Here is a 72,089-nt window from a genome sequence, read left to right as displayed (position 1 = left end):
GACTATTTTTTTTTCAGAAATCAGGGCAGCGACGACGAAAAAGTGCGACAAAAAATCACTATGATGGCGAGTGTCTCAAAACACTACCCGTGGCCTAAAAATAGGATAGGGAAAAAATATTTTTGGTTGCGGAAATTTTGGCCTAAAAACTGCCCGGGGGTCTCCAGAGACCTACTCAGGCAAGGAAACACGAAACGGAAAATATATGGATCTCTAAAACCAACCGAATATGAAAAGAACTCGGATTGGTGGTGGATATATGGCGGTAGGATATGGCAGCGGTGGTGGTATATGGTAGCGGTAGTGGTATATGGATATGGATCGGTGGTGGTATATAGATACGGATTCAGAGCGGTGGCGGATGAGCAATGGTGGTAGATGGCAAGGCGATGATGATGGTGCGGCGGCGGCGTGACAACTTATGACCAGAACTTGAAACTCTAAAAGACTAGACTCTAAGACCAGCAACTTGACACGACGATGCAACCGCAAATTCAACAAAGCAAAAACCCTAAAAAGATTATGCAAAGGCTCAGATTGGTTCGGATATGATGAACTAACCCTAATTTTTTTGTGGCTTTTTCGTGGACTGTAGGTATGAAGAACAGACTCGATCTAAACTACGAAAAACTGTAAAATCTCACCGAGCAACCTGGAAATCTGATACCACTTGATAGAGGCAAAGGTGTCCCGTCTTTCGATGAGATGATGGATATCGCTTTGGTGGAAGTCGACTTTGACGATCCGACTACGAACGTGCGAGGACGTCGCGCCTTAGCAATCGCTAAACCAACTCCGAGAGGTTATCGACCACGCCGGAGCACGATCAACCTGACCACGAGGGTCTGTTTCCTGCGAGCAAACGAAGAACAAGCAAGAAACTGAGATTGCAATCTGGATATTGCGAATATAAGATGAAAGCTTTATTGATCAAGGTGGAGTTCTGTGACGCCTTTGTCTGGTCGCTGAACACAAACGAAGTACGCGAAGTTGCAGCTATGGCGAACTTTTAATCTAAACAAAACCCAAAGACTAAACGACGCCCTAAGGGCTGTATATATGGAGGAAGAGGGGGGAATTTCGTGGCCCTTGAGGAAGGGGTCCGAAACCAACCCTATCTCTTGTTTCCCCACACATACGGACTCTAAAAACAGCCTATACTTATGTATTTCGAAATTACATGGGCCTGGCCCAATAATAAGGTGACGCAGCACCTAGAATAGCCTCTGCACGAAAGTTATGACGTAGCATCTTGTATATTTCGTCCAAGGCTTCATGCACGCATTATGGTGGCTTCAACGTCCTAAAATCATCACTTGTAACTCTGTTCTTGTTCCCCATGCGCATGCCATCATCTCCATGCTTGTTCTTGCTCCAATGTTCATCCTTCTCAAAGCTAGGCCCTTCATTTGTAAGCAAAACAAATGTATCCAATTTAGGCAGCATCATATTCTCATGAACATTAGAATCATTACCAAGAAACGAAAGTACCTGGTAATTTAATTGGCGTGCGCGAGCTCTAGTAATTGGTCCAGTATGTATAGCAGCAGGGGCTGTGGGTGTAACAATGGTATTGATGTCCTCATCAATAACTTGACGGGTGTGGCCGTCATAACGACATCACGGTATCGTTGGCCAACCTGTTACATTATTAAAATCGGATATGTCCCACAATCTTTTGCTGTGTCCGATCTGCATGATGACGAACGGTGAATTTTACCGTGACCAGGTGAGGACGAGCGCGTCAATGAATTTTCCTACCCAGGACTTTGCACTGTACTAATATTCAGAAAAATGTTTGTCTGTATCTCTTTCAGGTCCGTGCTAGCTATTTCTTTGAACGACATTCTGACAATATGTGCAAAAGGATTATGCCCATATGGACTAAATTTCTCTCTTTTGTAGGTTAAAAAAATGGTCTTCTGTGGGTTACAAACCAATGCTTGCTTGCTTGCATACACTCTGGAGCTCCAGTTAAAGATGGAAAGCCATAATGTACTGTGATGAGTAACCATCAGTTGGTGAATCCATTATCTTATGAATACAACTGTATCTCTCTCATCTCTTATATTGAGTGAGCGAACAAAGTGTACAAATGAAGTCACGATGAGCTGAGCTGAGCAGCTGGCGATCAGATGATTTCTAGTCCTGCTTGCTATTTCTGATTTTGAAGCTATTCCTTCAGGACACATGATTACACTACATTACATGTTGAAGAACTGTGCAAATTGGAAGTTAGTACTAAAGCGAATTGCTCTTTTTGATCTGCAAAGAAATTTCAGTCATAATATGTGACATTGAAGTGGAAACACAAACTAGGACGTGTAAGATTTGTTTCTCCCGTTGCAACGCACGGGCCTTTTGCTAGTCTTTCCCTAATAATAAAGCACGGACTGACTCCTTGGGTTCACCGTCACAATACGCTTTCTTCTCATGTCATAATACGCTTTTACGATTTGTATCTACTGTTGTGCCCGATCACGCGGCGGTTTAACAAAAAAGTCCCTTTGTTTTTTGGAAATAGAACCCGCAGTCCCTTCTTTAGTGAATCTGGGAAAACGCTTCGGTTTTACAAAAAAACCCTATGTTTGTTCGATATTCAGTTCGCTGTCCCTGATCCATCTTATCCAAAACTCCTCCCTTTCCAGCGACGGCAGCGATGGCTGAGCACGAGCAGGTGAGGTGCGGCGCCTTCGTCAGACGGCTACTGTCGGATATTGGGTTCCGGCAAAACCCTTGAGGTTCGAACACTGGGGTGCGCACGAAGATTTCCCCCTACCAAAACATGCCCTCTGCCTCGTCCGCGATCTCTAAGCTAGCTCGATGAACTCACAACATAAGAGACACAAGATTTATACAGGTTCAGACCACCGTTTTGGTGTAATACCCTACTCCTGTGTGGTGGTGGTGGATTGCCTCTTGGGCTGATGATGAACAGTACAAGGGAAGAACAGCCTCCTGAGGAGAGGTGTTCTTGTGGTTGGTGGTTTGCTCGGGGGGGGGGGGGATTCATCCGTCTCTGGATGAGATGAGATGAGATGCCCTCCTACTGTGGTGGCTAGCCCTATTTATAGAGGCCCTGGTCCTTTCCCCAAATATTGAGCGGGAAGGGATCCAACAACGGCCATTTTGAATGGGGACAGCTAGTACAAGCTATCCTGACTAAAGGTGGTCTTCGCCTGTCAAAGGCGCTGGTGGTGACGCCGTCTTGGGCTCCACGGTGACCTCCATCCTGCCGTTCTGCTGGTCTTGGTCTTGTTGCACTGATAGGAAACCTTTGCCTGATGCCTCGGTACTCCGCGCCTGCGCTTGCCCCCTTAGAACCAAAGGGGAAACGAGGACACTGCGCGCGCTGGCGCCAGCCTGGCGCCCGCCTGCCTTGATCGTCATGGCTTGCGTCACGGGAACCTCGCGAGGTACCCCTCGCCTTGATCTCTCCGCCTCCCTCGCGAGCCTGCCTGGTGAGGCCGCTCCTGAGGAGGCCTTGTGTCGTCCGCCCCACGAGGCTTGGCCCCTCGCGAGGGTCTTGAGTGTTGGTTGACGAAGACGGGCCGTACTGGGCCACTGGTGGAGCCACGCCACGGGCCGCAGGCAGACAAGTCTGGGGACCCCCGTTCCCAGAACGCCGACAGTAGCCCCCGGGCCCAAGGCGCGCTCGGACTTGGCTTAGCGGCGAAGCCACAGGGCAAGTGCGGAGCGCCGCGGGCCCCAACAGCCTGCGGCCTTGGTCGACGCGTGGCAACTGATTGGACATGGGCGTCTCCGCTTCCCCACGCTGTCTCGACAACTGCCCGACTTGACGAGTCCCTGCTGCATGCAAAAAGGGGGTTATCATTACCTGCGATCGTGGAGGCCGACGGTTGGCCTCCCTTGGGCTATAAATGAGGGGGGCGAGAGCCCCCGTCGCCCATCTCTCCTTGCTCCGCTTGCTTCTTCTTCCCTGCTCCACCTCCAGCCTTGGCATCGATGGTGCCGATCCGTAGGTTCTCCGCCGTAGAGAAGGGGAAGGCTGCCCCGGAGGGGGCAGCCAAGAGATCGATGCGGCAGGGGCCGGGCCTGCCGTCCGCTCGCCCAACGGCTCCTCTGGTAGCAGCAGCGACGCTTGGGAGTCCAGCGGTTCTCCTGAACTCTTCGAGACTCCAGAGACGAGCGACGACAGCTACGCGCCCCCGAGCTCTCGCCGCGCTAGGGGCAAGGCGGCAGCATCGGGCCGTCGCCACCGCTGATCTGGATGGGGTTGGCGCCGACCTCCCATGGCCCACTGTTGATGATGGCGTCAGCCACGAAGGCGCGTGTAGCTAGGGCTCCTCGAAGTTCTTTTCCTTTTGTTCCCTGCGAGGAATCAAGAAACACCTCGCGGGGGCGTGTAAAGGGTGTGCGATGTCTTTTATTGATGTTATCCTTATCATGAAATCATGCGAGTGCTTGTCCTGCCCCAGCTTGGTTCCCCCTTTCTAACCTCGCGATGACTTGGTGCTCTACGCTGACAGGTCCCGGTCGCCAGGCAGGCTGCAGCCGTCGCTGGTATGCCAGGTCACGATGCCGTGGTCAAGGCCAGGATGTGAGCGGCCCGAGGTCCAGTAAGAGCCCCTGAGGCGCGATGCTCAAAAGGTCCCCTTTAGCGCGCAAGCAGCCGCCGAGAGGTGAGAAAGGAAGGCAACGTTGCCGTCACAGGGCCGCATCAAGTGAGAGATTCCGCATTGCAACGATTAGCTGTTCCAGGCGTGAAACTTATCTCGGCAATCTGGAGTCGTTCCCTTGCGTTGCGCCAGACTTGTGCGTCGGCAGCCGTGATGCAGCTAGATTAGGCCCTCGCGAGCCTCCCCCTTCTTCCCCGCACTCTCCTTCGTGCTCTACGTCCTTAGGTCCCGGCCCTCGAGCGAGCTCAGCCGCCGCTGGTATGCCAGGTCGCGATGCCGTGGTCAAGGCCAGGGGTGAGGGCTAAAGAGCCAGTAAGAGCTCCTGAGTCGCGATGCTCAGGAGCCCCCCTTTTAACGCGCAAGCGAATCGTATAAAAAGAGAGGGAGCTCATGGTGCCGCCCGCCGAAGTCCTCAGGAGGTTCCTGTAAATCTGCACGAGAAAAACACGGGTTTCCATTATGATTGCCGGCCGGCCATCGGTTGCTCCGAGAAAGGGGTGAGGGCACTGAGGGCCTGGTGAGGTGAAGCGCGCGGGGCCGTGGGCCAGAGCTCGACCGCTCAGATTTGTCGGCGTTGCAGGGACGGACCCGTGCGCAAGCACCGTGCCAGTGCGAGCGGCTCCCATGGTAGATGGCAAACGAGTAGGCGATAACCACAGGTAGATTAGGCATGGAAGGTGAATCAGCTTAGGTAAATGCAGAATGGATACATGACACTGGGTCAGACCCAAGCGGCTTGGGGATGATGCAGCTCGGGGGGCGCCCCGGCAAGGTAAGCTAAAGACATAAGAAAAAGATACATGCCGCAGGGACGGACCCACGCGGCCATGGGATGATGCAGCCCTGAGGGCGCTCCCAGCTTGAAATGAACTTGGAAGATGTCACCTGGTTCCGTTGTAGAAGGGGTGTTGAGGTAGTTGAAGATGCGCGGTGAAGGGCCGACCCTCACGAGCCACCAGGGCCCTGGTCTCGGGAGGCTCTGGGGGTCCTGCTGGTTCCTTGAGGACCGTCTCCATCTCCGCTAGGACCGCGTGATGCCTGGCCTCCTGAGGCGCCAGAATGCTCCGCAGGTGACGCTGGTAGGTGACAGCCGCGTTCGGCAGGCCGAAAGGCATGCGAACGTAGCTGTGCGGCGGACCCTCGCAGCGTCCCATGCGCGAAGACCAGAAGCGCTCCTGAGATGCGGCTCGGTTGAGCCCTGGGATGTCGACGCAGACGCGCAGCCCACCATCCTCGCCTGGATGGGGAGCCACGCCAGGCAAGCGACGGTCGCCGCGCATGGCCCTCGCTTCCTGAAGCTCCTGAGTGGTCTTGGTGATGAACTCCTGAACGTTGGGCTTTCCCTGCCCCGTGCCTTCCTGAGGGAAACGTGCCGCGAAGCACCCCTCCAAGTGGTGCCCGAGCGCCTCCGTCGTGATGTTGGCGAGGTCTGAGGCCCTCCAGAAGAGAGCCCCCGAGCCCTGCCCGAGGAGGGCGCCGGGCGCGCGTTCCTATGCGATGGAAGAAGGCGTGCCAGGCACAGGCGCTGATCCTAACGCGGCACCACCCGGGATGCCAACCTCCTGAGGCCTTGTGCAGAGCGGTTGCTTCTTCTTTTTGGGGACGGCCTCAGGAGGGTTCTCACCCTTGCTGTCCCGGTCCTCGATTGCTGCAGCTTGGAAGGCACGCTCGAGGGAGCACACCGCATCTCTCTCTTCGCAGGGGACCGTGATGATTCCGCCGCTTCCTGGCATCTTGAGGACGTTGTAGCCGTGGTGGGTCACTGCCATGAACTTGGCCAGGGCTGGATACCCGAGGATGGCATTGTACGGCAGGTGGATGTGGGCGACGTCGAAGTCGATGATCTCGGTGCGGTAGTTGTCGCGCTTTCCGAAGATGACAAGGAGGCGGACCTGCCCTATCGGGGTGGTGGAACCGTCAGTAACTCCTGAGAAAGGCTTGGTAGGCTGAAGTTGATCATATGGCACTTGAAGGTTGTCGAACATCTCTATGGATAGGACGTTAAGCCCTGCGCCACCATCGATGAGGGTCCTGGTGACTTGCACGTTGCTAATGACCGGTGAGCAGAGCATCGGGAGAGCGCCAGCAGTAGCCGCACACTTGAGTTGATCTGCCGAGCTGAAGGTGATGGCGAACTTGGACCACCTGAGCGGGCGTGTAGCCTCGAGCCTGGGGAAGGCTGCATTCACCTCGCGAGCAAACTGCTTGAAGATACGCTAAGAAGCTGGGGCTTGAGCTCCGCCCAAGATGCAAGCGATAGCACGCGGCTCCTGGAAGCCCCCAGCCCCCTCGTCCTGTTGATGGTCGTCATTCCTTCTTGGTGGCGGCAGCAGCGGAGGAAGGCCTGCGTTACCTTGCGGGCAGTCCTCGTGAGGCTGATCCCTCCAGGCGCCCTCGCGAGGCTGGTCCTGCCAGCGGCCCTCACGAGGTCGGTCACGCCACTCCTGACGAGGGCCACGGTCGTCACATCATCCTCCGCCACGTCCTCCTCCTCGGCCGTAGCCCTGGTCGTTGCGCTCGGGGCGTCGACCGAAACGTCCCTCTCGAACGGCCCTGAGCTCCTGGCATTCGTTGGTGTTGTGGGTGTGGAGGTTGTGGTAGGCGCAGAACGGCCGACTGCCCTTGGACGACTCTGGCTGGTCCCTGCTGCGCTTCATGTCTGGCTCCGCCGCGAGCACGGCCGCTCCCTTGCGCTTCACGTCCTTGGACTTGGTCTTCTTTTCTTCCGGGTCAGCAGCCGGAAGCTCGAGGAGGGAGAGGCGTCCTTCCTCAGCCCTTGCATACTTGGTCGCTAGGTTGAACAGCTCCAGGGAAGTGCACAACTCCTCGTGGATGGCGAGCTCCTCCTTCATCTTGATGTCACGGACGCCATCAGAGAACACTGAGATGATGGCCTCGTCCGTCACCTTGGGGATCTTGAGGCGGACACTGTTGAAGCGCTGGATGTATTTCTGCAGGGTCTCCCCAGGCTGTTGCTTGATGCGGCGCAGGTCACCCGCGTCAGGGGGGCGGTCGCGAGTGCCCTGGAAGTTGGCGATGAAGCGGCTGCGCATCTCGTCTCAGGAGGAGATCAAGCCGGGAGGCAGGTTCAGGAGCCACGAGCAGGCACCGTCCTTGAGCGTCATGGGAAACCAATCCGCCATGACTTTCTCGTCGCCGTTGGCCGCCTCGATGCTCAGCTCGTAGAGCTGCAAGAACTCCGCGGGGTTGGGGGTGCCGTCATAGCGTGGAGGCAGGTCTGGCTTGAACTTGCCGGGCCATGCGACGCTACGCAGCTCAGGGGTGAAGGCGCGGCAGCCTGCTGTGGTCACCGGGGCCCTTTGTTGACGCGAAGCTTGCTCTTGGCGGTACCCGCGCACCGCCGCCATAGGTAGCACGCGGTCTTGTCGCGCCGGTGCAGGGAGCACGGGGGCGCCTTCTTGAGGCCGAGGGACTTCTTGACAGCTTCCTCCTTCTTGTCGCGTGGGCGCTGGACGTGGTGGGTCACGCCCAGGGGCCGCGCGCCTTGGCTCCAGGGCGCTGTCTTGGGGCAGAGGTGGTGGAGGCGCTCCTTGAGCCACGTCGCCCGTACCTGGCGGAGGGCGAGGCAACGAAAGGGACGACACGAGAGAGCCCCCTGCAGCGCCGACGAGCTCGGCGATGCGGTCCAGCCAGTCCTCGTAGAGGTCGTCGACGGGGCGGTAACGCAGGAGCTCGCGTGCCATGAGCAGCGCGGCCTGCGCGTCCGCGGGCGCGCGACGAGCATGGGACGACGAGCCAGCTGGGGTCAGCGACAGAGTGGCGATACGGCCATCCCGCCGCACCGAGGGGTGCGGCGAGGATGCTTGCTGCTCGTTCCCCGCCGGGCCAGTGGTGGCGTTGGCGGCAGGCGACGGAGAACGACGGGGAGGTCCGCCGACAGGAGCCGTCTGGGCGTCGCGTGCGGCGAGAGTGGCCCGGCGCTCAACGCGGGCTCGGCGAGTGTCCGACATGGATGCGACGAAACGACGGGATGCGGATCAGCAGAAGGAAGATTCCGGCGCACCCCTACCTGGCGCGCCAAATGTTGGATATCGGGTTCCGGCAAAACCCTTGAGGTTCGAACACTGGGGTGCGCACGAAGATTTCCCCCTACCAAAAGATGCCCTCAGCCTCGTCCGCGATCTCTAAGCTAGCTCGATGAACTCACAACAGAAGAGACACAAGATTTATACAGGTTCAGACCACCGTTTTGGTGTAATACCCTACTCCTGTGTGGTGGTGGTGGATTGCCTCTTGGGCTGATGATGAACAGTACAAGGGAAGAACAGCCTCATGAGGAGAGGTGTTCTTGTGGTTGGTGGTTTGCTCGGGGGGGGGGGGGATTCATCTGTCTCTGGATGAGATGAGATGAGATGCCCTCCTACTGTGGTGGCTAGCCCTATTTATAGAGGCCCTGGTCCTCTCCCCAAATATTTAGCGGGAAGGGATTCAACAATGGCCATTTTGAAAGGAGAAAGCTAGTACAAGCTATCCTGACTAAAGGTGGTCTTCGCCTGTCAAAGGCGCTGGTGGTGACGCCGTCTTGGGCTCCACGGTGACCTCCGTCCTGCCGTCCTGCTGGTCTTGGTCTTCTTGCACCGATATGGAAACCTTTGTTTGATGCCTCGGTACTCCGCGTCTGCGCTTGGCCCTTAGCACCAAAGGGGAAACGAGGACACTCCTCGCGCTGGCGCCAGCCTGGCGCCCGCCTGCCTTGATCGTCATGGCTTGCGTCACGAGAACGTCGCGAGGTACCCCTCGCCTTGATCTCTCCGTCTCCCTCGCGAGCCTGCCTAGTGAGGCCGCTTCTGAGGAGGCCTTGTGTCGTCCGCCCCGCGAGGCTTGACCCCTCGCGAGGGTCTTGAGTGTTGGTTGACGAAGACGGGCCGTATTGGGCCACTGGTGGAGCCACGCCGCGGGCCACAGGCAGGCAAATCTGAGGACCCCCGTTCCCAGAACGCCGACAGCTACAGCCGCGGTGGAGGAGAAGGCGGACGCCATAGGCGCGGCTACAAAGGAGGCGAAGGAGAAGGCGGACGCTGTGGGCTTGCTGCGCCGCTACAGCCGAGGCAGAGGAGAAGGCGGACGTCGTGGGCTTGCTGTGCTCGTGGGCGTTCATGGAGGATGGTACGCCGGCCGCCGCCGTCGGCTGTGCTGCCGCCAGTACTCTCTGGCCTCCTCCGTGGTATCCTTCTCAACCTCCACTGCTCATGTCGTGATTTGGATGGAAAATTGGAGGTCGGCCGTGTCCTTCTCCAACACAAATTGATGTAGTGCCCGCCCCGGATTTGATTGGCTGCTATAAGAAGCAAGGGTCCTTGGCCGGAATCTCCATAAGGTTTTGCCCTTCGACCATAATCTGCATCATCCCGTCGAAATTGCAATTTTTGACCAAACATTCAATGTCGTCGCCAAGTTCTCCGGAGAAAGAAGCGCCGAGTTCGCCGGAGGAACAAGAACGCCCGTCGATCCGTGCAGTGTCTCCTATGGCAGCTACACGAGAGGTATGTATCCCCTCGAAGCTACGCCACGGCTCCGTGCAGCCTGAAGTTCGTCAGGCCTTGACCTGACCGTCAGTGACGCCACCTTGCTGCCGCTGTTGCTGGAGGTGAGCTGAATAGCAAGCTTTGGTTGCCTCTTGCTTCCGCTTCACTGCTCTTCGACTCTCCATAATTGTAAAACACCTAATACGATTCTTCAGCACTTGATACTGGTGTCATGGTCTTCTTCCCTTACTGTTGCGAGACTTGGTTTTAGTTAGTAATCTTGAGATCAACGTGTACTCATGGATTGCTTAGATGGAGGACCACTGTTGGTTTTGTACTTAGATGCGATTGTGAATCATGCACGGTTCAATTCAGATTCATGTGGTATTTTTCCTAAATTTGTGCCTGCCTGAACATTATTACTCTTAAACTATGAATAATGGTTTTTGCAACTGTAGGAGAATTTCTTTGCCGCATCACAAGAAAAACAGTTTGAAACAGAGAACTGTACTGAACCTTCTAATTATTGTACGAACTTGCTTCACTTAATTCGAACTGCATACATAGGCTACTTTTATAAATCATGCTTATGTATCTCAGTATTTGTGTGTCTAAGATGACGATCTCAAAGACCATATTTTTTTCATGCTTTTATGATGTTAAAATGTTTTCGACTCCCCTGCTGTAGTTATTATTTCTGTCCCCTTGCTCGATTATGTTTTTTCTTCAGTTAACAATTAGCTTTGAAGAATATAGATATGCTAGCTGCACCTAGGTTATGATTTTTCTTCGGTTAAGAATTAGCTTTGCAGAATAGATATGCTAACTGCACCTAGCAAAACAGGATTAGGATGTGTAAACAGGATTAGAAATATCTAGAATTGAAGGACTTCAGTTGGTGTTTGTTAGCTAGATGGAATTAGATTTGTGGAGATATCAGTTTATGGGTGGCTATTTGATTGGTGAATTCACCTGCTACATGAGCACTATTTTTAATAAATAGTGTGTAGCTAGAGAAGTATATGCACATGTTTGATGATAAATGATTCATAGAAAGAATTGTGTAAAAAAATTGCTATTCTTAATTTCTTGAGAACTAGCGTATATTTTTTTCCACTACATTGGCCTTCATATTTTTCTTGAATTTGCTTTCTGCACCAATGTTTTCAGTGCCGTCCTTCTTACGCGATGCTGCTGCATGCCAGGATTCGCAGTGGCATGGCCGCAACTAGCGAGGACACGAGCTCATGAGGATTGTTGCCGCTTCGGAGGACATGGGAGCTGCCATAGCCAGCGAGTACGTGAGCGCACATAGTCAGCATTGCTTTAGAGGATGCGAGAGCCATCTCAGCTTGAGAGGATGCGCATACCATCTACAGGTATATAGCAGTAACATCTCTCCCTAACTCCACTCCGATATGTAGCATTTTTTTCTCTCCTATTGTGAGACTGCAGTGTGTGCAACAAGTGTTCTTCTAAATGTCTGAGCATAAAGACTGCTCATGGGTGATGCTTCTGTGACCAAACCTCTATGTATGTCCTTTGTGGCCTTTCCTATAAATAAGTATATGTCCTTGCCATAGTAATTGTGTACTTCTCTATTAGAAAATCAGAAGATAGTTTCAGTGTTGTTGTTCTCAATCATGTTACCCTTAAGTGCAAGACATCAATGTGCTCTTAAGAGAAAGGGAATTTTTGGCAGGAAAGGTAAGCAATTCGAAGCAAGCTCATGCAGGTACATTTTCTTTTGGTTTAGTTAATGAATGCTTTGGTATAGGTCTAATCTCTCCTTCCTGGAGATGATTCTGTCTTATTTCTTTTGTGAGGACTTACTTTGGTTTCTTTAATTAGGATACCTTCACCTGGTATTTTTTGTTTTTATTATTGAATATAGATTAGTTGCGTTGTTTTGACTCACCTAAGCTAGCCGTATAGTTAGAAATTCAGCGTGCACACAAGGCGATCTGGTTGAGTTTTACTAGGTAACTGTATCATTGTTGTCTGCATGCTAAAAAGGTTATGGGTATGTACGGAAACTAAATGATGCTCTTTTCATCTGTTGTCGTTGTTTCCACTAGCTGATGCTTTGTTCATCTGTTGTCGTTGTTTCCTCCCTGTGAAGCCCTCCCAAACGTCATCTCCTTCCCTTCCCTTGCTGCTCGCTGAAATTGCTCCTGCTGCTACGTTTGCATGGTAAGGTGTCTCCATCTCTACATATAATAAATTCAGTATCGGACTACATGTTGTTTATGTTGTTTGTACAAGGTCCAAGACCTGGCCGATGTACAGTTTTGACATATATCGATCTGAATATGTATGTCTTTATTTGGGATATATGTATGTCAGTAACTCAGTATACAAATATTGTTTGACACCATCTTTTAACTGATTCAGGTGTTTATTCAATCTGAATTGTGTTGTTTTATTTAGCCTATGCCAGCCTATGATTTCCTGTGCTGCAAACTGTAAATAATTATCCTTAGAGCTCTTTTAGGGTGATTGGCGAGTTACAACTCGTAATTTCATGTAACTCTACCCTTGTTTTTTCCTGACCGTCGGATCTGAAAAATCAGTTAAAGGTTTGTTTTTTGGTCAAAAGGGTAGAATGGTCAGATTTTTCCAATCCGTTCCGAAGAGAATTAGTTCGTCCGCCCCCGCACAGATAACTCTTTCCGTCGTTCCAAAGCATTGCCACCGCCGCCGCCGCCGCCGCCGCCCTTTCTGTCGTTCCGATCAAGAGATCTGGCGGCGGCCCCAATCCATTCAAGCAGCCAACGCCAGGAACTGCTAACCGCTGCGGCGCGCCGAGCCGGCCGACGTCTCCCTGCCCCACCGCCACTGCAGCGCCTCCCTCCGCCAAGCAGCCGGCGATGCCCAGCAACGCCGGCGAGCACTCCGTGGACAGGTACCTTTCCCTCCCCTACACCCCTCCCCACCCCACCCCACCCCCTCCCCCCGCCCCGCACGTTGGTAGTCAGACTGTCCGCCGGCTGTCAGAGGAATTTCAGTTGCTTGATGTGAACCGTACTGCGTACTAATTTGCTAGTGGCGCCATAACATTTTCTATGGAATACACTATATGGAAAATACTCTCTCTGCATGTATCAAATCAAGACTGATCACGGGTTAGGTTCGGAGAACAGGAGCTAGAATCATTGGCAAGTCAATGACTGAATTATAAGTCGGTAGGCTCACTCGCCACCGAATATGATTCCCATTCTAGATTACACGCACTGTCGTTGAATGAAAAGCATGATAAAATCCAACAACCTTGTAGTGGGAACAAATGTCAATATGTAGCTAGCTAGAGAGATTAGAGGCAGAAGAAAACAAATTGAAGTGATCACATAACAGTTGCAGTTTTATTCAGTTTGCAGTCAAACTTCATATGACATCATAGGAACCAAATGACCTACCTTAATTAACCAATAGTACATGAAGAGTACAAAACACACAATCAGTTTGTTGTGAACAACCGCAAGAGATATAGTCTAAAGAATCAGTACTAACTAGCCCCACCATGAAAAAGGCAGCCTAAATTAGGTGAGCTAGCTAGCATGCCAGCTTAATTAATCAGTGTGCGGATTTTTTTTTGCGGGATCCTCATTTTCACATTTAGTACCCTGTGGACAAAGTTATATGCTGCATTCAAGATTACTGCTTTTGAAGTTTGTGTTTAATATAAAAATTAATGGATGTGCTATGATGTTGTGCAGAAGAGACAGATCAGTCATAATGTGGCCAAGTTCAAATTAGTTTCCCTAGACCTACTTCTGTTTTGGGCCTTGCAATTGGCCGATATAAGATGCAGGTCTGACCATTTGTACTGCTCATATCCTGGTGTACAATTATGATGTTGAGTTATGGTCATCCTTTTTAGTACATGGAGTGAGTTGAATATTCTGATTCTGTTTTCTGTATTTTGTTAACCGACTGCAGAGGGAAGGATGCTACTGGTGAGGAAGTAGTCAAGCCTTATACTCCAAATACACTGGATTTTGATATTGGATACTTTGAGCTTGTTTTAAAGGTAATTTATCGTAAACATGTTCCAACCCCACTGGATGTCTCTTATCATTGATTCTGATGGTAAAAAGGCTATGTGACCAGTTGACTAGAATAATTTAATAATTAGCTTCATTGTATACCATATTATTAATTCACTTCTGAAGATATGCTGCAGCCAAATAGTTCTTTCAGAACATGACCAGCCATCCACAGTTATGAGCTGTTATATCGTGTTAACTGCTGTGTTATGATTGGTTGCCATGAAAAGCAATGCACAGATTTTAAATAGTACCATATAAACGGTGCATAGAATTGTCCATAGGTTGGTACAGTATGTACAATTTTTAGCTAGCATAAATCTGAATCTTGTAAAAGCAGTGTAGTAGCAACAGCGTTGAACTGAACTTCTTTGTTGCAATATCCATTATATTTAAGCACCAAGAGCATCACTTAGTTTAATTTTTTATCTTTAGAACAAGAGAACAAAACATAGACTAACCTGAACAAAATAAGCCATGATGGAACTTCTGAATCTCTGAACCTTTTATCTTGAGGGGAACATGTGAGCATGGAAATTATTTTACATCCAGTACATGATTGAGACCAGTTGATAATTTATATGTGATATGCAGGAAGACATGGCCGATGCAAGTGCAGAGTGTTTGGATGAGTACGTAAACATTGTCAGCAGGAAGTTTCATAGCGAGGATGAAGGTTTTGAGTTCTATAACAAGTATGGTCTTGAGAAAGGCTTTAGTGTGAGAAAAGGCTATGTTGAGTGGGATGAAGCGAACGAGAAGATAATTCTGAGGAAACTTGTCTGTAGTCGTGAAGGTTGCCGTGAAGAGAAGCACATGAAGAGGAAGAGAGAAGATAGGAAGAGGAAGCCACGGAATATCACTCGTGTGGGGTGTAAAGCGAAATTTGTCATTGCAAGAGTCGCGAAAACAGGGCGGTGGTTTGTGAAGGATTTCATCGATGAACACAACCATCCTCTGGCCCCACGAGACCTTGCTTGCTTTTTGCATTCCCACAGAAGAATCAGCGACGAGCAGAAAGCGGACATTATAGAGATGGAAAGTGTTGGAATCCGGAAACACAAAATCATGGATGTGTTGTGCATGCAGTACGGTGGATATGACCATGTTGGATGCATGACGAGGGACATCTATAACTTCTGTCATCGCTACAAGCAGGAAACAGTCGCTGCCGGTGATGCTCAGACGGTGATCTGTCACATGATGGCGCGGCAAGAGAGAGACCCAGATTATTTCTTCAAATACTTGGTTGATAAAGATGGGCATCTGAAGGGATTTTCTGGTCCGATACTCAATCCCGCCTTGACTACGAGGCTTTCGGCGATGTTGTGGTTTTTGATAGCACATACAGGACCAATAAGTACAATCTGCCGTTTGTGCCGTTTGTCGGGTTGAATCACCACCGCAGGACAGTTATCTTTGGATGCGGGATCATTTCTCATGAAACTAACGAGGCGTACGAGTGGATGTTGCGGACATTTTCTGAAGCCATGTCGCAGAAGCATCCGATATCTGTAATCACTGACGGGGACCTTGCAATGCAGAGAGCGATCAGGGTGGTGTGGCCTGACTCATACCACAGGCTGTGTGTATGGCACATTCAACAGAACATCGTACGCCATCTGCATGATGATGAGGTTAGGGAAGAATTCAGATCTTTCATATATGACTCGTCTTCTATTGAAGAGCATGAGAGAAAATGGATAGAGTTCTTACGAAGGAATGAAGTGACAAGTGAGGAGTCGTGGCTGCATCAGATGTATCAGATGAGGAAGTTGTGGTGTGCTCCATACCTGGTGGGGCGCTGTTTCTTAGGATTGAGCAGCAATCAGCGGAGTGAGAGCCTAAACTCCGTGCTACATACACATCTTGAGGGTAAGATGACATTGTTTGATATGCTAGAGCACTATGAGCGTTGCCTTCCCGGACGACGCTTGAACGAGGCGATCCTAGACATCGTGGCCTTGCAGTCCGTTCCATTTACAGACGCTGATGCTTCAAGTCTCGAGAAACATGCTGCCCGGGTTTTCACGCCTTGTATGTTTCAGTTGGTCAGATGGAGCATAAGTGTTGTTAGCAAATGTGTTATCAGCGAGATACTAGATGCATGGGAGTTGACTACATATGTTGTGGCTAAGATCGATAGAAGAGAGAAGAAGTTTGAAGTGCGCTGTGAGATGAAGGAAGGTTCTTTGTACAGGATCAGTTGTTCTTGTCGTAAGCTGGAATGCTTGGGAACACCTTGCTCTCACATATTCTACATCTTGGGAATACGTCAAGTGGAACTGCTGCCTAGGTGTTGTGTTCCCATGAGGTGGACGATGAGTGCGAAGTCTGCATTCCCTCCGACCAGAAAGAGCGAGATGTATGACTATTCGGCAAGCCTTGTGAGGTACCGTGAGTTGCGGAATTTGAGTCACGCGGCATGTTTCCGGGCATGTCAATCTAGTGAGGAGTATCAGCGTCTGAAGATGGTTCTGAGTGAACAAGATGGCAGCAAGGAATCAAGCCGTGGTGAGGAAGAATGCATTAGATTTGGTCCGGTGCTGCCACAGACCACGGAAATTGATTGTGGAGATTTGGAAAAGGTTCTGGACCCAGTGCATGTGCAAGGCCGAGGTGCACCGAAGAAAAGGCTGCAGGCAAAGATGAAGAAGCAAAGATCAAAGAGGAAATGTGGCTACTGTGGGGTGGAAGGTCATAATCGGCGTAAATGCAATAAATTGAAAGAGGTGTCAAATATGTCTTAACTTTTATTTTTACATCTGATTTACTCATTACTATAGTGCACTGATTATATCTGTTGCTGTGTAGGAAATGATGGCAGCAAACTGTTAGCTACAGCTCTCTGTACAAGGCCATTGGCAAAATGGACGCAGCTGTTGAGCCTCAAGAGAGTGATGTTGTGTTGGTGGCGAAGTGCCCCAACCCTGAATATCCTATGTGAGCATTACTGTGTTTCTTGGTCTTTTCTTTCCACTTTGATCCTGTGGTGCAACCTAGCTGCTAAAGCCTAAAAGTATTATCTGTTATATGGACATTGAGTTCTTTTTGTCCTAAAGCAAGTTTACATGTGCTGGCAGAAAGCCATTCCTACATGCAGGGAGGGGCTCTCTGAACTTGCTCCTTGAGCATGATGCTTTGTCTTTTTGGTTTTGTGAAGAACAAATTACTTTATTTGTTACCTGAGATTCTGATCATGTTTGATCCTTAATTTATTATAAGTATGGGTCCATTTTACATGACTGAGCTTGTGCATGAACCATGGAAGTTTTCCTCAGGCACATATTTCTTCTTGTATTATCAGTTTTTTTATAATGGAATGCAACTATGAAATGGAAACATGCTAGTCTCCAATATGAGGACATTTAAGTGTACTGCCTGGAGCTTTCGATAAAAGAAACTATGTTGATTGATCAAAGTTGATTCTTTTGATTTACGCACATAACATTTGAGTGACCAATGATAGCAAAATATTCTATCCTGAATCCTTCCTATGTTTCCTTGAACCAGGAGTGCCATGTGAAGGAGGGTATGAGGAAGATTTTGGATGGTCAGCGACAAGGGCGTCATCAAGAAGAACAGGGAGCTGCATGCATTTCCTGGGTAGCAGTTCTAACTGCTTTTGTCATATCTCATTGTGGATTAGTGAGAATGTTATGTAATTAGTGATCTGCAGTCCAGATAGTTTAGCAAGTGAGATGTTTGCTGTGTTGAGGATGTCAGATTGCTCGGCTGCAGGTGGGGAACAGTGCCGACTTTGTGTTTTTGTGGACGGGTCGAGGCATATTCTATCAGATTTTCTATACTGTGCTTTCAGGATGTTGTATAGTACAATTTGCTGGAGCATGCCATCTCTTATACAGGTTTAACATTATGCATTTTACATGTGACGTTGGCAGGCATATGATTATGCGCGTTTTCAGATCTAGATATATACAATGACGCACACATTCGCCTTTAACAGTAGATTTTAATAGTAGAGATAACTGGATCATCACATGTATTGATGTCTTTGATGTCCATCTTCCTCCGTGATCCGCGCCGCACTCCCCCTTGTGCTTGACTGCTGTGCCGCCCAGGAATAACATGAAGATGCATCAACGGTTTGAGTGCGATCGTTACCGACTCCGAGTTGCAGCGGAAGAAGATGAGTCGATGTAGATCATACTTGGAGTCCCTCGAACCATAGAAAATGTAGCTTCACCCCTCCTAAGATTTCTTTGAAGCTCCGCCACTGATTTCAAGTGGAGTCCCTCGTTTAATTGACGTTATGAACATAAAACTGGTTTGGACTAGTGCAGCACATGCAATACAAAAATAGTAAAAGCCACAATTAAGTGTGCGGGCAGCAAAGGAACCTTTCATCTAAAAATTGAGCAACAACTCAAAGTTGAAAGCCTATTATTGTAAACATAGTCTCACAATTGTCACTTCAATGAAGTGATTGTTGGTTCGAAAATAATGAAAAAACTACTTGGGACAATAGTTCAGCTATAAAGCTTGAAATTGTAGAAAAACCAAAAGCCTACTGAAGAGGCTCGTCACTGCTGCCGAAATCCAATGCCTTCTTCGGATTGTTATCTGCAAGTTTCTTCCTTTTGGGCGATGACCCATATTCGCCCAAGTCCCTCTCACCGATATCCATGTACCCACATGCATATATGTCTTCTTCGGACATGTCCTGCCCAAATGCATGCGAAAGGTATTTATGCAAATGATGTGGCCATTTTTTGTATAATAAATAGGAACTTGGAAATATAACCAACCTGTTCAGACATGTCATCATCGCTATTATCTAAGAATGCACAATTCTTCACAATGTACAAATGACATTTCTTTATCCCTTCTAAAGCGTGCAACATTTCATCGACGTCATGCTGGCCTGACATCTGTACCATTCCTTCAGGTGGTAAGCACCCAGGCTCTATGTAGTACAAATCTGCTTCCCCTTTGTACCCATGGTAACGCAAATTTTTCACCATTATCTGCCAGTCCACCTTGCCAGGTTCAACTACTGTCGTCATACCAGGTTTCTTGTTGTGGTATGGTTGAGGAACATGAGAAAGTTCTTCGTCCACATCAACAATAAATTGCATTACAACTACCTACATACGGCTCGTTGACATCAGTTTTTGCACAATATTAAAGTGTTCATACGTAGGATGTGCATACCATTTGTAAAACATACTTACTCGGGGACGTGGTGATGAGACAGATTGTTCCGATGGTGGGATGTCGGATTTTGCCTGCGGAGGTGGTGATGAGACAGATTGCTCTAGTGTACTGATGTCCTGTTGTGCCTGAGCATGCTGTTGATATAAATTGATTTTCGTTTGTGTGTGGATAATTTAATGAATAATAAGTAAATAATGAAAGGTACCTTCGTGCCTGTACTAGCATGGTCTTGCATCTTACCCCCTTCCATGCGGATCTCCTCCATTTTGGCCTTCTCATCCTGCTGAGCCTGCTGTGGTTACAAACTGATTTTGCTTTGTGTGTGGATAACATAATGAATAATAATCTTAGTAAAGGAACGTACCTTCAGACATGTATTAGCACGGTCCTGCATCGTATTTCCTTCCATGCGGATCTGCTCCATCTTGGCCTTGTAATCCAGATCATTGCGGTCCTTTGGTAAGTTAAGGTCCATGCCCGCACGCGTCTGCATGTTATTGAAGCCCATTTTACCACGCTCGAGATGTAGAACACGGTCTTGCATCATATTCCCATCCATGCGGATCCCCTCCATCTTGGCCTTGTGATTCATGTCATTACGCTCCTGCTGCAACATACGGTCCATGTTCGCACGCGCCTGCATGATATTGAATTCCATCCTGCCACGCTCAAGTTGCATAGCGCGATCTAGGTCCTTGCGCTCCTGCTTCAACTTTAGGTCCATATCATCATGGAAATGCTTCAACCTCTGATCCATGGCTGCACGCTCCTCAGTCATCATCTGTTCCATGGCTGCACACTCCTCCTTCCTCATGCGGTCCACGGTTGCCCGCTCCTGCTTCAGATTCTTGTCCATCACCTCTCGCTCTCGCTGCATATTCTTGTCCATCTCTTGACGCGCCTGATGCAAGTACTTGTCATCATCCATTCGGTTGTGCTGTGCCTTTGAATCCATGGTCCCTATAGAAACCAACAGAACAGTGCTAGTTACAATATGTTTGAAAATTGAAATATCTATTAATTTCAAACTATCACTATTCAACACAATGTGGCCGAACTGAAGGTACGGAGTGCTTGGTAATTCCGCTAACAGCCTCTATAATACAATGAGAAATAAATGATCAATTCTATTCCACAATGTATTCCTAGTTTGAAAAGAGATAAATGAAGGGCATGATCATTATAAAGTATGCCCATACTGCTACAATTTAGAGAAAGTATTAGATTTCTGTATTTTAGTTTAGTGCATGCGATGTGTCACTAAAAGGATCCGCAGATCGGTCGCCGCGGCACCGTCCACATCCACTGTATTAATTGAATCTGATTGGTAATAAGAGGGAGGGAAACACCATATGTGTACATACAGTTCGGTTGCGGAGCACTGGGTCGCCGGACGCGGAGGAGAGGACGTCGCCGGGCGTGGAGGAGAGGGAGCCGCCGCCTGATGAACTGCTCTCGATGGGATTTGCGTCTATGGCTAGGTTTACGTACGTGGCTGGTAAGTTGGGCTGCTAAGTACTATATGGGCAATTCTATTACGTATCTGGATTGGACTGGTAAGTACTATATGGGCTTTTGTGCTCACGTGGATCAAATATCGTAAATCTGAAATAACAAAATGTTCTTGTTACTTAAAAGAAACTTCAACTAAAAATAAACTTAAAAGAAACTTTGTCTAAAAAAAGCTTACAAGAAACTAAAAAAAATCCTTCTCTTTTGCACACTGTAGCGGAGGCATTACTCATTCGGACTCACCACTACGGGTAGTCGTAGTCTGAAACACCCACTAGTACCGGTAGTCAGGGTCGAGAAAGACCGTTATAGAAGTTGCGTGCCAGGAGTTTTGGGTTCAGAATACACATAGTGGTGATAGCCAACTGTTGTCGGGTAGTCCAAGTCAGAATCATCGATAACTAATGGTAGTCGGGGTCCAGCCGAGGAGTACTTGAAGTGCTATTGGTGGGACCGCCCAGCTGGCCACCCATTGTGCTAAAAGGGATCCGGGGATCAATAGTGGTACTGGTAGTATCAGACGACTCATCGTGGTAGTGATGTATCCGGATGACCCGTAGTACTAGACGTAAAGAGAAATGGTCGTGGTACTACCTGTAGCGGATGACCCACAACTACCAGTCGGACCGCCGAGCTGCCCACCCATGTCAAAGTAGTTTTGGGTTCGGAGTACCCGTAGTGGTGATAGCCAGCTACTGTCATGAGAATCGGTCTTACTCGTTGAGGGTGACTCGTGGTGTTAACATTTCCGGATGACCCATTGTGCTAAAAGGGTTCCAGGGATCAATAGTGCTACTGATAATATACAACACATGGTGGTACTGATGTACCTGGATGACCCATAGTACTTGGTACAGCTGCAGACGCCGTTGGTGAGTCCGTCAGGATGGGGGAGAGCACGTGCCTCAAGACTACTGTCAAATTTGCTCGCGCCGTGATTGAGGTGTTTGGATCGGAGTATCTCAGAGAACCAAATGCACGGGACACAGAAGAAGTTGTTGGCTATTGGACAGGCAAGGGGGTTTCCAGGAATGCCCGGATCAATTAATTGCATGTAGTGGCAATGGAAAAACTGCCCCAAAGGTCCGCGGGTAATGTATCAAGGTCACACCAGAGAGGCCACCATCATACTAGAAGCGGTGGCATCACATGACTTATGGATTTGGCATGCTTTCTTTGGAATGCCCGGTTCTCACAACGGCATCAACGTGCTTCAACGATCTCCGGTGTTCAGGAGGCTTTGCAATGGGGAATCACCGCCGTGCAACTACGCCTGTCAACGGCCGGGACTACAACATGAGGTACCAACATTTGTTATTTACGTGCGACATTGTGGTGCATGATCGACGTGCATGTATTTGCATGGATTTGAGAGTCCGGATTTGAGATATGTGGATGCACAGAAGAAAATATGAGGGGCCGTCCGGATGCGCCCACGGGCGTGCCCGGATGCGTCCGCGGGCGTTTGAGGGGACGGATTTGCCAAATCCGATTGTAGATGCTCTAAAAATTCTTCATATCCTTTCCTGACGAGGCCCCGGTCTGATTCGTTCAACGGCAATCCCTTCACTTTTGGTGAGCCACCTTGAAGGTCCGCAAAGCTGCATGTCAACGATGGAGCCGCGTCGAGCTCGGGTGAGGAGGTGATCCATCATTCTTTTCTTCGATGGCTGATGTGGTGGTGCCGGAGGCAGGTGACAGGTGTTGGTGTCAAGGTCAGAGATGTTTTGCTATCTTTTCACTTATGTCATGTCGGTCTTTACGTGACTTGTACTTTGTTTTTTATGATATATAAATGAGACATGTACTACCATAGAAAAAAAGAAGTTAACACACAATTAGTTTGGCCAAAGAGATCGCCTAAGCCCGGGCGCAAGCCAGAAACAGACGTGGCAGATTCTGAAGAAAAAAACGACGTGCCAAAAGGATTGGTGTTTCATCAATCAACCTTTTCCGATTTTAAAGGCGCCATCCAATCAACTCTTAACACTTACCACCGCGCGGGTTCGGCTCCTCTACAGTAATGTTATTACTGTACGCATGTTGTTGCTCTCAAAATCCACCGTCGGTTTCAATCCAAAGGCTCTCTTTGGTCTGCCTTAATTATGTTATTAATCAAAAACAAAAATTGTAACGACGCCGGAAGAACGGCGGTCCTCCGGCTGGCCGCGCCGGCCAGCTCAGCTGTCAGCGTGCATGTGAAATTGAAACGCACGGCGCCGTCGCGGCCAGAGGCCAGGAGCTCGCCGGCCTTGTAAATGGCTTGCATGACCGGAGCATAAGTTCCTCAAGGAAACCATCTTGAGTTCTTGTAGCCCTACGATTGTTGTTTGGGGCTACCATGGAGAAGAAAGCTAGCTGGTTAACAAGTGGAGGATGAATACATGTCTCGATGCAAGAATTACTTGGTCGATGCATGAATTACTTAGCATTGATCTAACAAATGCTGCAGGTATGGTGACGGTATCCTGTTTTGGTAGCCACGCGACGCTTTGTTTGCAGGTTCGCAAGCTCTGGACATACGACGGTGCCGGCGCCGTTTGTGCGGATTTCATTGAACTTGTCGGCGCGGGGAGCTTATGACCGCCGTCACGTCTCTGCTCCGGGGTGGTGTTTTTTGCGATTTAATAAGAGAATTAAGTGAAAGTAAGGAGATCCACTAGATTAGAGTGGATGGTTGATAGTAGAGCCTACAGCACCCATACAGTAACAACTGAACTATAGAGGAGCTGAACCCACCACGCGCATATCTATCGGCCCTCCCAAACTCCGCTCCCACCTCCCCCATTATCTGCAACAACCTCCAATCCAACTGGCCTAGCCGGCTGCAACTCGATTCTCCACTCACATTGCATTCCAGCCGCCTTCTCACACGCGACCTTCTCCTCCAACGCCAGTCCCATCGCCGCCGCCCTGTTCACCGGCTGTAACGGAGCCGCCGTCCTCACCCACGGGAACGGAGCCGCCGGCGACCGCCCATCCGGCCTGCGGAATACGACGTCACTGCTTGTTCTTCATCCACACGTTGGATTGAAGGTGAGAATGCCGAATCTTGTCATCAGTTAGAACTAAGGCAACACATGAGATGATTTAAAACCAAAGAATGGATTCCGCTTACTCTGTGCATGAAGCCATCATGAGATCTTATGGGTTTTCTCTGAATTTTGCTCCGTCCACAGCATCGTGATCCGCCTCTCTATGCTCGTCGCCGGCGTCGAACTCTCTCCGTGGACACTTCACGCATTCAGCTCGAACGCCAACGCCGCCCTCCTGACCGGGGCGATTGGAGCCGCCAGCCACACCCAACCACCCAGGGGATCGGAGCCAGCGGCCACCACCCACCTGGCCTGTGCGATACGACGGTACTGCTTCCTCTTCATCCACCTATTCGCATCACGGTTAGAACGCCTGGTATTTTTACACCCCTTAGAAACAGTGAGGTCAATATAATCCAAAACTTTGTATATAAATATCAAATGGCAGAATAAATACCACGTGTTGTTCACATTAACGACAGTAGAGAAAATTTAGTGATAGAGGCAAAGGTGTCCCGTCTTTCGATGAGATGATGAATATCGCTTTGATGGAAGTCGACTTTGACGATCCGACTACGAACGTGCGAGGACGTCGCGCCTTAGCAATCGCTAAACCAACTCCGAGAGGTTATCGACCACGCCGGAGCACGATCAACCTGACCACGAGGGTCTGTTTCCTGCGAGCAAACGAAGAACAGGCAAGAAACTGAGATTGCAATCTGGATATTGCGAATATAAGATGAAAGCTTTATTGATCAAGGTGGGGTTCTGTGACGCCTTTGTCTGGTCGCTGAACACAAACGAAGTACGCGAAGTTGCAGCTATGGCGAACTTTTAATCTAAACAAAACCCAAAGTCTAAACGATGCCCTAAGGGCTGTATATATGGAGGAAGAGGGGGGGAATTTCGTGGCCCTTGAGGAAGGGGTCCGAAACCAACCCTATCTCTTGTTTCCCCACACATACGGACTCTAAAAACAGCCTATACTTATGTATTTCGAAATTACATGGGCCTGGCCCAATAATAAGGTGACGCAGCACCTAGAATAGCCTCTGGACAAAAGTTATGAAGTAGCATCTTGTATATTTCGTCCAAGGCTTCATGCACGCATTATGGTGGCTTCAACGTCCTGAAATCATCACTTGTAACTCCGTTCTTGTTCCCCATGCGCATGCCATCATCTCCATGCTTGTTCTTGCTCCAATGTTCATCCTTCTCAAAGCTAGGCCCTTCATTTGTAAGCAAAACAAATGTATCCAATTTAGGCAGCATCATATTCTCATGAACATTAGAATCATTAGCAAGAAACGAAAGTACCTGGTAATTTAATTGGCGTGCGCGAGCTCTAGTAATTGGTCCAGTATGTATAGCAGCAGGGCCTGTGGGTGTAATAATTGTATTGATGTCCTCATCATCCTCCCCTTCTTGAAATGAAGTCGTCCTCGACGGAAGCTCATCTTCCTCACCCAAATAAGGCTTCAAATCTGCAATATTAAAAGTGGGACTAACCCCAAAATCTGCAGGCAGCTCAAGTTTATATGCATTATCATTTATTTTCTCTAACACCTTAAAAGGACCATCAGCACGTGGCATTAGCTTTGATTTGCGCAAATCAGGAAATCTATCCTTACGCAAATGTAACCAAACAAGATCTCCAGGTGCAAACACAACATGTTTTCTACCCTTATCTCCAGCAAGTTTATATTTAGCATTCATACGCTCAATGTTTTCCTTAGTTAACTCATGCATTTTTAAGATCAATTCAGCACGTTGTTTAGCATCAAAATTAACCTTCTCCGAAGATGGAAGAGGCAACAAATCAATAGGTGCACGAGGTAGGAAACCATACACAATTTCAAAAGGGCACATCTTAGTAGTAGAATGCAATGAACGATTATAAGCAAACTCAATATGAGGCAAGCAGTCTTCCCACATTTTCTTATTATTCTTCAAAACAGCCCTAAGCATAGTAGACAATGTTCTATTGACTACTTCAGTTTGTCCATCAGTTTGGGGGTGACAAGTAGTACTAAAAAGCAGTTTAGTCCCCAACTTAGCCCATAAACATCTCCAAAAGTGGCTAAGAAATTTAGTATCACGATCTGAAACAATAGTATTTGGCACACCATGCAAGCGAATAATTTCACGAAAGAACAAATCAGCAACATTAACAGCATCATCGCTTTTATGACATGGTATAAAGTGCGCCATTTTCGAGAATCTATCCACGACAACAAATATGCTATCCCTCCCCTTCTTTGTTCGAGGTAAACCTAAAACAAAGTCCATAGATATATCCTCCCAAGGAACACTAGGTACAGGCAAAGGCATATATAAACCATGAGGATTTAGTCGTGACTTAGCTTTTTGACATGTAGTGCAGCGAGCAACAAAACGCTCAACATCCCGTCTCATCTTTGGCCAAAAGAAATGTGTAGCAAGTACGTCCTCCGTCTTCTTCACGCCAAAGTGTCCCATTAATCCTCCTCCATGCGCCTCCTGCAACAACAAAATACGAAGAGAGCTAGCTGGAATGCATAGCTTGTTAGCACGGAACACAAATCCATCATTAACGACAAACTTGTTCCAGGTTCTTCCTTCTTTACAATTCTGCAATACATCTTTAAAATCAGCATCATGCACATATTGATCTTTGATGGTCTCCAAACCAAATATTTTGAAGTCAAGTTGTGAAAGCATAGTATAGCGACGAGACAATGCATCAGCAATAACATTTTCTTTACCCTTCTTGTGTTTAATGACATAAGGGAAAGTTTCAATGAATTCAACCCATTTAGCATGTCTACGATTCAGTTTAGCTTGACTTTTAATATGTTTCAAAGATTCATGATCAGAATGTATAACAAATTCTTTGGGCCATAAATAATGTTGCCATGTTTCTAAAGTCCGAACAAGAGCATATAGTTCTTTATCATAAGTAGAATAATTCAGACTAGGCCCACTCAATTTTTCAGAAAAGTATGCAACAGGTTTGCCATCTTGTAATAACACACCTCCTAATCCAATGCCACTAGCATCACATTCAAGCTCAAAAGTCTTATTAAAATCAGGAAGTTGGAGTAAAGGAGCATGTGTCAACTTATCTTTCAATACCGTGAAGGCTTCTTCCTGTGCGGTACCCCAAACAAAAGGCACATCCTTCTTTGTAAGCTCGTTGAGAGGTGCAGCAATGGTGCTAAAATCTCTCACAAAACGCCTATAGAAACCAGCGAGTCCAAGAAAACTCCGCACTTGTGTGACCGTTTTGGGCTGCGGCCAACTCTCAATAGCTTCAATCTTGGCTTTATCAACTTCAATTCCCTGTGGAGTAACAACATAGCCAAGAAAAGATACTCGGTCGGTGCAAAAGGTGCACTTCCCAAGGTTACCAAACAAACGTGCATCACGTAGAGCAATAAAAACAGCACGTAAATGTTCCAAATGTTCTTCCAAAGATTTGCTATAAATCAGTATATCATCAAAATAGACCACCACAAATCGTCCAATGAAAGCACGTAAAACTTCGTTCATTAGTCTCATGAAAGTACTAGGTGCATTAGTTAACCCAAAAGGCATGACTAACCACTCATATAAACCAAACTTAGTTTTAAATGCAGTTTTCCATTCATCTCCCAATTTCATACGAATTTGATGGTATCCACTACGCAAATCAACTTTGGAGAATATTGTAGAGCCACTCAATTCATCAAGCATATCATCGAGCCTAGGAATAGGATGACGATAACGAATAGTAATATTATTAATGCCTCTACAATCAACACACATACGCGACGTACCATCCTTTTTAGGCACGAGTATAATAGGAACAGCACAAGGACTAAGAGATTCGCGTATATAACCTTTGTCGAGCAGCTCCTGTACTTGACGCATAATCTCCTTCGTCTCCTCTGGATTGGTACGGTATGGTGCACGGTTGGGTAGCGATGCACCGGGAATTAAGTCAATTTGATGCTCAATCCCTCGAATAGGTGGTAATCCCGGTGGCACGTCTTGTGGGAAGACGTCAGCGAACTCCTGCAAAATGTGAGTGACAGCAGGGGGCAAAGAGGAAGGCACGTCCTCGAATGAAAATAATGCCTCTTTGCACACAAAAGCATAGCAAACATATTTGCTGAAATCTAGTTCATCAATATCAGATTTTGTGGCAAGTAAACATGCACTTTTCAATTTAATTTCAGAAACAACACTAGATGGTTTATTATTAGGTTTCATTTGTTGCTCAAATTCCTTTGCCACAATCTGATTTTCACTCTTATTTTTCTCCTGTTTTGCTTTATTAGCTCTATTAATGTCATCTTTCAAAATGGAATGAGGAGTCATAGGAAGCAAAGTAATATTTTTATCCTTATGAACAAGAGTATACTGATTGTTTCTACCATGGTGTACAGAATTTTTATCAAATTGCCATGGTCTACCTAGTAATAAGGAACATGCTTGCATGGGTACCACATCACAATCAACATAATCAGCATATGTAGAGATACTAAAATGCACACGAACAGTACGTGTTACCTTAACCTTGCCGCTGTTGTTGAACCATTGGATGTAGTAAGGATGTGGATGTGGTCTTGTGGTGAGAGATAGCTTCTCCACCATCTCCATGCTAGCCAAGTTGTTACAGCTCCCTCCATCTATGATGACGCGAACAGAACGTTCCTTCACAACTCCCTTTGTATGGAACAAATTATGCCTCTGATTTTGCTCTGCTTGTGTGACCTGCACACTCAAAACACGTTGAGCAACTAAACATTCATACCTGTCAGCGTCTTCAGGAGCCATGTATTGCGTCTCATTTTCAGAATCATCTCCACCATGTTCTTCACGTGTAATAAGAGCCAAAGTCTCCTCATCATAGTCACTAGCGGACTCATACCCACCATCCTCAGTAGCAATCATGACACGCTGAGATTTGCATTCTCTCGCAAAATGTCCTCTTCCCTTACAACGACGACAAATAATATCACTTGTGTGCCCTGTCGATGCCATGGAAGAAGAAGAGCTCTGCACAGGCCCGGCAGGTGTGCTCTTGGCAGAGAGTGGTGGTTGTGCCTGCTTTCTTGTATCACGGCTGGAGGTGGCACCTGATGGAGGTGATGGTGACGTGGAAGTAGAAGATGCACGCGGTGTCCATGATGAAGGTCGACCTGCAGAAAAGTTAGTTCGCGCCAATGGCTGTCGATCCTGCACTTCACGTTCAGCTTTACAAGCAAGATGGAATAAACGAGTGATATTATTATAATCCTTATACTCTAGAATGGTCTGAATCTCTTTATTTAATCCACCCATAAAACGTGCAAGCATAGCTTCATTCTCCTCAACAATACCACATCTAATCATGCCAGTTTGTAATTCCTGATAATATTCTTCTACAGAATTTTTTCCTTGTCTTAAACGCTGCAATTTTTGAAGTAATTCACGTTGATAATATGGTGGAACCCAACGAGTACGCATAGCAGTTTTCAAAGCAGCCCAAGTAGCTGGAACAGGATATAATCTACAATGTTCAGACCACCAAACACATGCAAAGCTAGTGAAAGCACAAACAGCAGCAGGAACACGTCTCTCCTCAGGATATTGTAAACATGTAAATCGTTGTTCAGTTTCTAACTCCCAAGTAAGATATATATCAGGAACATATCTACCCTCAAATGGTGGAATATTCAATTTCAGTTTAGGGAGATGGTCATTGTCTCGTACCTGAGGTGGTGGTGCCGGCCTACCGTTGCGAATATATACCTGAGGTCGACCTGCTGGTGGTGGTGCTGGTGGCTGCACGTAGTTCTGATTTTGATCAACCTCATCCTCATAATCGCCCGCATAATCGTCATCCTCCTCAGCCGCCGCAGGAGCAGGAGCCAAAGAAGCATCAACAGTAGGGACAGCAGCACCCGAATTTTGACCAATCTCAATTGGAACGCGCTGTGCCCGTCCCACTTGATTTGGAAGGCGGCGTTGGAGATGTGGTTGTTGTTGTTGTAGAGGTGCGACATGTGCAGCCGGTGGTGGTTGGGGAAGACGCTTGAGTAATTCAGTAAACTTGTCATCCAGCTTTGTCTCAAACGACTTCTCCACGGCATCTATCTTCTCCATAGCCTCTTCAAATCTGTTTAGCACATCTCCCACCTGGCCACTCATCATTTGCTGAAATTTATCATGCAACTCCTTGTTCGTCATGTTCTCCCAATCAGTCTCATCGGCTTGTGAACCTGCCATGGTTAGCAGCAATAGAAACACAAAAGAATATGATCCTGCAGACTACTAGAAGTGGTGGGATGGTGGTGTGTCACAAAACCTTCAAGCGAATCTCAAATTCTTACCAGTTCTTACCCAGCAGCAGGTGGTGATCGGCAACCGTTGTAGTCAAAAACTCTCAAAGCTTGGATATAGCGATTACCAGGGAGAGTCAAACGCACGATGTAGACTTATGTGGAGCTGGGAAGGCTTATAATATGGTAGCAAAATGGTAAGCAATAATCAATTCAGAGATGCAAAGTTGAATAAACGCTCAACGACGGTACTGTGCTGGTCCTAGGCTAGACCGTGCTAGAGACGCGAGCCTAGAACACTAACAAAATCACGGCGCTGCACGTAAACAAGGGAAAAGCACACTCAGGGATTTTATTTTTTCGCTCTTTTTTTTTGCGCTCTTTTTTTTTTTTTTTTTTTGCGAAAAAATCACTATAATGGCGAGTGTCTCAAAACTCTTCCCAGGTCAAACTGACAGGATGGGCACAAAATTTTTTGACTATTTTTTTTTTCGGAAATCAGGGCAGCGACGACGAAAAAGTGCGACAAAAAATCACTATGATGGCGAGTGTCTCAAAACACTACCCGGGGCCTAAAAATAGGATAGGGAAAAAATATTTTTGGTTGCCGAAATTTTGGCCTAAAAACTGCCCGGGGGTCTCCAGACTCTTTTTTTTTTTTCCGAGACCTACTCAGGCAAGGAAACACGAAACGGAAAATATATGGATCTCTAAAACAAACCGACTATGAAAAGAACTCGGATTGGAGGTGGATATATGGCGGTAGTATATGGCAGCGGTGGTGGTATATGGATACGGATTCAAAGCGGTGGCGGATAAGCAATGGTGGTAGATGGCAAGGCGATGATGATGGTGCGGCGGCGGCGTGACAACTTATGACCAGAACTCGAAACTCTAAAAGACTAGACTCTAAGACCAGCAACTTGACACGACGATGCAACCGCAAATTCAACAAAGCAAAAACCCTAAAAAGATTATGCAAAGGCTCAGATTGGTTCGGATATGATGAACTAACCCTAATTTTTTTTTGTGGCTTTTTTCGTGGACTGTAGGTATGAAGAACAGACTCGATCTAAACTACGAAAAACTGTAAAATCTCACCGAGCAACCTGGAAATCTGATACCACTTGATAGAGGCAAAGGTGTCCCGTCTTTCGATGAGATGATGAATATCGCTTTGATGGAAGTCGACTTTGACGATCCGACTACGAACGTGCGAGGACGTCGCGCCTTAGCAATCGCTAAACCAACTCCGAGAGGTTATCGACCACGCCGGAGCACGATCAACCTGACCACGAGGGTCTGTTTCCTGCGAGCAAACGAAGAACAGGCAAGAAACTGAGATTGCAATCTGGATATTGCGAATATAAGATGAAAGCTTTATTGATCAAGGTGGGGTTCTGTGACGCCTTTGTCTGGTCGCTGAACACAAACGAAGTACGCGAAGTTGCAGCTATGGCGAACTTTTAATCTAAACAAAACCCAAAGTCTAAACGATGCCCTAAGGGCTGTATATATGGAGGAAGAGGGGGGGAATTTCGTGGCCCTTGAGGAAGGGGTCCGAAACCAACCCTATCTCTTGTTTCCCCACACATACGGACTCTAAAAACAGCCTATACTTATGTATTTCGAAATTACATGGGCCTGGCCCAATAATAAGGTGATGCAGCACCTAGAATAGCCTCTGGACGAAAGTTATGAAGTAGCATCTTGTATATTTCGTCCAAGGCTTCATGCACGCATTATGGTGGCTTCAACGTCCTGAAATCATCACTTGTAACTCCGTTCTTGTTCCCCATGCGCATGCCATCATCTCCATGCTTGTTCTTGCTCCAATGTTCATCCTTCTCAAAGCTAGGCCCTTCATTTGTAAGCAAAACAAATGTATCCAATTTAGGCAGCATCATATTCTCATGAACATTAGAATCATTAGCAAGAAACGAAAGTACCTGGTAATTTAATTGGCGTGCGCGAGCTCTAGTAATTGGTCCAGTATGTATAGCAGCAGGGCCTGTGGGTGTAATAATTGTATTGATGTCCTCATCATTTAGTAAGTAATCATTAATCACCGATCAATCTGTGTGGTTAACGTACACCTCTGGAGAGGTAGTAACAAAGAAGTAATTAAATTAAATAGCTTATCATAGTAATTTTGTGCTCTGTAAGAAACAGGTGGAACAATTACAGTATGGTACAACCCCATAGCTTATGTTTATTCTCTGACTTGACCCAGTCTCTGTTTGTGCATATTTTCAAGGAATGGCCAGTTCTCCTACAAGTTGTGCCGACACACAATTACCAGACTTAACCAATCAGGTATATTTTTTCCCAGTTAGGTGAAAATCTTTGAAAACACATAGTTCTTTTAACTTTACACGTATTTTAGGCTTTTTTGGACGAACTCAGTGTGAAACATGCAAATATGAGGTTAATGTGCTCACCGATAAGGTTCGCGCAAATGATTGATGGATTAGATGACGAGCACCTAAAGGCCATCTGCACTCAAACCGGTCTTGGAGGGCTAACAGAGATGAAGTCAGTGTCTCTCCGACGTATTATGTTGGTGCTGCTAGCGAAGAGCTACATCGACGACATGCAGAGTATTCACATTGCTGGTAAGGACATTTCTATAACTCCAACGGATGTCTATCAATTAATGGACCTTCCAATAGAGGGGAAAAATATATATATGGAAATGGGAAAACCAAAAGACGCAAACCTGTTAAGGGCTTATCAAACAGATGGAAGACTTAAGCTGAGTGACCTCGAGGACAAAATTAAAGCCTCCAAAACTCCAGATGATCATTTCATCAGGCGGTTTGTTTTGTATGCTATTGGCATTATTTTAGCACCCACGGTACAAGATTATGTCGACTCCAAATATTTCGTCCTTGTTGAAGACGTCGCAAGAATTCCCAATTTTAACTGGGGATGTTTCACACTGGACCATTTGATAACATCCATCAATACTTTTAATTATAAGGATCAAGTCAATCTACAAGGAAATATAGCTTTGCTCCAAGTAAGTGCTACAACAGTAGTTGTCATTCAACTATTATTCATATGATGCATATATCTCTATCATTGATGAACTAATATTTCCTATAGTTTTGGTATTGGGAACATGTTCGTGCTGGATCGATTTTGTATTCTCGTATACCCCGTCCGCTGATGGCACGGTGGGATGAAGCCACAGGTAAAATAAGACATGAGGCTTATGATAAAGGAGGCCTATATAATGGATTGGTACCTTTCTAGACTTGACTTCTTTATTTACCATATTTATTTCTTAGTACTGATTCTTTATATCTTTTCAAAGGTTGTCATGAACATCGGCGGTCTGGAGCCAACCAACATTACAAATGACCAGCATACCAACAAAGATACACATGCGCATGAAGATGCTATCTATCGACCACAACCACGAGGTCAAACTATGAGTAGCCAACAAGTAAGTTGCTCCAAGACACATCCTTCTCAATAACACAACAAAGGTCACACCTAACCACACTTATTTTTCTTCTAACAAAACGAGTTGACATTTCTTTTATGCAGATGGACATGATACTTCAAACCCAGAACGATCTATTTGCAGAACAAGAGAAAAAGTTGGTCAAACAAGTAGTAGAAGTAGAGCACAAATTAGATAAAAGAATAATCACCGTGACCGAGGACGTGATAAACATAAGGGGTAAAATTGCCACTCAACCTAGGTTGTCCAAGCTGGAGGACGAAGTTGGAGACCTCAAAGGAAGTGGACCAAGTGGACCTCAAAGGGAACTCCAGGTAAGTGACACTACAACATCAATTTTACCCATAACTTCCTATATTTTCATTCTATGCATTTCATGTTACAGGAATTAAGATCCCTAGTTGAAACAAACAAACAATCAACGACGAACAATGCATACGTACAGGTGATAACTATGGCCCATAACCTTGCTAACATGAGCTAATTTCTGTTCATTGACCAACTCCTAATTTTAGGAACAAGAGCAACCAAGCAATGGCAAGTTTTCATCAACTCCTGGGTTTGACGCATGGAAAGCACGGACTTCTGCTGGTACACCTAGTGCAAAACCTGTGGTGCAAAACGAGGAGTTGGACCAAGACATCCCACCACGGAAGCCTGTATTCAACAATGATTACATATTGACAGATGAAGACTATGAGGCTGAACTTTTCATCCGAGGGAGTCACGACCTTGTTGAGGTAGTTCACATCGAAGACATTGTGCTAACAGTTCATCAACTCAAGCCAAATGTTAGCAAACTATTCTTCGTCGATGACGTAAGGCCCGTATACTGCAATCTACATCAAGTATTCTAAATTGTGCCATATTACATGACTACAAATTTTGCAGGTTATTAATGCATATGCACACATTAGCAATGTTGCAACTGATGCTACATCATTCATTTCCACCGTAGAAAGCAGAAGATTGCTAGGCGAATTTGGGGGTATTCCAATGGGATGCAAAAGCCCACATGTTGCTAATGTAGCAACGAAATTTGTAGGACGCAAAATGGTATGCATATTTCCTGACTTGTTTAATTGTATATCTTGATTTTCCCTAAATTGAGTCCGCTTTAATTTTCTGCCAGGTACGTGTCCCAATGAATGTGCACAGCATGCACTGGTTATTACTCGTGTTTAATTTAGACAAAGAAGAGACCCAGGTCCTAAACTCCATCCAAGCATATCGTGACATTGCCAAGGAAACTGCACTGGTAAGCTTGCTCTCTTGCTTCCTCTTACCTCATGTGACACTTTTTGAAATGCACTGACGCAATCCCTTGAATCACTCCTCATACACCAGGTGGAGTCCATTCAGGCGTGTATCAACGAAGCGGTCGAGGATGGCTTGGTAACACTGCCTAAACCCATCAATATTACCCAGTGGAAAACCACTTGCTATACTAACATACCACAACAGACGGATGGGTACGTATAGGCAGCTACATGATTCCTCACCTACATTACAATACTTAACTTCAACTTTACATCACAGTTATTCCTGTGGGGCGTACACACTCAAATACATGTTGACATGGGACGGAGACAAAATTACTGAGGATTTCACACAGGTCTGCCGAACACTAAATTACATTTGTAATCATGCACTACCTATGCTTCACCGCTATCCTAACCTATGCGTCACTATCTAATTCAGGCAGAAATACATATTTTCAGCTGGAAAATATGTTCAAGCCTGCTGCGTTCGGATTGCAACAAGCTTCGGAAAAAATCATACAAGAATCCTATAGAGGTAAGTTCTACACAACTAGCATTTCATGTCATGTAGTTCCTACCTTTCATGACCACTATTTCCTCTACAGAAGGACGAGTACGAAGCCAGCATTCCAGAGGAACGAAAAGGTGCAGACGACGACGTCACGATTGTCAGCAACCCTGATGTTACAAACAAACCAGACACATCCGGTGCCCCAAAGCGTAAACGTGGACGCCCGAGGAAGAATGCCCCTCCTAGTAATCCAGTGAAACAACAATTTGACACAGAGACTATCGCTAAACAAGTGGAGTCAAAAAGACGCAAGCGCAAACCATCAAACGCCGTGTCCAGCCCATTCGTACAGCCATGAATGGGCTACACGGAGAGGCACTTCAAGGGCAGATCCAAATGATTGATCTTCATGGCATGTTCTTTGAATTAAAGACTACACTTATGTTCTAATGTTTTTGCATATTATTTGTATGCTTATGTCCATCCAAATGCTTGACTTTTCATTGGTTCTTTTTAGAAAAAACCCAGCTAATGAGCTGCAAGTTCCACTTCTATCATTTGCACCATCTGATCCATACCTTTCTGCATCGGAGTAACCTTACATCTAAAACACTACCATAAGTGACTACTTACAAACGCATGCTCCCCATTCTAACGGCGCCATACACTGCGTAAGTATACCGTTCTGGTTTAAGTGGATGATGATTATGGCTGAGGCAGGGTAATTAAGGAAGAAAAATCATAGCATATAGAACACATGAGCAATTATGTAAATATCATGGTTACACTACTATTTCTCACATCACGAGTTGAGTGGGAGATTATTACCTCGCCAGCAAAAAGAACAGAATCAATAATGCAGCTAGTTTGATGGATTACTTCAGTCCACTCCACAAGAAAAATTTCAGGCTGCAGCACCAGCAGTCAATGCACACACAGAACCATATTGTCAAATGCCAGCCTCTCCTGCAGAAAATAAGAAGGAATAGCATCAGGAACACCATGTACCATTTTTATACTGATATAGACATGTCGACAAGAGTTGGCACATTGCAGCTTGTGTTTTGCATCGAAACTAATGCGATACATGGAGCTAATGAATTTACAACTAATAAATCTAGGCCTAAGTCTGTTGGGTAACAATACTGAAACAGATGTCCCAGCTAGCTTTACTCTAACAGAGTTCTGCTTACTAACTAGACAGCTAGGACGACAATGAGAACCAGGCAACCAGCATAAGATCATGGAAGAACAAACAGATGCTAAACTTGCTCATTGGCAAAATAGGTTGTGCACGCGAACATGACAGAGAGGACTAAAATAGGGGACATACTTCTTCTGTTCCATATTTGTCGACAATGATTATGGCTGAGGCATGATAATGCACATGTAGCAACGCGTGCAAAGCGGGCAAGAAATTCATATGAAGTAGGCATTCTTCCAAATTGAGCCAATTCTGGTTTTCGAAGATATACTTTACATAACTACTTTCCATTTTCTACTGTGCCATACATTGCCTAAATATTCAGAACTATGTTTGAGGCGCGGGTCATGTATGTCTTGAGCTCCCGATTCACCTTCTCCTCGTCCCACATGAACCCCTGGATGTTCTGCACCCACTCGAAGCAGCTCACCATCACTCCGCCGGAGTTGGCCATGATGTCCGGTAGGATCAGCACGCCCTTCTTTGCCCGAATCTGCACCACGAACATGAACATTTCTCTGCTGTCAGTCAATGTGTGAATGTGTCAACAAATGCAGCTTAGTTTTGTGGCAAAATGTTGGTGTTCTTGCCTCGTGGCCTCGGGGTCTGTTGGGTGGTTAACAGCCTCGATGATGTACTTTGCTTTGATGGCATCAGCATTGTCCCTAGTAGAAGAAGAAAATCGAACGAACTTTTTATTAACAAAAATGTATTCAGATACACAAAAAATAACAGCCAGGAGGATACTTTAACTGAGCTTCTGAGCAGTAATCTGATAAAGATTGGATGAAGTGAGATGGGACGAGGAAATAGAAGATTACTTGTTTATGACTCCTCCCAGAGCTGCCGGGATGAGCACGTCGCACTCTTCCGTGAGCAGCAAGGTCGGGTCGACGGCGTCGCCTCCGTCAAAGCCCTTGATCCCGCGGTTCTCTGCCGAGTGCTTCATCAGCTTGGCTATGTCAATGCCATTGGAGTTCTTGACAGCCCCTGTGACATCTCTGATGGAGACCACCTTGCCACCAGCTTCAGTGATCAATTGGGCAGCCCAAGAACCAATATTGCCAAATACCTGAAAAAGGCAAGAAGATGATAATTGCTCATCTGTGCAAAATGTAGATGAAGAAACATAGTTCTGGCCTTGCTCCACAATGTATGGCGCCATTGTACACAACGATTATTACTAGCATTGTGTAGGCATGCTTGTATATATTTGGCAGAATATATTACTTGTGGGTGCTCATTGTGTGCTCCTTTCCTCTTTAATTTCAGCGCGTGAGGTGGGAGATTAGAAAGATACTAACATATCAAGCACAGAACTTTGCAATTGCCACTGATGGTGTCTCCATTGTAAGCCTAAGCTTTGACAAGATGCTTGTCTCTAAATTATAAATGGGAAACATCTTAGCTTTGCGTGAAAATTAAAGAGATTGGCAAAATTTTCTCTGGCATTTTAAATGCGCAAAAGACCAAAGAAAAAGCAAATAATCTTAGTGAGTTCAGATAAAACAGAGAATTACCTTAAGAAGAGTTCAATTGCAATATCTTGATATTACACTAAAATTAAAAGCTGGATGGTCAGTCTAGTGGCAGGACAACAACCATCTTTTGGCAAATAAAACGTCTGCTTACAAATTTTACGTTTTCGGAAGCAGCCATGGATTTCACCTGGAAAAGAACATCGAAGAGAAAAAACAACGTCCTACAACTGCTCCATCAGACACGAATGGGCAGAATAAAGGGATATGTTGTATGTTCTTCCCTACGGCTAAACAATTGCTGAAAACTGTCACTTTCCTAAACCAGAAGGGTTGCAGTAGCAAATTTCCACTTAGTAGTGAGCAAGTGTAGATGATTTTGGTCCTTCTGTCTTCTATCAATCCTTATCCAAGATGGCAAATTATGGCACAAACGATGTATAACTTATTAATATGATTCCTGCGCTTTGTACGTGACGAACAATAACACTGCAAATATCATTCTACAAGAAATTTGATTCCTCTCCAGGGTAACTGCATAGCTCCCCATGTGCATCAATCGACAAAGCACAAATCTATCGCGTATCTACGCCGCTAGACCATCGCACATCCAACCACTTCCTCGCTTGGAACCACCGAATTGAACTGCCCAATCAAATCAATACATGTCGGGATCAACATAGGGGATGAGGGGGGGGGGGGAGCAAGAGACCGTACGTACCATGTCGGGCAGGATGACCTGCAGGCCGGCGGGGCCGGTGTCAACCTGGGCGACCTCGACCAGCAGCGGCGACTGCAGTGTTGGTAAGGTCGATGACTAGATGCAGGAGTTGGGGACGACCTCATCCGGGCACGGCTGCTCCCCCTCCTTGGCGGCATGGGCGGACAAGACCTCTTCTGGGTGAGGCCGAGGTCAGCGACGGGAGTCCGGCGACGCCGCTGAAGGTGCCGCCGCCACGACCACCCGCCTCCTCCGCTGAAGATGCCCCCGCCGCTGCTGAACATGGACGCCGATCTGGTCGATGACTTAGCGAGGAGCGGGGAGGAGAAGGCGCAGGACAAGCGGCTGAGCCGGCGGCGCAGCGACCGGCAGAGGAGGAGGCGCGGAGAGGGGGGGAAGAAGCGTGCGGCGGCGCAGCGACACGGCAGAGGAGGAGGCGCGGAGAGGGGATCGACAGAGGGGGAAGAACCGTGCGTGGCTAGGTTTCTTTTTCCTTTTCTCCCAGCGCTGCACACTAAATTGGACGAATCTACCCTTTTGGAAAATGATTAGCCCCACCATAATCTTGTAATGGCCCCACAGTTATTTGTAATTTCATGTAATTTTACTCTCGTAACTCCTATTTCTCCACCGTTTGATCGTAGTGAATGGACGGCTCCTAAATTCGCCAATCACTGTAACAGTTGTATTATCCTTAACTGGTGTCTTTGATCCTGCAGTTCGGTAATGCACTTGGGATCAATTTTTTTCTAATAATTATTGAAATTATGTCTAACTTGGATATGCTTCTTACAGCTGGGTAATAAATTAATGCAACTGAATTCATTTATAGATTAACATTGTTATAGCTTACCTATTTAGTGCGTACTCCGACAATTGAGATCGGGATCCCTTTTTTGTAACTGATAATCACTTTGGAAAATAAGTGGGGATATTGTCACTTAAAAATACCAAATTTGTGGAGCTTGACCGATCAGGACCAATTCTTTCATTGTACTAAGCCTACCAAATTTATGGGAAACAGCTTGCTTCGCTATAGAGCAATACTTCGTGTACATGATCTCTATATGCTTGAGTTTCTCCCTTTCAGTTTCACTGGATGTTGCACTGTATGGTTTAGAACTTCGTATGTAGGTTTGGTCTGCATCATGCCGAGAATTGGTATAATTTTTTGTTAATTTGCTAGGCTCTTTGCAGCAGTAGATTCTAGCTGATATACATATGTCATGCTTGCTTGCTGTTTAACATGAATACTTTTTGGTGTGCTTCTTAGATCATAGTACTTTGTGTCTAATTATATAAACTAGTAGAACGCCCGTCCGTTGCTACAGGTTGTAACGCAAATAAATAAATCAAACAAATGATAAAGGTCGTCTTTAAGGGCGAAGTTTATTTCTCCCCCACATGTCTGGGTGTCTTCGGATTTCAAACGAGCGCCCAACACACTCTCCGAAATCCAATTGTATAGACAGTCCGGGCTCCACCAAATTGAGCAAATATGTGAGGGAGAAATGTAGTTTTCCGGATTATCCATCATTTATCTTGCTCGGTCCTACAAAAACACCCCACGTCGCATTCCTCCCTTTTTTCTGTCAGAACCCCTCTCCTTCCTGTTCGATTTCCCGTCGTGGCTGGAAATTTCGTACTGGATCTTTATCCATTAAAATCGGATGATGTCCACTTTTTAATCTCACTCTTTGTATGTCTACACCACCATGCAAACGAACGGTGCATGCAAAAGATATGCTAAATGACTGATGTGTTGTGTTACCCGGAATCAGCTGAGGCCTTGTTCGGTTGATGGAGATTCAATCCTCTAGTGGATTCAATCCACGCAGGGGTTTGGTGACAGCCACCCCGTCACCCAATCCTCATTATTTCCTTTCCTTCTAATCCCCGTCACTTTAGATTCATTCGGTTAATCCCCAAAATCCCTAATCCTACAAATTCATAGTGTGAGAGGGGAAGGGAGATGAGGGGATGGTAGGGGCGTTGGATCTTACCGGCGAGATGGTCGCCATACGGAGAGGTGAGGGTCGCCGCCGCCGCCTCGAGGTTACCGCGCCGCCACCACCGCTGCCATTGAATCGCGGGAGAGACAGGGGTCGATTGAAGGACTCCGTTTTTTGTCTGTCGTTCGTCGGGCAGGGTTTGGTTTCCACGGGATGGGAGGAGAGGGTTTTTTCCCAGTGAAAACCCAGTGGTTTCGGAGGGAATAGGCCGGGGTTCGACCTCCGCCGGGTTTAACCGAACACACCTATATGACTGACCGGGATCCAACCCCCGCAGGGGTGAAACCCACGTGGATCGGGGGGGTTTTGACGCAAATCCCGGCGGGGCTGGGGATAAACGAACAAGGCCTGAAGGTGAAGGTTACTGTGAAGCAAAGCTGACCAGCTACTGGAGACTCTGCAGGAACAGACCACGGATTATGAATGTTAGTCCAGTTCATAACATCAGGGAGTGAGGAAAAGATTGAAGTCATGCAGAAAAAAAGAACAGGTCTAAGCATTAGCGTGCACGCAGATCGTTGTTCGTCCTCCTCTTGTGTTACGGAAGAGCAACAGTTCTTATTGGGATCATTACGCCTTGTCACTATTCTGAACCAGAGATAAGACAAATGTACATCTTTGATGGAGGAGGAGGAGGTCAGTATTACCTCTAGTACCAAAAAAAATGGCAGGGCCCGTCTCTAGAAAGGCAAGCAGGGGCTGCCACCACGGTTGAGGCCAGGAGGCGGAGGTGTTTATGGTCCAAAAGTGAGAGCAAGGCTTGGCTGAGAACCACATGAACCAGCTAGTCCGTAGCAACAACCTTGCTCCAGTTTGAAGTAATGATTTCTACTTTCAAAGGTATTTGCAGGATACGAGATAGCATAAGACTATAAGAGTATATTGTCCTGCACAAAAACAAGGAACAGGGAACAAACGCTGACATAAAAGAGAACAAACTCAGAAGTTCAACAGTGATACTGTAGTGCAATTCCGTTTCAAAAGTACTGCGGTGTAATGCAAGTGAGTGGACCTGTAATAAACATTAGCTCACATTCAGAAGAGCTGGACTGAATCTGAATAAGACAGGGCACCACATAGTGAACATAATTTTAGTAAGTGTTCGAGGCTAAGCAAGAACAAGAAAGGGCCAACTGAATTCAGGCTTAAAAACCATAACGAGACCCTACAGAAAAATGCTACGATTTTAATCATGTGTAACCAAAAGGTTGATGCGGTAGGTTTACTTGGGAAGAAGAACAGTCTATACGGTCTATGCAAGTGGAAAATAATCACCAGTTGTCATGAATTGCCTGAAGACTAGCACTACTCTTACAATGCTTAATTCACTAGATTACAAATAAAGTATCCAAATATAAATTGAAGATGCTAACTGCTCTGCTTGAACGGTTGGTGAGATTCACCTGGTCACAGATAAATCAATCAGGATTCAGGAAATTCAATTTCTAAAATGCGTAGGCGATCAAAATTTCTTAATGTGGTTGATAAATCGCAAGGCTTTTTAGTAATCACATGCAGTTATAAGGCTCCAGTAAAATAAGTAACTCCCTATGAGCTATTATCAGTTTATCACATGTTTGTATGTGGATTCCCATATAAATAAGTAACTCCAGTGAAAAGTATATTTTTCGTCCCTTAACTCTTTACGAAAATTTACAAATGGTCCTTTACTCCAAAACCAGCAAACTGCAGTCCCTCAACTTTTAAAACCGGATAAGTTTAGACCCTGATGCTGCTTTAGGTGGCTTCTTTGCTCACTGGTGTCATTTTTTACTCAAACTGGCGGGACACACCTGCCAGTGACAGGAGATGCACAAAATATATAGTGGGACCCGTCTGTCAGTGGTGGAAACGTGAAATAAATCAACGCGGCAAAAAATGCCGTGTAATAGTCGAACTGGGCACCTCCCACAGCGTCACACTAGAGCTAGCCACCTATCAAAAAATAATCTGATGTTGTATTGAGTGATACATGTTATATATTACTCCCTCTGTAAACTTGCATAAGATCATTAAGGTCACTACTTCAGTGATCTAAACGATCTTATAAAAGTTTACAGAGGAAGTACTCAATATTTAGTTAGGGTGCACACACGAAGTCCACATGACCACACCTCACGCAGGGTGCACACACTCGAAATCAACACCACACGCAGAGTGCACACACAACGGATATAAGTAGAAATGCAGAACAAATGGTACGTCTAAGTCAACTAGTTAGTTAGCTACTTATTAAATTTAAAAAGACTAATAACTACTTACATTATTTTTACCAATTTTGACATTTATATCTCTTTTGTATGAATTCGTACACATCAATATAGCTACTCCATCATGCACATGAGTCCAGAAAAAAAAGCGCAGAGTTGAATCAGCAAACACCTAATACAAATTTAAAAGCACGAGTCAAACTACTAATTAATTGAGAAAAACAAGGAAAATAAATACACAGCATGGCATAACTACTTATTCTTCAGTTTTAATTAGGAATAAAGAAAAAGAAATCGCTTTTAAATTAGTTAATTTTGAACACGTTTAATACCCCCGTATATAATATAAATCAATATATACCTCTATGTTAAACACAAAACATCTCCTGGTGAGTGGCTAGCTTGTGCACTCTTTATGCTGGAGGTCTCAGGTTCGAACTATGCATTGTGCATTTTGTGTAAAGCTATTATTTTCGTTCTCCTAACGCTGACAAGTGGGACCCGCACATGATGTGTCCAGTTTTAGTCAAAAACTACTCCAGGTCAGCAAAGAAACCACACGAAGCAGCACCAGGGACTAACTTATCCAGTTTTGAAAGTTGAGGGATTATAGTTTGCTGGTTTTGGAGTTTAGGGATCATTTCTAAACTTTCGAAAGAGTTGAGGGACTAAAAATGTACTTCTCCCGCATGATTAAACAAGGACAGTTCACAGGAGATTCCCATTGCCTGGCAATCGGCGCCTGCTAGGATATATCAAATGTCCAATTAAGTCATACTGCAATGAGATCAGAAAATAGAAAAACATATGCATCATAGAAGAGTTTAGATAGGATATAACAGCATTGTGCTATAACCATCCGATGAATGAACAATGAAATTACTAGAATCGGAACAATTATTTCAATTAACAGTGCATCATTCAATAGGGTACTTTCGTACGAGGCGATCTGACCGCCAGGCATCAACAACTTGCATTAGTACTCAACTGAAGCTGGCAATTAGAAAATATATGATGCACCAATTATACTGGAACAGAATGTACATGTCATACAAGGGAAATCGTTACCAATTGTATGCTTGGTTCTCTTTGATGCAGGTGGCCAGGGAGATGCACGCAATGCCCGGTAACTTCATATGCCTAGAGCCCCTTTTAAGCATCTATGCGGCAAGAAGCGTGTCCATATGTAACGCCCACGATGCGGCTATATCTCCCACGTGTCGAGGCACGACTTAGAGGCATAACCGCATTGTGGTTTTGTCGCAAGAAGGGTCATCTTCACACAATCCCATGTGATGAACAAGAATGGGATAAAGAGTTGGCTTACAATCGCCACTTCACACAATACATAAATATAATCCATACATCATCCAAAATACACACATAGACCGACTACGGTCAAGATCCAAATGAAAATAAGATAACCCTAAATGCTAGATCCCCGATCGTCCCAACTGGGCTTCACTACTGATCATCAGGAAAAGACACATAGTAACGACCACGTTCCTCATCGAACTCCCACTTGAGATCGATCCCATCATCTGCACTGGCATCGTCGGCACCTGCAACTGTTTTGGTAGAATCTGTGAGTCACGAGGACTCAGTAATCTCACGCCCGCGAGATCAAGACTATTTAAGCTTATAGGAAAGGATGGTATAATGGGGTGGAGCTGCAGCGGCAATAAGCATATATGGTGGCTAACATACGCGAAAGAGAGCGAGAAGAGAAGCAACGGAGCGGTCGTCATCTAGCAATGACCAAGAAGTGATCCTGAACTCCAACTTACGTCATTCATAACTCAAACCGTGTTCACTTCCCGGACTCCGCCGAGAAGAGACCATCACGGCTACACACACAGTTGATGTATTTTAATTGGGTCAAGTGACAAGTTCTCTACAACCGGACATTAACAAATTCCCATCTGCCTCATAACCGCGGGCACGGCTTTCGAAAGATAATACCCTGCAGGGGTGTCCCAACTTAGCCCATCATAAGCTCTCACGGTCAACGAAGGATAAACCTTCTCCTGGAAAGACCCGATCAGTCTCAGAATCCCGGTTTACAAGACATTTCGACAATGGTAAAACAAGACCAGCAAAGCCGCCCGAATGTGCCGACAAATCCCGATAGGAGCTGCACATATCTCGTTCTCAGGGCACACCAGATTGTCCAAGCTTCCGATAGGCCAGACCAGAGTTGCCCCTGGTGGCCACCGGCGACTGACAGGTTGGACCAATACTCAGAGGAGCACTGGCCCGGGGGTTTAAATAAAGATGACCCTCGGGCTCGCGAAAACCCGGGGGAAAAGGCTTAGGTGGCAAATGGTAAAACCAAAGTTGGGCCTTGCTGGAGGAGTTTTATTCAAGGCGAACTGTCAAGGGGGTCCCATAAATCACCCGACCGCGTAAGGAACGCAAACTCAAGGAACATAATACCGGTATGACAGAAACTAGGGCGACAAGAGTGGAACAAAACACCAGGCATAAGGCCGAGCCTTCCACCCTTTACCAAATATATAGATGCATTAATTAAATAAGAGATATTGTGATATCCCAACATATCCATGTTCCAACATGGAACAAACTTCAACTTCACCTGCAACTAGCAACGCTATAAGAAGGGCTGAGCAAAAGCGGTAACTTAGCCAAACAACGGTTTGCTAGGAAAGGATGGTTAGGGGCTGACATGGCAATATGGGAGGCATGATAATAGCAAGTGGTAGGTAGCGTGGCATGGCAATAGAGCGAACACTAGCAAAGCAAAGATAGAAGTGATTTCGAGGGGTGGTCATCTTGCCTGCAAGGTTCTCAGAGTTGTCGAAAGCTTGATCCTCGTAAGCGTACTCAACAGGTTCCTCGTTCACGAACTCATCTCCCGGCTCTACCCAAGACAAGAACACAAGCAACGGAACCACAATCAATCACGAGAAATGCACAAGCAACATGATGCAAAACATGTATGATATGCGAGATATGATATGCGATGCATATGCGTGCTTCGGAAGGAAAATGATGAACAAGGCAGTAACTTGGCAAACCAAGCATGCCATTGGAAAGATGGGATGATTTCGGTCGAAATCGATATAAAGATCACCGGAAACGGATGCACGGTTTGCAAATGGCAAGCAAAACAAGACTGACACGAATCTGCGATTAACAGCATGATAGCACTTAAAATGCAACAAGCAACAATGCTACATCACTCCAACATAGCAACAAATCATATGGCAGTAATCTACAGGAGATGCTTGACAAAAGATGAACACTGAGCTACGGCTAGTTCACAACATAACAAGCTCAAACAAGCATGGCAAAAGTGCAAAATATAACAGGTTCACAGACTTAGTGAAATTACTGGACATGGCAGAAAACAGCATCAGGTAGCAATGATCAGAGCACGAAATCAATATGCTATAGGAACTTAACATGGCAAAACAAGGCATGGCAGTATTCTACTAAATGCATATGACAAAAGTCCCTTACTGACCATAAGCCAAAAAGGACCAGAAGATATGATGGCAAGCATGTAAACATAGCAAGTTTCATTATCAGGTTTCAGACTTGGCAGAAAACAGAGCATGGCAGAAACAATAATATGAAGGCATCTTGGTGAGCTTGATGCACTCACCACAAAGCAATGCATGACAAAAAAAGCATACCTACAGCAAGATGGCATGTTTATGAAGCTATCCATGGCAAGAACAAGTACATAGCATGTATGGATCAACTACAACAAGCTTGGCAAAAATGAATATCATGTTAAGAATCTGCCAGAAATATTTTATAGCAAAAGTAGAGCAAGTTTGAGTCATGCTATGTAGTCCATAATTGCAGACAAGGGCAGGAATGGACCAATTACAACAATATCTACAAAACATCCTTACTGAACATCTCTAAAATATGCATGGATCTCTCTGTAGCATCAAGTTTACATGGCAACAAAATAACATCAGACAAAGACAGAGAAATCACTAAGTCCCTGAAATCAGAAACATTACGGGGCCTAGTTTGCATGCTTGTGATAGTCACCACAGAGATCACAAAAATAGATGGCATACACCACTGGAAAGATGGCATGGCATACAACAAAACACATGTAGACGTCATGTCCATAAGATGCACAGATTAAATGATACAAAAATGACAAATCTCCAAGTTCTGCTAAGAACCAGCAGATAACAGCAACTAGCACTCTTGCACCAGAGATTTGGGCATCAAGATGGCCTCTAATGAACATGGTGCAATTGAACAAAATGTGGAGCATCACGAGGCGAACAATTCGATATATTACACGCGCGAAACGGAGCTATGTAAAGAGAGTTATGCAATGATGAACATGTACACATGCTGTAGAAATAAATGACTTGGCAGTTTCGGGGAGGGGGGAGAAGAGAAAGTCAACGTACGGGGTCAAACCAGATCGGATCGAGCGAGAGGAGCTCAGGCTCGCCGGATCCTCGGCCGGAGGAAGAGGAGAAGGGCGCCGGGGCTCGGGGGGAGAGGAGGAAGCAGGGCGGCGGCGTCGTGGAGGACCGGAGGCGGCGGCGAGGCGGCACCGGCCGGCGGGCGGCGGAGAGGCCGCGGCGGCGCGGGCGAGGACGGCGGGGCGGCGCGGCGCCGACGCGGAGGCGGCGGGGCGAGGCGGAGGCCGGGCGGCGGCTCGGGGCCCGGTCGCGCGCGGGCGGGCCGGCCTCGGGCCCGGCGGGCGGCGGCGGCGCGGGGCGCGGTGGCGTGCCACGTGGCGCGCGCCGGTAGGCTGCGGGCGGCGGCGGCGATATGTCCGGCGGGGTACGGACGCGTCCGGCGGTGCGGAGGGAAGTGGGTTAGGGTTTGCCTGCGAATGTTTTCGAGAGGGCTCACATATAAATAGGTAGAGGGAGCTAGGAGGCTCCAAATGAGGTGCGGTTTTCGCCCACACGATCGTGATCGAACGACCTAGAGCATGGAAGAGAGTTTGGTGGGTTTTGGGCTGTTTAGAGAGGGGGTTTTGCTGCAACACACATATGGACTTTGCGGATGCCCGGTTAACCGTTGGAGTACCAAACGACCTCCAAATGGAACGAAACTTGACCGGTGGTCTACCGGTGGTATACCAAGGCCAATTGACAAGCCTCGGTCCATTCCGAGAACGTATGACACCCGCTCACGAAAGAAAACAAGAGGGGTGCACCGGAGGAGATGGGAGCGCGGATTGCAAAACGGACAACGGGGAAAATGCCCGGATGCATGAGACGAACACGTATGCAAATGCAATGCACATGATGACATGATATGAAATGCATGACATGAACAAAATACAAAACGAAAGACAAAACCCGACCACGGAGGGAATATCATAACACATAGCCGAAAATGGCAAGAATTGGAGTTACAAATATGGAAAGTTACATCCGGGGTGTTACAGCCAGACCCCTCCCGATGAACAGGACCCCCGTTTCGACCGTAGCGCCCAACACAAGTCCGTTTCCTCCGTTTTGCGGTACGCCACACCCCTCCCGATCAACAGGACCCCGTTTCGACCGTAGGAGGTCCAAGAGAAGTCTGTTTCCTCCGTTTTGCGGTACGCCAGACCCCTCCCAATGAACAGGCTCCCGATGAACACGACTGTATTCCGTTGCCTCCCCATGAACACGACGCATTTCGTTGCCTCCCCATGAACATGACGACGACGCAGTTTCTCCTTTCCGACCTGGCCATGCACACGAGCCCTGGCTGTACGTATGCGCGAGTAGGCGTTCGAGACCCCGCCCGTATGTACGTACGTGGCCGTATTTACTTTCTTGCAACCTGGCCGCTGTACGTACGTGTACATGCTACGTGCGCGCCTCTACTACGACACGTGCGCGCCTCTACTACGACACGTGCGCGCCTCTATTACGACACGTGCCCTTCCTTACTCGGCCACGGTTCATCGCTGCAGCCTGCAGACAGACTGATCGTACGTACATACACGTTCGCAACCAGAATGACAACGCTACGTACGCTTCGACCAGGTGGGTCCCGACTGTCAGGCACTTCCTTGCGCGCGAAGATGTAGCTGGTGGGTCCCAGCAGTCGGGCGAATCATTATTTTTTCCCGTAATATGGACACACTTCCTTGCGTGCGAAGATGTAGCTGGTGGGTCCCAACAGGCAGGGGGAAACGTTTTTTTTTCACGAAATACGGTGGCCCGTCTGGTGGGTCCCTGTTGTTAGGTGGAGGAATCATTATTTTACGCGTAATAAGGAGGCATTTCCTTGTGTGCGGCCGTGGACCCAGCTGTCAGCCTCTCCACGTATAGTCCACGTCCGATGGATGTCGTTCGTTGACCACGGCACGCCGAGAGCACCAGGGCGGTGGACGACGGCGATGCCTAGGAAGGGAACGACACGGAGCCGGGGAAGACTCGACAGTGGTTGACCACGCGATGGGGAGTACGAGGATTTACTGGTCCGGCTGCCGTCGCCGGAAAATAACAGGAGGTGTGGGTGAGTAGAGGAATGGCCTGGCCAACAATGGAGTAGGGTGGGGCGGTGTGGCCTGTGCGGCAGCACAGCCGGCCACGGGAGGCGGGAGCAGGCAGTCCCACCGGCGCTGGTTTGGGTGGCTGGAGCAAGAAGACCAGAGGTTGAAGAAGCAGTACGGCCGTTGGATGGACATCGTAAGGTCTCTGCAGCTAGAATCGTTTATATTGACTAAGTCTACAAAGCCCTTGGTACGCGTCAACTTAGTAGGCCCACAGGTCAGCCTCCGAAACGGTGCACCCCAGATGTCAGGGGGAGGAATCATTTTTTAGGCGGCTGAAGCTAGAATATCCGAGATTGAAGAAGAAGCATGACATTCGTTGGATGGACATCCAACGGCCACTGCTGCTAGAACCATGTGTTGATTATATGTTTAAAAAGCCTTGCATACGTGTCTACTTACTTTTTTTTGAGGGGACGCTTCAACTTAGTAGACCCACAAGTGTGTGGCAGAGAACTTATAGCCCATTTGCGATTTGTAAGAATGTACATCCCATTTTTGAATTCTAATGGAATTTATAACAAGGTTGATGTTCCTTGGGTGACCCTGATATGGAATAGCTACTATGATCATGGGGTTCCACAGGCAACAGTTAATGCTGGATCTTTCTGGTGGAGAGATGTTCTGAAGCTGCATGAGGCTTACACTGCTATTGCCTCAGTACATATCAACATGGGTGATTCTGCTCTGTTCTGGACTAATTCTTGGCACATTGGGGGCTCTGCTAGACCCCTATGTTGGAGATTGCCAAGGTTGTTTTCTTTTGTCAATAATGACAGGATCTCTGTGCGGGAATTTCTTCAATCCCAGGATCTTTTCTCTATGTTTTATTTGCCCCTTTCTCATGAGGCTGCTGCTGAGTTGCAAATACTGGAAAGTTGGATCATGCAGTTAGACAGAGACCCCACCTTACCTGATGTTTGGATATGGCCTGGTCAATCAGGAGGGTATACTGCGAAAAGTTTTTACATGATCATGCACTCACACTTACCTACAATACAACCTTGCAAATGGCTTTGGCAGAGTAAGTGCACCATGAAGATCAAGGTGTTCGGCTGGCTTTTATTCTTTGACCGACTTAATACCAAGGATATGCTGGTTAGGAGACACTGGCGCTCAAACCAGGATGACAATCTTTGCCTCACTTGCAGTGAGCTGGCGTATGAGGATAGAATACATCTGTTTTTTAACTGCACCTTCAGCTGTAGAGTCTGGAACTATTTGGGTATTGATTGGTCTGGAGGCTCAGATATTCTGCAATGTATCCTGCACGCCAGGTCAAGCTTCACGCACCCTTTCTTCGTTGAAGTTATGCTAACAGCAGCATGGAATATTTGGATTTTGCGAAATGGCAGAATCTTCAGAGCTGAGAGAGCTACTTTCAGTGCTTGGAAGTGTAAATTCATCCATGATATTTCTTTGCTTGCTCACAGGGTGAAGGACTGTAACAAGCCAAAGCTTTTGGCTTGGATTGCTTCTTTGTTGTAAAGCAAGTACAGTTAGTTAGCAAATAGGTAGTCTCTTTTCCCTTTTGTTTTCCTTCCTTGTATAGTTTGTATTTTACTTGTACAGTGGTGCTTTATCTAATAAAGGGCTGTGGGGCTTTGCCTCACAGTAAATATTCAAAAAAAAACTACAGCCCATTTACAGTTTGTTAAAAGTACAGCCCATTTTCTAGCTAGGACAATGATTAATAATTTCAACCAACCATTCAAAACATAATTCAAGAAAATTTCCCACATTTTGATGGTATCCGAAATATTTTTATCCCAAAATTTCTAGTCAGATTAACTACAATTTCAATATAAATTAGTATTACGTAAAAATCCAACGAAACATTGCGCGCGCAACAATTAATGGTATTAAAAATTTCAAAATCCAAAAAAACTTATAAACTAATTACATGTTTGGTGCATTTTTTTATAGTTACTGCCCAGTTTTTATAATTACATCCCATTTATTATTTCTTAAAGCCCATTTTCTTGTTAAGCCTAATGCATCCCTCCTTGGAAAGATTTGCAGCCCAGTGGGGCGGAGAATAACAAGTTGACCTTGCCTGGGTATTCCTTAAGAAAAAGTATAGCTGGGCTAGCCATTTTCAGCTTGAAAAAAATTAATATCTGGGATGGATATCTGGCCTGGGCTAGACGGGCCATAGCCCACCCAGTTAATACCTTGCTCTCCTCTGAACAACAACGAAAAACTCTGCAGTGCTCTCACACCTCAAAAACACAAATACTGCTCGAGCTGCTTGGTCCCAACTGTCGGCCGCTCCTTGTGCAATTCTCTTGTTTATTGAGTACATAGGTTGACAATGGTATCGGACCGTGATGTCAGGAAACCAGGAGGAAGCAAAAAAATTATAGTTGTATATATAATAAGGAGGCACTTGCGTACGTGCGATTATTGCCCTGGTGAGTCCCCACTATCATCCTCTCCATGTAAAGTCATCTCCTCATTCCTCATGTCCATTGACCATGTTGACAACGCGAGACGGCGGCACCATGGCAAGCGCAACAACTCGAACGACCACGGAGAGGGCCTTGCGGGCCTTACGGATGGTCTGATACAGCGCCCGCTGCTCATTCAGGAAGCTAGGATCATAGGGCCACATGTCCGCGACGACATTGTCGTTCGCTTGTTCACCGGTGCTTGTTGAGGAGACGGAGGTTGCAGAACAGGTCCTCCTGCGCTGGTAGCTCTTCCGCCATTAGGGCGTCGAACTGCGGCCGCACCTGCTCTATGGTGAACACGGCATGAACCGGCTTGGACAGTGCCACCGGCTCCTGGTCGGAAGCGACGTCCATCGTCTGATTGTCGACGCTCAGCTCGGCGAGCTCGCTGGCGAGCCAGCATGTCCGGCTGCTGGACCGACCCGCTGCCAAGTGCCGTGGCCCACCCAGACCGCCTCCCTCGCCCGCGCGTGCTTTCCACCCGAAACGGTCAGTGCCGCCCGCCTTGCTTCGCGGTGCAGGCGATTGCTCCGCCTTCAAACAACACAAGTGCCGTTCGTTCGTCCGTCTGCCGCCCACATTAATGATACGAGGTTGCCGAGGCGACTACTCCGGCGCCACACGTCCGTCCCTCTGCCGCCCACCATTGCTATATAAACTGGTGCGCCGGCCATACACTACAAAAAATGCACTTCCGTGATGATACGTGTTTGTCACAGTAGGTCACGTTTTCTATCATGCATGTACATCCATGACAATTTTATGACAGAATCAAGATAGTCATACCTGTGCTGTCGTACAAGTGTTCCATGACATTACCAAAATTATGATCACGGAAGTGTCCACTTCAATGACGATAAATTGCGCGTCATAGAAGTGCATTCGTCAAGGGTGACCAACACGTGGCATCCACCGTAACGGAACACCGTTAAGCTATCTGGTCCGGTTTTGGATCCGATAACCCGTTAACAGCCCGGACCAATGGGGATTTTCCACGTGTAAAATACTCATTGGCCGGAGGAAACACGTGTTTGCTCACCGTTGGGACATGTGTCACTCATCCAATGGGCGAGATGCGCCTATGATACGTTGACACGTGGACCGGCCCAAAAGTGGCCCATAAAGATTAAATGGGCCGGCCCAACTAAAGGCCCACAAAATTTAGCGGGCCATAATGGGCCAACCCAACTAATGGCCCAGAAGATTTAGCGGGCCATAATGGGCCGGCCTAGCTAAAGGGCCACAAGATTTTGTAGACCATAATGGGCCGGCCCAGCTAAAGGCCCAACATTCTCAGTTAAGGCCCGTACGACTAGTGTCAAATCGGTCCGTCAACGGCCCGTCCTAAACTTGTCATCATCACGGCCCATGGTCACTTCCGGCTAATTAACAGAACGCTAAGAATTTGGGCCGAATTACGGCCCAGTGTGTTTCCGGCCTGTTAAAGGTCCTGCTTCATTTGGGCCCATTTACAGGCCATTGAAACTTTCGGCCCATAAACGACCGTGAAGGATACGGGTCATATTCAGCCATGTCTGACATTCGGCCTGTTAGAGGCCCGCTACAGATTTGGGCCACATTCAGCCTGTTGTGACTTTTGGCCTGTTAACGTCGGACGAAATCCATGGGCCATATGTGGCCCGACGCCACATCGGGCCTACTAACGACCCATATAAAAATGACACTAATCAAGCCTGACCGAACTTCCGGCCTGTTAAAGGCCCGTGTAGTAGGTCGGCGCATTTACGGCCCGTCTGAATTTCGGCCTGTGGACGATCCGCATTGTAAATGGCCCACCATTTCGGCCTGCTGAGACCAGTGGGTTAATTGGCACAATCAGGGCCCAATCTTACTTTTGGTCTATTAAAGGCCCATGTTTTTTATGGGCTCGAGATATTTACACATGTAAACGGCCTATTATTACTGAGGGCCAAAATTATATTTAGGCTTGTTAAAGGCCCACTATGGGCACAGGCCTACTAGAAAAATATGAAAGCTTATGCCTATTTAGGCCCATATATTTTTAGTGGGCTACATGCAAATTTCGGCCCAGAATCGTTTTTAGCCCAATTGGAATGGGCCCGACAAATGTTGGCATGTTGGGCTCCTACGAAGCTTTTGGCCGAATACATTACTAAGATAAACCTACACTATACAAAAATAGCGTCGTAATTACTGCAGCCTTTGGCAGCATCATAAATGCTGTATCACAACAAAATATATCCCAACCATACAACACAACGCCTGTTGGCATAAAGTGTACAGTCCTTGCAGATAAAAGCATCATCAGATGTATAGAAGCACAGATCATTTGACCCGAGTGCTTATGTTTCAGGCTGTAGAATCTGATGGAGCAACACGATCTTCCCCTTTTTTCCGCCATTGCTCTTGAACAATGAAGCAAATGTCTGATAGTCTAGTTTCAAAACCATTCATATCTTCACGACATTTGTCAACCACTATTTTTGTTTCCGACACAACTTCCATTAGCGATTGGACTTGTGTCTGGAGCACAGATATATCACTCTGTCTAGCCGGAAGATTTTGTTCAGTAGGCAATTTGGACGAGGTTACCTTGACAGCCAACCCACAATTACGTAGGAAGGTGCTTTTTGCACTGTTAGTGGAGAGATACTGACGCACTACAGCAAGAGGTGACATTGCGCCTGTGGTAGCCTCGTCACCTTCAGGTGGTTGTGGCTGTTCAATCATTTGTTCCATAGCTTGCTGAAAGTTTGAACTTGTAGATTAGTGTACCAGATAAGTTACTAATGAGACAAAAACAAACAAAGTAGGTTTTACATAACTTATTTTGGTGAACTACTGTAATACATTAGCATGTATTGTAGTGCCAACTACATAATAAAATCACTTTCGAAACAAATGTCCATGTAGCATGCATACTGTATTGTCTATTTCCTCACATTCTTTGACATCTAAGGATAAAGAGACATGGTTTAAAGTAGGATGAACATAGTATGACATCGTTCATATCATGGGAAAACAAATATAAAACAAACATGCTATTCTATCATTGTGTGCGCACGTGAACATCACAACTAGATTACAGGTCAAGACGAAAAGAATATCCTTCATCTCTTTTAAACCATGTAAGGTGAAATGATACGTTAAGACAACTGTGTATAAAAGTGAACAGAGTAACTGACATTGGCTGCAAACAGGGCAGTTAAATGAACACATCACAGTACCAATCAGTTCAAAGGCAGGAGGAGTAAGGACTTACAACAACGGCCTGAACTGGTGTGCTCATGCCCTTCATCTTGCTGGTGTAGCAATCCTTGAAGATTTGCACTGCATTCGGTTCAGGTTCTTTTTGGTCCGCACGGGTTTTCTGTTGGAAATATGCCCTAGAGGCAATAATAAATGGTTATTATTATATTACTTTGTTCATGGTAATTGTCTGTTGTTCATGCTATAATTGTATTGTCCGGAAATCGTAATACATGTGTGAATACATAGACCACAACGTGTCCCTAGTAAGCCTCTAGTTGACTAGCTCGTTGATCAACAGATAGTCATGGTTTCCTGACTATGGACATTGGATGTCATTGATAATGGGATCACATCATTAGGAGAATGATGTGATGGACAAGACCCAATCCTAAGCATAGCATAAAAGATCGTGTAGTTTCGTTTGCTAGAGCTTTTCCAATGTCAAGTATCTTTTCCTTAGACCATGAGATCGTGCAACTCCCGGATACCGTAGGAGTGCTTTGGGTGTGCCAGACGTCACAACGTAACTGGGTGACTACAAAGGTGCACTACGGGTATCTCCGAAAGTGTCTGTTGGGTTGGCACGGATCGAGACTGGGATTTGTCACTCCGTGTGACGGAGAGGTATCTCTGGGCCCACTCGGTAATGCATCATCATAATGAGCTCAATGTGACTAAGGCGTTAGTCACGGGATCATGCATTGCGGTACGAGTAAAGAGAGTTGCCGGTAACGAGATTGAACAAGGTATTGGGATACCGACGATCGAACTCGGGCAAGTAACATACCGATTGACAAAGGGAATTGTATACGGGATTGATTGAATCCTCGACATCGTGGTTCATCTGATGAGATCATCGTGGAACATGTGGGAGCCAACATGGGTATCCAGATCCCGCTGTTGGTTATTGACCGGAGAGGCGTCTCGGTCATGTCTGCATGTCTCCCGAACCCGTAGGGTCTACACACTTAAGGTTCGGTGACGCTAGGGTTGTAGAGATATATGTATGCGGAAACCCGAAAGTTGTTCGGAGTCCCGGATGAGATCCCGGACGTCACGAGGAGTTCTGGAATGGTCCGGAGGTAAAGAATTATATATAGGAAGTCAAGTTTCGGCCACCGGGAAAGTTTCGAGGGTTACCGGTATTGTATCGGGACCACCGAAAGGGTCCCGGGGGTCCACCGGGTGGGGCCACCTATCCCGGAGGGCCCCGTGGGCTGAAGTGGGAAGGAACCAACCCCTAGTGGGCAGGGCGCCCCCCCATGGGCCTCCCCCCATGCGCCTAGGGTTGGGAACCCTAGGTGGGGGGGCTTCCCACTTGCCTTGGGGGGTACTCCACCCCTTTGGCCGCCCCCCCCACCCTAGATGGGGTTTGGCCGGCGCCCCCCCTCCCAGGGGGCCTATATAAAGGGGGGAGGGAGGGCAGCAACTCACAGCCTTTGGGCGCCTCCCTCCTCCCTTGCTACACCTCTCTCTCTCTCTCGTAGAAGCTCGGCGAAGCCCTACCGGCATCCTGCTACATCCACCACCACGCCGTCGTGCTGCTGGATCTCCATCAACCTCTCCTTCCCCCTTGATGGATCAAGAAGGAGGAGACGTTGCTGCACCGTACATGTGTTGAACGCGGAGGTGCCGTCCGTTCGGCACTCGGTCATCGGTGATTTGAATCACGGCGAGTACGACTCCGTCATCCACGTTCATTGGAACGCTTACGCTCGCGATCTACAAGGGTATGTAGATGCACCCCTCTCCCCTCGTTGCTAGTATACTTCATAGATGCATCTTGGTGAGCGTAGGAAAATTTTAAAATTATGCTACGATTCCCTACAGTGGCATCATGAGCCAGGCTATGCGTAGTTACTATGCACGAGTAGAACACAAAGTAGTTGTGGGCGTTGAGTTTGCTAATTCTTCTTGCCGCTACTAGTCTTGTCTTGTTTCGGCGGCATTGTAGGATGAAGCGGCCCGGACCGACCTTACACGTACGCTTACGTGAGACAGGTTCCACCGACTAACATGCACTAGTTGCATAAGGTGGCTAGCGGGTGTCTGTCTCTCCTACTTTAGTCGGAACGGACTCGATGAAAAGGGTCCTTATGAAGGGTAAATAGAAATTGGCAAATCAGGTTGTGGTCATACGTAGGTAAGAAACGTTCTTGATAGAAACCTACAAACCACGTAAAAAAACTTGCAACAACAACTAGAGGACGTCTAACTTGTTTTTGCAGCAAGTGCTATGTGATGTGATATGGCCAGAAGATGTGATGAATGATATATGTGATGTATGAGATTGATCATGTTCTTGTAATAGGAATCACGACTTGCATGTCGATGAGTATGACAACCGGCAGGAGCCATAGGAGTTGTCTTTATTATTTTGCATGACCTGCGTGTCATTGAAACGCCATGTAAATTACTTTACTTTGTTGCTAAACGCGTTAGCCATAGAAGTAGAAGTAATCGTTGGCGTGACGACTTCATGAAGACATGATGATGGAGATCATGGTGTCATGCCGGTGACGAAGATGATCATGGTGCCCCGAAGATGGAGATCAAAGGAGCATGATGATATTGGCCATATCATGTCACTATTTGATTGCATGTGATGTTTATCATGTTTTTGCATCTTATTTGCTTAGAACGACGGTAGTAAGTAAGATGATCCCTTATAATAATTTTAAGAAAGTGTTCACCCTAACTGTGCACCGTTGCGAAGGTTCGTTGTTTCGAAGCACCACGTGATGATCGGGTGTGATAGATTCTAACGTTCGAATACAACGGGTGTTGACGAGCCTAGCATGTACAGACATGGCCTCGGAACACACGCAATACACTTAGGTTGACTTGACGAGCCTAGCATGTACAGACATGGCCTCGGAACACGGAGGACCGAAAGGTCAAACATGAGTCGTATAGAAGATACGATCAACATGAAGATGTTCACCGATCTTGACTAGTCCGTCTCACGTGATGATCGGACACGGCCTAGTTAACTCGGATCATGTTTCACTTAGATGACGAGAGGGATGTCTATCTGAGTGGGAGTTCATTAAATAATTTGATTAGATGAACTTAATTATCATGAACTTAGTCTAAAATCTTTACACTATGTCTTGTAGATCAAATGGCCAACATTGTCCTCAATTTCAACGCGTTCCTAGAGAAAACCAAGCTGAAAGATGATGGCAGCAACTATACGGACTGGGTCCGGAACCTGAGGCTCATCCTCATAGTAGCCAAGAAAGATTATGTCTTAGAAGCACCGCTAGGTGATGCACCAATCCCACAGAACCAAGACGTTATGAACGCTTGGCAGCAGCGTACTGATGATTACTCCCTCGTTCAGTGTGGCATGCTTTACAGCCTAGAACCGGGTCTTCAAAAGCGTTTTGAGAAACATGGAGCATATGAGATGTTCGAGGAGCTGAAATTGGTTTTCCAAGCTCATGCCCGGGTCGAGAGATATGATGTCTCCGACAAGTTCTTCAGCTGTAAAATGGAGGAGAACAGTTCTGTTAGTGAGCACATACTCAGAATGTCTGGGTTGCATAACCGCTTGTCTCAGCTGGGAATCAATCTCCCGGATGACGCGGTCATTGACAGAATCCTCCAGTCTCTTCCACCAAGCTACAAGAGCTTTGTGATGAACTTCAATATGCAGGGGATGGAAAAGACCATTCCTGAGGTATATTCAATGCTGAAATCAGCTGAGGTAGAGATCAGAAAAGAACATCAAGTGTTGATGGTGAATAAAACCACTAAGTTCAAGAAGGGCAAGGGTAAGAAGAACTTCAAGAAGGACGGCAAGGGAGTTGCCGCGCCCGGTAAGCCAGTTGCCGGGAAGAAGTCGAAGAATGGACCCAAGCCTGAAACTGAGTGCTTTTATTGCAAGGGAAGTGGTCACTGGAAGCGGAACTGCCCCAAATACTTAGCGGACAAGAAGAAGGCCGGCAACACCAAAGGTATATGTGATATACATGTAATTGATGTGTACCTTACCATTACTCGTAGTAGCTCCTGGGTATTTGATACCGGTGCGGTTGCTCATATTTGTAACTCAAAACAAGAACTACGGAATAAACGGAGACTGGCGAAGGACGAGGTGACGATGCGCGTCGGGAATGGTTCCAAGGTCGATGTGATCGCCGTCGGCACGCTACCTCTGCATCTACCCACGGGATTAGTTTTAAACCTCAATAATTGTTATTTAGTGCCAGCTTTGAGCATGAACATTGTATCTGGATCTCGTTTAATTCGAGATGGCTACTCATTTAAATCCGAGAATAATGGTTGTTCTATTTATTTGAGAGATATGTTTTATGGTCATGCCCCGCTGGTCAATGGTTTATTTTTGATGAATCTCGAACGTGATGTTACACATGTTCATAGTGTGAATACCAAAAGATGTAAAGTTGATAACGATAGTCCCACATACTTGTGGCACTGCCGCCTTGGTCACATTGGTGTCAAGCGTATGAAGAAGCTCCATGCAGATGGACTTTTGGAGTCTCTTGATTATGAATCATTTGACACGTGCGAACCATGCCTCATGGGTAAGATGACCAAGACTCCGTTCTCCGGAACAATGGAGCGAGCAACCAACTTATTGGAAATCATACATATGGATGTGTGCGGTCCAATGAGTGTTGAGGCTCGCGGAGGATATCATTATGTTCTCACTCTCACTGATGATTAAGTAGATATGGGTATGTCTACCTAATGAAGCACAAGTCTGAAACCTTTGAAAAGTTCAAGGAATTTCAGAGTGAGGTTGAGAATCAACGTGACAGGAAAATAAAATTCTTACGATCAGATCGTGGTGGAGAATATTTAAGTCACGAGTTTGGTGCACACTTAAGGAAATGCGGAATAGTTTCACAACTCACGCCGCCTGGAACACCTAAGAGAAACGGTGTGTCCGAACGTCGTAATCGCACTCTATTGGATATGGTGCGATCTATGATGTCTCTTACCGATTTACCGCTCTCATTTTGGGGCTATGCTTTAGAGACTGCCGCATTCACTTTAAATAGGGCTCCGTCGAAATCCGTTGAGACGACACCGTATGAATTATGGTTTGGGGAGAAACCTAAGCTGTCGTTTGTAAAAGTTTGGGGATGCGATGCTTATGTCAAGAAACTTCAACCTGAAAAGCTCGAACCCAAGTCGGAAAAATGCGTCTTCATAGGATACCCTAAGGAAACTATTGGGTATACCTTATACCTCAGATTCGAAGGCAAGATCTTCGTTGCCAAGAAGGGGTCCTTTCTAGAGAAGGAGTTTCTCTCGAAAGAATTGAGTGGGAGGAAAGTGGAACTTGATGAGGTGATAGTCACCCCTTCCGAACCGGAAAGTAGCGCAGCACGGGAAGATGTTCCTGTGGTGCCTACACCGACTGGAAAGGAAGTTAATGATGATGATCATGAAGCTTCGGATCAAGTTACTACTGAACCTCGTAGGTCCACAAGGACACGTTCCGCAACAGAGTGGTACGGCAACCCTGTCCTAGAAATCATGTTGTTAGACAACGGTGAACCTTCGAACTATGAAGAAGCGATGGCGGGCCCGGATTCCGACAAATGGCTAGAAGCCATGAAATCCGAGATAGGATCCATGTATGAAAACGAAGTATGGACTTTGACTGACTTGCCCGATGATCGGCGAGCCATAGAAAACAAATGGATCTTTAAGAAGAAGACAAACGCGGATGGTAATGTGACCATCTATAAAGCTCGACTTGTCGCTAAGGGTTATCGACAAGTTCAAGGGGTTGACTACGATGAGACTTTCTCACCCGTAGCGAAGCTGAAGTCCGTCTGAATCATGTTAGCAATTGCCGCATACTATGATTATGAGATATGGCAGATGGACGTCAAAACGGCATTCCTTAAGGGCTTCCTTAAGGAAGAGTTGTATATGATGCAGCCGGAAGGTTTTGTCGATCCTAAGAATGCTAACAAAGTATGCAAGCTCCAGCGCTCAATCTATGGGCTGGTGCAAGCATCTCGGAGTTGGAACATTCGCTTTGATGAGATGATCAAAGCGTTTGGGTTTACACAGACTTATGGAGAAGCCTGTGTTTACAAGAAAGTGAGTGGGAGCTCTGTAGCATTTCTCATATTATATGTGGATGACATATTATTGATGGGAAATGATATAGAATTCTTGGAGAGTATAAAGGCCTATTTGAATAAGTGTTTTTCAATGAAGGACCTTGGAGAAGCTGCTTATATATTAGGCATCAAGATCTATAGAGATAGATCAAGACGCCTCATTGGTCTTTCACAGAGTACATACCTTGACAAGATATTGAAGAAGTTCAATATGGATCAGTCCAAGAAGGGGTTCTTCCCTGTATTGCAAGGTGTGCAATTGAGCACGGCTCAATGCCCGACCACGGCAGAAGATATAGAAAAGATGAGTGTCATCCCCTATGCCTCGGCCATAGGGTCTATTATGTATGCCATGCTGTGTACCACACCTGATGTAAACCTTGCCGTAAGTTTGGTAGGAAGGTACCAAAGTAATCCCGGCATGGAACACTGGACAGCGGTCAAGAATATCCTGAAGTACCTGAATAGGACTAAGGATATGTTTCTCGTTTATGGAGGTGACGAAGAGCTCGTCGTAAAGGGTTACGTCGACGCTAGCTTCGACACAGATCTGGATGACTCGAAGTCACAAACCGGATACGTGTATATTTTGAATGGAGGAGCAGTAAGCTGGTGCAGTTGCAAGCAAAGCGTCGTGGCGGATCTACATGTGAAGCGGAGTACATGGCAGCCTCGGAGGCAGCGCAGGAAGCAGTCTGGATGAAGGAGTTCATTACCGACCTAGGGGTGATTCCCAACGCGTCGGGCCCGATGACTCTCTTCTGTGACAACACTGGAGCTATTGCCCTTGCGAAGGAGCCCAGGTTTCACAGGAAGACCAGGCATATCAAGCGTCGCTTCAACTCCATTCGTGAAAGTGTTCAAAATGGAGACATAGATATTTGTAAAGTACATACGGACCTGAATGTAGCAGATCCGTTGACTAAACCTCTCCCTAGAGCAAAACATGATCAACACCAGGACGCAATGGGTGTTCGATTCATCACAATGTAACTAGATTATTGACTCTAGTGCAAGTGGGAGACTGTTGGAAATATGCCCTAGAGGCCATAATAAATGGTTATTATTATATTTCTTTGTTCATGGTAATTGTCTGTTGTTCATGCTATAATTGTATTGTCCGAAAATCGTAATACATGTGTGAATACATAGACCACAACGTGTCCCTAGTAAGCCTCTAGTTGACCAGCTCGTTGATCAACAGATAGTCATGGTTTCCTGACTATGGACATTGGATGTCATTGATAACGGGATCACATCATTAGGAGAATGATGTGATGGACAAGACCCAATCCTAAGCATAGCATAAAAGATCGTGTAGTTTCGTTTGCTAGAGTTTTTCCAATGTCAAGTATCTTTTCCTTAGACCATGAGATCGTGCAACTCCCGGATACCGTAGGAGTGCTTTGGGTGTGCCAAACGTCAGAACGTAACTGGGTGACTATAAAGGTGCACTACGGGTATCTCCGAAAGTGTCTGTTGGGTTGGCACGGATCGAGACTGGGATTTGTCACTCCGTGTGACGGAGAGGTATCTCTAGGCCCACTCGGTAATGCATCATCATAATGAGCACAATGTGACTAAGGCGTTAGTCACGGGATCATGCATTGCGGTACGAGTAAAGAGAGTTGCCGGTAACGAGATTGAACAAGGTATTGGGATACCGACGATCGAATCTCGGGCAAGTAACATACCGATTGACAAAGGGAATTGTATACGGGATTGATTGAATCCTCGACATCGTGGTTCATCCGATGAGATCATCGTGGAACATGTGGGAGCCAACATGGGTATCCAGATCCCGCTGTTGGTTATTGACCGGAGAGGCGTCTCGGTCATGTCTGCATGTCTCCCGAACCCGTAGGGTCTACACACTTAAGGTTCGGTGACGCTAGGGTTGTAGAGATATATGTATGTGGAAACCCGAAAGTTGTTCGGAGTCTCGGATGAGATCCCGGACGTCACGAGGAGTTCCGGAATGGTCCGGAGGTAAAGAATTATATATAGGAAGTCAAGTTTCGGCCATCGGGAAAGTTTCGGGGGTTACCGGTATTGTACCAGGACCACCGAAAGGGTCCCGGGGGTCCACCGGGTGGGGCCACCTATCCCGGAGGGCCCCGTGGGCTGAAGTGGGAAGGAACCAGCCCCTAGTGGGCTGAGCGCCCCCCCATGGGCGTCCCCCCATGCGCCTAGGGTTGGGAACCCTAGGTGGGGGGGCTTCCCACTTGCCTTGGGGGGTACTCCACCCCTTTGGCCGCCGCCCCCCCACCCTAGATGGGGTTTGGCCGGCGCCCCCCCTCCCAGGGGGCCTATATAAAGGGGGGGAGGGAGGGCAGCAACTCACAACCTTTGGGCGCCTCCCTCCTCCCTTGCTACACCTCTCTCTCTCGTAGAAGCTCGGCGAAGCCCTGCCGGCATCCTGCTACATCCACCACCACGCCGTCGTGCTGCTGGATCTCCATCAACCTCTCCTTCCCCCTTGCTGGATCAAGAAGGAGGAGACGTTGCTGCACCGTACGTGTGTTGAACGCGGAGGTGCCGTCCGTTCGGCACTCGGTCATCGGTGATTTGAATCACGGCGAGTACGACTCCGTCATCCACGTTCATTGGAACGCTTCCGCTCGCGATCTACAAGGGTATGTAGATGCACCCCTCTCCCCTCGTTGCTAGTATACTTCATAGATGCATCTTGGTGAGCGTAGGAAAATTTTAAAATTATGCTACGATTCCCAACATTTTCCTCTGTATTTGGAACAAGTCAAATATAGATACAATAATATGGCACAGAAAAAAGAAGGAAGTAGCAGCTATTTACAAGAGCCTCGCAATGTGCAATATAGCTACGAGATCCTGTTATCTTTTGGAATTTCACTTTAGAACGGTTGGTCTTGTTCTTCAAATAGTTAGCCTAGATGAAGATACACTTGTAAGGCACATACATAAATACAAGTTCAATAGGTGGTCTGATCAAATACATATACCCTACCTGATACTTTGGATCAGACCAGTGTTTAACAAGGGCTGTCCAGTCTTCATCTGTAATATATTCCACTAGAGATGTTTGGGTGATTTCATTGTTAACCTTGCCTTCAAAGTGAGATTTTCTAAGGTGGTACCGATACTGTCGCTGAGCAAACTGAAAAACATGAGTGCATGCTTGTTTAGTTGCATCATCTTTCAAATCCAACTTGAACCTCATCTGTTGAAAAAAGAATGTGAGTCTTATTAGGAGGAAGCTAGAAAGTATGGCACAGAGCAAGACAATATTACAAATTGCGATGAATAACATTACTTACGGATAAATGGTCAAGGAAGGTGTTAAACTGGGTATTGTCTTTCTCATTCCTGTAATGGATCCACATTGGGAGGATACGTGCATGACACCTAACGGCAATGGCTGGCTCTGATACTAACTTGGCTGACTCTGTAGCATCACGTGGCCTTTTTAAACCTGCCTCAAAATGGATCTCCATTCTTCCTCCTTTAGATTTTGTTAATCTATCAAGCATTATCCCTGATGTTTGTTTACGCTTGCGCCATGGTGCTAGTTCAACAACAAATATGGAAAGTGTTAGTGCACATCAAACTGTGAGAGTACATATAAAGGAGCATGCAACTGCAACTTGACTCGGTCAGGTACCGTCTTGGTGTTGATGCTCATGAGGTTCATCTGATCTTGCCAAGTCCTGTTGTGTCAGCAGTGCTTCGGAAGTAGTGTTAGGTGTGAATCCAGCTTGGGAATTGGCCAGTTCCGGAGCAAACGAACGAGTAACTCGTTGAGATGCTGGTACAATTGAAGCGGATGCTGCAGCTGGTGGAGCAGGTGATACTGTGTTTGTAGATTTAGCCGGTGGACTTGGACCTTCTACTGTACTATAAGTACTAGCAGAATCTTGAGGGCAGATCCTTTTCCGTTTCACCCGACGAGTAACACCATTCCCTACTATATTCTTTTCCTTGCTCTTTTTTGACTTTGCCATGTCAAGGCATACCCACAACACAAAAGAATAAAATCGCTCTTCAGAACTCATTGATGCATGATACAGACAAGCAATACTTTGATGTAAGACAACCGTATGAGGATGGAATATGTAAGAAAAACAGGACGGCGTGACATATTGACAGCTACGATGTGTAAACTAAGCAGAAGGTTTTTCAAGAAAATAGAAGTAATGCAAGCTAGACACCATATGAAAGATGCAACCAATAACACTCTACCTAGTTAAAAGTGTCTTATCATAAGTGCCATTTCAAAAAATTAGAAGCGGTACAACGTAGAAATCAATGCAAGATGCAACCACTATCAAACTGCCATGTTAAAAGCGTCCAATCACGAGTGACTGATGCGGGATACACAACAGCAGTACTTTGATGTAAGAACATGGTATGATTGATAGATGCAGTGCATTCTAGACACAGAAAGGCATGTCATATGCACATGTATGACGTATAAACTAAGCAGGTGCAATTTCATCAAAATAGAACAAATACAGGCTAGACAACATATGCAACATGAAACCAATTATCACACTGTCAACTTAGAGAAAGCACCTGCGATGGTGGAGTATGGGAGATGAACTCATCATGTAGACTTGGGACTTCAACTTCATTAGCAGTAGCAGTAGGAAATCTAGAGAGTCTCTGTTTGCGTCAGTCCGGATGACCACCAACATCCCTTAACTTACTCTTTTCCTTCCTATTTTCTGATATTGCCTTATGAAGTCAAAACCAAAAGAAGATGAATAAAATTAGCTCTGCATAACTGGTTGATGCATGATACAGACAAACACTACTTTGATGTAAGGCAAGCGCAGGATAGGAGGATGGAATATATACAAAAATAAGACAACATTGCATTTTCAGACATACGATAGGAGGAGGGAATATGTATGAAAAACAGTAAGTAGAAGGCATTTCAACAAAATTAGAAGAAATGAAAGCTAGGCACCATATGAACATGCAACCAATATCACTCTATCAGGTAAAAAGTGACTCGTCGTAAGTGCCAATTCCAGAAATTAGAAGTAGTACAAGCTAGAAGACAATGCAAGATGCAACCTACATCACACTCCCAAGTTAAATGTGTCTTGTGGGTAAGTGATCGTTGCAGGTATAAGTTGTAAGCTACGCAGATGCAATTCAACAAAATCAGAAGCAATACAAACTAGACATCATATGGAACACGCAACCACATATAACAGTTCCAAGTTAGAGCAAGCACCTGTGATGGTGGAGTAGGGGAGATGTGCTCATCATCTACATGTATGTTCTAGAAATAGGAACATGTGTCATATTCACAGTCATTATGTGTAAAGTAAGCAGATGCAATTCAACAAAGTTAGAAGAAATACAAGCTAGACATCATACGCAACATGCAACCACATATAATAGTGCCAAGTTAGAGCAAGCACCTGTGATGGTGGAGTAGGGGAGATGTGCTCATCATCTACACAACTACGTTGACTGTCCAGCCTTGTGTTGTCTTGCGAATCTTGTTGGTAGGATGGCGGAGTAGAATCTGTAGAGACCCTCTGTTCGAGTTGCTCCGAAGGACCACCATCATCCACTGCCGGACTAATTTCCTTCAGCTGTATTGATTTTGCATTGTGAAGTCAAACCGATAATAAAAAGGAATAAAATTCGCTCTTTAGAACTCATTCATGCATGATATTGACGAACACTACTCGTATGAAAGGCAAACACATGATACGAGGATGGAATATGTACGAAAAACAAGAGGCATGACATATTCACACCTATGATATGGTAACTAAGTAGAAGGCATTTCAACAAATTAGAAGCACTGCATGCTAGAAACCATATGAAAGGTGCAACCAATATCACTCTGCCAAGTTCAAACTGTCTGGCGTTTCAACAAATTAGAAGCAGTACATGCTAGAAATCATATGCAAGACACAACCAATATCACAGTGGCGACTTAAAGGTGCCTTATCATAAGTGACTGATGCGGGATATACAAGAACAGTAGTCTGATGTAAGAACATGGTGTGATCAGATATAATATGTTCTAGAAACAGGAACACGTGTCATATTCACAGGCATTATGTGTAAAGCAAGCAGATGCTTCAACAAAGTTAGAAGCAATACAAGCTAGACAACATGCAACCACATATGATAGTGCCAAGTTAGAGCAAGCACCTATGATGGTGGAGTAGGGGAGATGTGCTCATCATCTACACAGCTACGTTGACTGTCTAGCCTTGCGTTGTCTTGCGAATCTTGTTGGGAGGATGGCGGAGTAGAATCTTTAGAGACCCTCCGTTTCAGTTGCTCGGAAGGACCACCATCATCCAATGCCATACCAATTTCCTTCCGCTTTATTGATTTTGCATTGTGAGGTCAAACCGACCAGAAAAAGGAATAAAATTTGCTCTTCAAAACTCATTCATGCATGATACTGATGAACACTACTCTGATGAAAGGCAAAGTCATGATACAAGGATGGAATATGTACGGAAAACTGGACGGCTTGACATATTCACACCTATGATGTGGTAACTAAGGAGAAGGCACTTCAACTAATTAGAAGCACTGCAAGCTAGACGCCATATGGAAGGGGCAATCAATATCACTCTGCCAAGTTCAAACTGTCTTGTCATAGGTGGCGTTCATCAAACTAGAAACACTACATGCTAGATATCATATTCAAGACGCAAACCAATATCACACTGCCAACTTAAAGGTGTCCCATCATATGTGACTAACGCAGGATACACAAGAAGAGTAGTTTCATGTAAGAACATGGTGTGATAGACAGATATAGTATGTACCAAAAACAGGAAAGCGTGTCATATTTACACGTATCATGTGTAAGCAAAGAAGATGCAGTTTACACTAATTAGGAGCAATACAAGCTAGACACCATATGCAACATGCAACCAGATATCACACTGCCAAGTTAGAGCAAGCACCTTGGATGGTGGAGTAGGGGAGTGGAGACTTGGAACTTGTAATGCACTAGCAGTACAAGGAGAATCCGTACAGATGCTTCATTTACGTTGCTGCAGAGGACCAACATCGTCGCCTTTCTTACTCTTTTCCTTCCTCTTTTTTGATTTTGCCTTGTCAAGTCAAACCCACAAGAAAAAGGAATAAAATTTGCTTTTCAGAACTCATTGAGGCATGATACTGATGAGCACTACTTTCATGTAAGACAGCCGCATGATGGGAGGATGGAATATGTATGAAAAACAGGACGGCATGACATATTGACATGTATGATGTATAAAGTGTAAACTAAGCACAAGGTGTTTGAACTAGTTAGAAGCAATGGAAGCTAGAAACCATATGAAAGATGAAACCAATATCACTCTGCCAAATTAAAAGGGTGGCCTAACAAATGTATTTGACCAAATTAGAAGCAATACATCGCAACAGGCTAGAAATAATATGCAATATGCAACGAATAAAGGTGTCTCATCGTAATTGATTGATGCAGGATACAGAAGAGAGGGCGTTTCATGTAAGAACATGGTTAACACATAGATGTAGTGTGTACCAAAAATAGGAAGGCATGTCATATTCACAGGTATAATGTGTCAACTAAGCAGATGCAATTTACCCTGATCAGAAGCATTACAAGCTAGACACCGTATGCAACATGCAACCACATATCACACTGCGAAGTTAGAGCAAGCACCTGCGATGGTGGTGTAGGGGAAGTGCGGTCTTCAAGTACAAAGCTACGTTCAATATCTTCAATTAGGCTTGCTGTTTCTTGAGAATCATGTGGAGAGGATGAAACTGCACTCTTTATAAGAGTAGCGTGTCTCATACTAACCCACGAGCGTGACTGTCTCATCATAAGCGATAGATGCAGGATACACAAGAACAGTAGTTTGATGTAAGAACATGGTGTGATAGGCAGATGTAGTATGTACCAAAAACAGGAAGGCGTATCATATTCACATGTATAATGTGTAAGCTAAGGAGATGCAATTTAACAAATTAGGAGCAATACAAGCTAGGCACCATATGCAACATGCAACCAGATATCACACTGCCATGTTAGAGCAAGCACCTGGGGTTGTGGAGTAGGGGAGATGAGATTTGGAACTTGCACTGTAGTAGGAGTAGCAGGAGAATCTGCAGAGATCATCTGTTTTAGTTGCTCCAGAGGACCACCATCATTCCGTGCCTTCGTCCTTTTAGATTTTGCCTTGTCAAGTAAACACACAAGAAAAAGGAATGCAATTTGCACTTCCAAATTCGTTGATGCATGATACTGACGAACACAACTTTTATGTATGGAAACCACATTGTAGGAGGATGGAATATGTACGAAAAACGCTAAGCAAAAGGCATTCAACAAATGGGAAGCAATGCAATCTAGACACCATATGAAAGATCCAACCAAAATCACTCTACCAAGTTAGATGTGTCTCATTATAAGTGGCACTTCAACAAATTAGAGGCAATACATGTTCGAAATGATATGCAAGATGCAACCAATATTACATTGTTAACTTGAAGGTGTCTCGTCAGAAGTGATTGATGAGGGATACACAAGAAAAGTAGTTTGATTAAGAACATGGTTAATACAAAGACGTAACATGTACCAAAAACAGGAACACGTGTCATATTCACAGGTATCATGTGTTAACTAAGCAGATGCAATTTACCCTAATTAGAAGCATTACAAGGTAGACACCATATGCAACATGCAACCAATATCACACTGCCAAGTAAGAGCAAGCACCTGCGATGGTGGTGTGGGGGAATTGCGGTCATCAACTAGAGAGCTACGTTGACTATCTTCATTTAGCCTTGCTGTTTCTTGAGAATCATCTGGGGAGGATGACACTGCACTCTTTAAACGAGTGGTGCATCTCACAGTAACCCACTCGGGTGACTGTCTCTTCATAAGTGATTGATGAGGGATACAAAAGAGAATTAGTTTGATGTACGAACATGGTTAATAGACATATGTAGTATGTATCAAAAACAGAAAGGCATGTCATTATCAAAGGTATAATGTGTAAAGTAAGCTGGTGCAATTTAACCAAACTGGAAGCAATACAAGCTAGACACCATATGCAACATGCAACCACATTTTACAGCGCAAAGTTAAAGCAAGCACTTGGGATGGTTGTGTGTGGCAATTGAGATCATCAACTGCAGAGCTACGTTTACTGTCTCCATCTGCTGGCACTGCACCCTTTAGAGCGCTGAGACGCTTAGTGCTTATCTTCGAATTACACTGGAGCGACTTCTGTCTTTTCTTTTTTGTATTCATCAACACTGCGTCAGAGTCTGAAATACCCATGCATAAAAAAATAATAGTGTGAGTATGGGTGAAGTGTGTGCACAAGTAGTATAGTGTAAAGGTAGCAGATAGCAGGTAGGTGAGAAATAAATGACGGGAGACATATGATAGCTCTACAACATGCATGGCACACAAAATTACTAGATTCAAGGATTTTGAAATACGAGCACAGGGATGGCTGGGAAATGCAGATGGCTCCTCCAGCACACCACAAGGTGTGGTCTTATGAAAATAACAGTCGAATGAAAACAAATAGGTCAGTCCATTTTTTCTGCACCGTCCGATGTACAAAGAACGGGCAGATCGCCTTCATCTACCTCCAGCCAGTCAGTGTTACGATCTTCCTCAAAACGCGAGCGACCACCGGCCCTGTCCCCTGCCTCCGCCCACTACTAGGAAAAGGCCTACTAGTGGCGCACCAGTTTTGCCTACTAATGGCGCACTACTGGTGCGCCACTAGTACCACGCCACTAGTATTAAATACTAATGGCGCACCACTGGTGCGCCATTAGTATCTGGTATACTAATGGCGCATCACGCAGTGCGCCATTAGTATATCCCACAATGCACCATTAGTATGCCTCCCAGGGGGCCATATTTACCCATGTGCTCTGGCTTACTAATGGTGCACTAGTTGATGATGCGCCACTAGTAATGTATTTGGAAAACAAAAAAAAATCCAAATTTACAGAAAACAACCTATAAGGAAAATAATTTAAAAACAAAAAATGAAATAGAATCATATTTTTTATTATAGTAAGAATATTACAATGTCTTTACAAGTATCCAATAAAAGGAAAATTGCAAGGAAATAAAAGAAAATCCTAAAACTAATCTTCTAGTAATCTTTTCTTCTTTTTCTTCACTTTATCCCTGCAAAATGTAACAAAATAAACAGAAATACAAACAAACTATTTATAACATGTCAATACTATCATTTTTTATGCAGAATTAGATATGAGCATATATTTCCAGAATTACATGGTGTGAATATTGTATGAGTAAGATTATAATGGAAATGAATTGCAGAGGACATATGAGGTTCAACACTAATCATCAACAACAAAATCGTGCAAGAAATGATTGATCAATAAATGGACAACCTTCTTAGAGATTGTCATGCGATGTCCAATGAATCAACAGGAAATAAGTAACATGCCTTCCAAGACATAATTAACTATTACACATAAATGTATATCCCAAACTGAAGAACACGCTAATATGTAATCATCATTTAGAGATACCAAACTGGAAGACCATTCATTTGGTCGCAAAATGACCTACTTAACTAGTCCTTGACCATCCATCATGCGCAAGAGCAAAGATAAAGATGGGCCTTGCAGCAGCGCCCAGCCCTTGGAACAGTCCATTGCATTACGTGGAACATGCTCAGATTAAGCACTATATCATCACAACTTAACAAAAGTAAATCTGAGACCCATCA

The 72,089-nt window shown here is 46.1% G+C and overlaps 2 protein-coding genes and 1 long non-coding RNA gene across 3 annotated transcripts; 1 reads left to right on the top strand and 2 right to left on the bottom strand.

Moving 5' to 3' along the window:
* Nucleotides 1–23,650: 23,650 nt before the first annotated feature.
* Nucleotides 23,651–36,761, bottom strand: LOC123167368 (uncharacterized). Its single transcript, XR_006483911.1, has 5 exons — nucleotides 36,258–36,761; nucleotides 32,904–33,125; nucleotides 32,626–32,764; nucleotides 23,981–24,246; nucleotides 23,651–23,874 (listed from the first exon to the last, which is right to left on the bottom strand). It is a non-coding gene; the product is annotated as an uncharacterized lncRNA (long non-coding RNA).
* On the top strand, nucleotides 33,970–35,906 carry LOC123167366 (uncharacterized). The gene is made up of 3 exons (XM_044585209.1): nucleotides 33,970–35,271; nucleotides 35,358–35,453; nucleotides 35,524–35,906. Exons 1-3 carry the CDS (start codon nucleotides 35,125–35,127, stop codon nucleotides 35,785–35,787), a joined length of 507 nt encoding a protein of 168 aa, XP_044441144.1. The 5' UTR covers nucleotides 33,970–35,124; the 3' UTR covers nucleotides 35,788–35,906.
* Nucleotides 36,762–37,162: 401 nt separating the features above from the next.
* Nucleotides 37,163–38,919, bottom strand: LOC123167367 (glutamate dehydrogenase 1, mitochondrial-like). Its single transcript, XM_044585210.1, has 3 exons — nucleotides 38,833–38,919; nucleotides 37,455–37,705; nucleotides 37,163–37,298 (listed from the first exon to the last, which is right to left on the bottom strand). Exons 1-3 carry the CDS (start codon nucleotides 38,833–38,835, stop codon nucleotides 37,178–37,180), a joined length of 375 nt encoding a protein of 124 aa, XP_044441145.1. The 5' UTR covers nucleotides 38,836–38,919; the 3' UTR covers nucleotides 37,163–37,177.
* Nucleotides 38,920–72,089: the final 33,170 nt, after the last annotated feature.

This window comes from Triticum aestivum, chromosome 7D, assembly GCF_018294505.1.
Source record: "Triticum aestivum cultivar Chinese Spring chromosome 7D, IWGSC CS RefSeq v2.1, whole genome shotgun sequence".
Lineage (NCBI taxonomy): Eukaryota > Viridiplantae > Streptophyta > Magnoliopsida > Poales > Poaceae > Triticum > Triticum aestivum.
The sequence above is the reverse complement of the archived record's forward strand: the minus strand, read 5'-3'. Positions and strand labels throughout refer to the sequence as shown.

What these genes read in the sequence shown, in the direction of transcription:
- LOC123167367 (XM_044585210.1), bottom strand. An exon ending in CTGGGAGGAGTCATAAACAA is followed by an intron (nt 37,299 to 37,454) that starts GTAATCTTCTAT and finishes TTCTTCTACTAG; the next exon opens with GGACAATGCTGATGCCATCA.
- LOC123167366 (XM_044585209.1), top strand. Translation starts at nt 35,125, where the DNA reads ATGGGTACGTATAGGCAGCTACATGATTCCTCACCTACATTACAATAC. An exon ending in TTACTGAGGATTTCACACAG is followed by an intron (nt 35,272 to 35,357) that starts GTCTGCCGAACA and finishes TATCTAATTCAG; the next exon opens with GCAGAAATACATATTTTCAG. An exon ending in CATACAAGAATCCTATAGAG is followed by an intron (nt 35,454 to 35,523) that starts GTAAGTTCTACA and finishes TTTCCTCTACAG; the next exon opens with AAGGACGAGTACGAAGCCAG.